The following is a 68,976-nucleotide window of genomic DNA, read 5'->3' as shown; positions in this document are numbered from 1 at the left end:
AATTGTTATAATTTATTCAGAAAAGAAAAAAGAAAAAAGATATGAGTTAGTAGATATTTAAATAATTCAGATGCATGTCCTATGGGAGAGCCCTTTTAGGGTTGGCCTAACATGATGTAATACTTTCGGGGTAAAATCCCAATTTCAAACCTGTAAGCGAATATAGAAACCAAAGCAGAAGTTCTCATTAAATACTGATAAGTTCAATCCTTCTTTACAATCTCATTGATGGTTCGATTGACCATTTTTACAAAATTCTCGTGCCTTGCTAATCTAGTATGTTACGACTCCCTAAAACTCCCTATATTAAACTTCCGAATCTCATCATGGATTTTATCGAATGCATCCAATGCCTTCTCCAATTTTTCATTTTTCCTTGCCTCTCTCTTTAACTGTGATCGGGCGTCCTCCAAAGCTTGGTCGGCCACTATAATTTGCAATTGATGATCCTCCAACTCTTTCTTTAACTTCTCATTCTGCTCTTCAATACTAGCGGAGACAGACAGCGACCTTTCTCTTCTTTGTCCTATTATCAGTTTGATCCAGTCGTTGTATTCCAAAATGACTCTAGGCTCTACTTTATTTACTTGATATAGGTGCAAGTTGTCCAAGCTACGAAGATTCCCCCAATCTTCCAGCACCATGCTTCGGCACTCAGCGACTGTGTTGAGCCTGATGTTTCCAATTCCTTGTACTGTCGGCACTCTCTGTGGATACCCAAACTGTCTCATGACTCGTTGCGGAACGTACGCGACCAACCCATTGGTGCCTGTTAGAGGAATGAAACTATATCGTGCTGTCGTGAAAGTTGGGTCCATAACTTTTGTCCAATCAAGAACCCATTGTATATTATCTGGAGTCAAATTATCGAATTCTTGAATAAATTGGCTCGGAGATGCTATACGATAGTATCCTTTGACCCTCTCTCGGTGCGACTTGATCCAATTCTCCGTTGGAAGACACGATCCTAAGGGATTGAGTATTCTCTTTGATAGGTGTTCCATTGCCCACATTTGAAGTACCAAATTTGATGCATAAAAGAATCCTCTTTTCTTTTGACACTCAGTAACAACGGTGAAGATATCGGCGATAATAACAGGTACCAAGGTGGGGGTCCTTCCATTAATTCTTAGAAACAAACTCTGAATCATATGAATGGTTGAAAACGTGACTTTCCCATGTTTTTGCGAAAACAATAACAGATTGATCAGAGCTAGTCCAAAGGCTTGCACTCGCTTCTTCTCCCATTGTTCTCTGCTAATGAAGAAGTCATCGCGGCATTGATCATAAGATTCTCTTTCCCCAAACCGCTTGTATAGGAAACCCAATAGGCATGATTTTGCATCGGGATGTTGATCCATACTATTTTGCCTCAGTCCTAAAAACTTGCAAAACTGTTCCTTCGTCCCACTCGTTGGATATACCATGGGATGACCTTTCCCTAGAATTTGCAATAGTCCTTCTATTTTCTCTAAAGTCAGCGTCAACTCACATTCATTAAACCGAAAAATTGAACCCTCGGCATCCCAATATTCAAGTAGAGTTTGGATAATCGCAATATTGGGCGTCACATTCAGGAGACTTGGCAGGTGCCCCACATATTTGAATAGCCCTTTTGCCTCATGCGACATGTTACTCTTCCAATCCATTAGTTCTCGAGGTATCTGATTCAATACTCTGCAAGGAGCCATCTGAGCAGGAATTCACTTTTAGTACCTTACCTCGAGATTTTTACCCCTCAGGATAGTAAAAATTATAAACGTGCAAGTCTCATTGGATTATGTATCCGAGACACAAGGCGATTTATTCCTAAGGTGGGATTCCCTATATGACGTTCCCTTCTAAAGTTTATGCATGATGCCAATTTATCAAAACAATTAAATATGAAATTTGAAATGAAACATGACCTAAAGGGACCCTTTGTATGCCAGGATGGGCCTAAAATGATGTGCAATTATTAACCTACGAATGCAATACATGAAAATTTTAAACGTGAAATAGCTTATCTAAAAAGGTAGGTCCTAAAAGAGAATCATGCCAGATCTCTTATTTTCTAGTGTTTGTGAATGCAATAAACAAGAAACAAAGAAATGTTAGTTCAACACATAACACGTTGTGACAATCAAGTAATAAAAAGTTATAAGAATAATAAGAAAAGAGGGATGGAATCCCTCCCCTCGTGCCTAGTGCCCCTAGTTAGGTAAGGTTGACTCTATTCTAGGGTATTTCAAATATGGATGCATGAGATTTGGCTTACTAATGCATCTAGACTCGATAAAGGTTCAGGCTCCCAAACTTTCAGACCAAAAGGCGAAGGGTTATCAATTACAGGGTCTTCGGTCGGTGGTTCGAGTGATCCCTTAGGCATTGCTATGGGCGCAGAGCACACCATCCGCCTTCCTAAGAAAATCGATTCTAATCCTACAAGGAGATGTGGGATGGCGCCCACAAAAAAGAAAAAACAGGATAAAATAATGCATTCACGTATGAGGTGCTTCCTTTTGAAGGGAGGGATTATAATACCATCAAATGCGGGTGAAGGTATTAGGGTGACTACCCCCCACCCAAAAATGCAAGTGCGATACATATAAGTAAATAAAAAAAATAAACACATCATTTATCACCACATACAGATATCGAGACGATTTGTACGTGTGAAATGCAAGAAACCCTAAAAAGAAAAAATGCAACCTGAAAACCTCCAAAATGTGATATATAAGAAGGTTAGAAAAAAATGAATGACTAAATCAAATGCTCGGACCCTCTAAGTCTCCAGTGGAGTCGCCAAACTATCGTGCCCCATTTTTTAAGAAAAAATTAATTTGTTAAGAAAAATGGATTTTTGTATTATTTTTGAGTGAAAAATGAATTTTTAATTTTTTTAAAAAATGGGCCTAAATGGGACTTAAAAATACGACGATTTTTATCCAAAATAAAAGTTTAAAAGGGTTTTTAATAAAAAAATAGGAGTCGCCACTTGGTATTGAGTTAAGGTGTACCAAATCATCTAAAAAATGAATTTTACATAAAAAGTAGAGAAAAATCCTTTCAAAATGACTCCAAGTCTACGCAGATCAGAAAAAAGGTTCGAGAGTCACGGTTGAAGAAAGAGAAGGTAAGGATGAAAATTCAAGACACCCTTTCAACCTATCCAAAACTAATTGCGTGATTTAGTCAAAAATTTTCTTAGGTTAACTTAAAAATTTATCACATTTGGACGTACTATATAAATGCAAACCCCAGACCAAATGTATCGGGGTCAACATGTTTTTTCGAATTTTAATTGATGCAAATCGCATTAATTACGATGCCCAAAAGTAATTATTTGAAGAGATTACGAATGTACAAAAATATGAGATTCTAAGAAAAAAAAAAAAAATAATATATAAATATACATGATCGAAAGGAATGCATCATAACGGGTGCAGGGGGCTAAGATTTGTGACTTCAATTTTTCCTTTAATAAAGGGAATACTAGCATGTTAAGGTTAGAAAAGCCACACTCGTCCATATCCCATATTCAAGGGGTATTTCCTATCTAAGCAAGCAAATGATCTAACCTAGTTCTAATGCTTAAATGAGATGCAAGTCTAATGTTATGTTTTCATACAAAGGGGTAAGGAATATACATATAAGGGAAAATATGGGATAAGGAATATACGTATAAGGAAGGATGTCATGCAAAAAAATGATAAAAGATCCTAAAAAGTAAAAATATGCATGAAAATGTAGTGTTGGACTATCCCATGTCTATGAATGGTTCCTAAAAATCTAGCGTTGGATTATCCCATATCTATGAATTCTCACTAGCATTGGACTAGTGAGAAAAATCGAAAAAAAGGGGCTACAACTAGCGTTGGACTAGTGTGGAGTCGAGAAGGGGGCCACAACTAGCGTTGGACTAGTGTGGTAACGTCACACATTAATTATAACTAACTAATCATGTAAATCATCATAATAAAAGCATGTAAACACATAATATCACATAAACACATAACACGTAATCATGATATCTAGATACAAGACCCTAAGAAAGCGGATAACACATAACACACAAGCATGCAAAACACACCAAGCAAATAAAATAAATAAAGCCCTAACAATCACATTTGGGGGCTCTAACTACAATCTAAAAGGGGAAGAAATAAATAAAAAATACCTAACTATTACATATTCTATCTAAATATATTGTCTTGAACCCCCTAACTATTACACTTTGGCATTTAAATGCCTTTCAAATAATCAAAATTGAACGAAATTAAAACAAATGAAACGAATAAATAAATAAATGAAATGAAAACATTTAAAAGGCATGCAATTACACACATAAGATCACATAGGAGCACATAGGGTCAAATAAAATCAAAATAAGGGACAGAATGTGCCTCCCTTGAATTGATGCCCTATGGAGATGAAATTTCTATATTTACCCTCCAAAACGAATAAAAAGGTCAAGACATCACTTTAATTAACAATTAATTACACGAAATGAAAATTAAACACGAAATTGAATTAATTAAAGTATTTACATAAAATAAATCATCCTTGTTCAAGAAATTAAAGCAAACAAGGACCTAATTGAAAGAGTTAAAGAAGTTTTAGGGGTCAAATCATCATTATTACAAATATTAGGGGGTCTAAATGTAATAAAATTAAATTAAAGGCTTAAAGAGAAATCTGCCAATTCAATAATAGAATTCACCAAAAATAAATGAAAACCTATTTGCTACAATTAAACAACAAAAATTACTCCAAATTTTACTAAAATCCAAATCAAAACTATAAACTTATCAAAAATTATTAAATTTTCAAAATTTCGTCCCAAAACTCGTGAATATTCTGTCCAAGAATCAAATTAAAGCATGCCAAAGGAAAACAACATGTTGAAGGGGTAAAATTGATTAGTTTTTTCAATTTATTTGGTCATAGTAGAATAAGGGGAAACTTTAAGGGTTAAAATGTAATTTCTCGGAAGTTTCCATGCACGCTACGAAGAAAATGAGCTTCTACAACTTTTCTTAAGCTTTTAAACCTCAGCAACCTCGCGCGGTAGATTTTCACAAACATCTCAAATCAAAACCCAACATCAAATTCTTATTCTAGGGAACAGATCCTAGCAGAATCACTTAAAACATCAACAAGACTTCCCCATTTTAGTTGAAGACAATAGATTTCGGGAAACAAAAGAAAGAAATGAAAAGATAGATACAAAACTGCAAACTTGTTCAACTAAAGGAAATCTAATGTTAGTCAAATCATGCAAAGCCACGAGCAAAGTGCAAAAATTTTTGGAAAATTCCATACAAAGCCACGAGGAAACTTTCTTTTTCAGCAACAATGTTTCTGCAATTTTGATGCAGAAATCCCATGCGAAACTTCAAACAAAACTAGCTAACCTATCACCCAAACACCCCTTAACAACTGAACACTTCAATTAACAAATGAACCCAGCGTTGATTACAAGACTTGGATTGAGGGCATGACAAAAAGCAAGGGAAAGAACAAGGGAACTTTAAAGAGGGGGAAGCTATACGCATTCAAAATAGATACTATACCCAGAGCTATTGCCTATGAACACAAACTTCAGCAAATCACATCTTGCGGCCAAACAATGTTTCAAACAGAGCTGGAGTAACTAATGTTTCAAAGTTGCAAAACAACCACATCTTGCTGCAAGTTATTCATGGTAACACATTCTAAAACCAGCAAACCGGAAGTTCATGCCAAAAAATTGCACAAAACTCATTATTTATCAACCAAACTCACATAAATTCCCCAAATCATCTATTTTAACATAGCCCAAGCATGGTAGTCTACCTTTAGTGATCCCAACAGAAATGATCCAGGCCAACAAATACAAGAAAAACAGAAAGTGCAGCAAAGAAATCCTTATCATTTGCTTGAAACGTCAAACTAAAACATTCAAGAAATCATTCTAAAACCCGGACCATGAAGCAAACAAGATGCTAGGCATCTGTACAAGAGGTTTCGAGACAACATCATGCAACCCACGAAGAAGGTTTCTTTCTTATTGCTGGCTTCTGGTTCTGCAACCTTTTTACTTTTCGCAACTTACCCAACACATAAATTCACATGCACACTCAATCAAAGCTCACAGGTTTATTAATCCAAAAACCAATAGCAGTCTCAAGCCATTTGGTTAGCATAGTTTGGACAAGGTTCTTGATTTGTCAAAAAGAGAAAAACATGCAATAACAAAAGAAAAACATGAAACCAGAATCATTGAGAGCTAACTTTGTTTCGTCCAGACCACAAAAACATCAAACACTGAAACTGTCTAACCTTTTAACAAATTCGAATCAACGAACATTAACAAAATTTCCATCTTTCAGTCAAAGAAAGCAGGTTACAGGAACCAGAAGGAAACTGCAAACGTGCTCAAAACACAGCCTACATAGGCAAGATAACACACACAGCAGATAAACAAGAATCTAATGCTCATTTGACTCCATAAAACCATCATGAACCCACGACTAAACATGCAATAGAGGAGATTTAAGGTAGGGAGGGGTCAAAAACATGGATCTTAGGAGGAGCAAGCAGATTCTAAGTAAAACCATCCACAAAGAACCATCAAACAGCATGGAAACCAAAGAATGAACCATAAGACAGCAAAAGGCAAACAACTAAACATCGAAAAGAAGCAACTTGGACCTTGGACGAAAGAAAGAGGAAAGATCCACAGTGGACAACTTGCTACCAAACCCGTGCTTTTCAGCGATGGTTGAAGACGATGATGGCGGCGTTGGATTTCTTCTCTACTCTGTAGTGGCTACTGGTTCCAATCCTTCCTTTCGCAGCCTTTTCTTTTCTTTTGTTTGGTTTCAATCTCTCTCAGTCTTGCTCAGTTTTTTCTCTCCTAAACCTCTACCCGAGAACCCTTTTCTTCCTCTCCCCTTTTTTTCAGTTTTTCCTTAGCTTTTTCCTTCGCCACCCTCCAAGCTCTCTTCCTCTTCCCGGTCTCTCCCTCTCCTCTGGTTTTCTCTTTTCCTTTTGTTTTCTATCTAACTTTCTGCACTACCCTGCCGCAACCCCCTTTGTTGATCCTTTATATCAGATGAGGGTTCCAAACCCTCATCTCAAGGGTTCATATGGAACCCCAGTTCTACCGCCTATCTTTTGAGCCATTAGATTGGCTTTGTTCCTATGAGATTCTTGAGATTTGGATCAAGGCCAGGTGGAGTGGAGCTAGAATGATCCAATGGTGAAAAAAAAAATGAAGGAAAGAAATGGTAGAAAATGATGGGAAGTGGAGCTGCATTTTCCTGTACAATTTCTCCATGGCTTCTGGTACAAAGCCATGGGAAAGGTTTGGCGCGCGTGAACCGCGCGTGGCTCCTTCCACCCTTGTTTTTTTTCTCAAATCAACTTAGGTAAACTAACAAAATTAATTCTTAATTGTAAATGCAACGCACAATTTCATTCATTTTAAAGAAATTAAACCTAAGATGATTAAAACATATTTTTGTGAAAATTTTCCTTTTCCAAATTTTAATGTAAAAATATCTTTAAAATAAAAAATAAAAATAATGAACCTAATTTATAAACATAATTAAAACCTTAACTGTCATTTAATCAATAAAAAAAAATAAAATAAAACGAGAATAATAAAGCTAACAAATAAAGCAAAAATTGAATTAAATAAGAAATAAAGCTAAAAGTCCAAGAAATAAAATTTTGGTGTCTACAGCTGTCATATAATTGACAATGAGATATTTGAGCTATTTTACATGGATCTCTAGAGAATATCGATTTGGTGGTTTGCTACGATTAGATCTGTCAGACAATACATATCTATCAATTGTATCCAAATTAGTAATAGATAAGAGGGTAATAGAAGTACTAACCTTAGGATATTCTCACGAAAATAACAATTAATAACTAAGGAAAGAGAGGTTCTATCAATTGCATCAGCTTGTATATGAGCTTCTTCAGAGAACATATCAATAACAACTTCTTGAAGACCATCTAGAACATTATTAGCCTTAGTAATCTTTCCATCCTCAGTCATTGATATATCAGTGTTGTCACCATCGATTGTAGGCAAATCGACAACTAGCAAATTAGTATTAGTATATAAATCAGCATTAAGCGAATCGATACTTGGCCATGATGGTCATGCCAATCCCAGCTAATTCTGCACTCTTTATCTTTTATCTCCTCTGAAATAAAGAATTGGATCTAACGATGGAAAAAATGTCTGATTTCAAGAAGATAACATCCATTGTTTCATACATCTTTTGGTGGTTGAACCGTATCACTGATAATCTTTTTTATGCATAATCTATACTAAGAAAATGTATTGAATCACATAAAGATCCAATTTGTTACGCTGATTATTGTGCAAATGTACGACGATCACATCCAAACATTCATAATGGAATCATGGACACTAACAATAGAGAAAAATAGGTAGAGAGAGCCTACAGTGGAATCTAAAATTTTATGACTTTTGAGGGTGTTCTGTTTAACAAGTGTACTACTGTGGTGACTATGTTATGCCAATATCGACTAGAAATATTCACACCAATCAATAAAGTATATATTATTTATAGTATGTGCCAATTTTTCCTTTCAGTCACTTCATTATACTGTGGTGTTTGAGTGCAAGATATCACATGTATGAGTTTATTAGTATTGCCGAATTCCTAAAATAATCAATTGTCATATTCACCGCTATTATTGGATTGTAGAATATTGATTGTAGTTGAAAATTGTATATGAATCAACAATTGGAATGATTTAAAAATAACAAGCACTTTACTCTTATATTTCAGCAGATACAGCCAAGTCATCCTAGTATAATTATCCACGAATGTGATAAATCAACGAGTCCCAGCGGATGAAGTAATCGGCTAGGGTCCCTATATATTAGAATGTATTAAAACAAATGGAATACTACTTCTATTCACACTGATGGATAAGAAACTCTATGACACTTTGAAAGAATATATATATCATATTTAAAATCAATAATATGAGCAGTTCAAAAAAATTAGGACATAGATATTTCATAAACCCAAATAATAGATGTTCTAGTTGTTGATGTCATAACCAAAGCTCTAGTTCCTTGGCGTTATCGATACTATTCATCTGATTTGTTTTACCAGGATTGAAATCATCCGTGTAATATAAACTCTCTCTTTTCTTACCGTGACCGATTATCTTTTTAGTAAAAATATCTTGAAGAATACAGAAAGTTGGATGCATTAGTGATACACAATAGAGATCAATCATGATTTAACTTAAAAAAAAAGCAATTTATTTGAGAGAAATAGAATTAATAAAGCATTAGATAAAGAGAAAGATGATGATAAGACATCTATTTTAGCCCATAGAATTGTATATTTAACTCTATTGGTATCGGAGACCATTGATCTTCTTGGCGAAGTAATATAGGAGAAATTGTTTGGATCAAAAGTCATGTGATTGGCAACTTCTAAATAGACAATTCAATCACTGTCATGTCAATTGCTGCTACTATTACCCTAGAGTTAATAGGCTTTTGGAGATATATTAGTAAGAGTAGAAGGCCCCTGAGTAATATTGTAAGAAGTGGAAGAAAACCTTGAATTAATATCAGCAGTCTTACGGATATTGGTAGTCACCACCACCGCTTTAACAGTATCTCTCTCTTTGTCAGCTGTGTTTAATCAATTTGAATACCAATTTTTTATTTTTTGTTCCTTCCACCAATTTGAATATCCATGCAACTTGAAACAAGTATCATAGGTATGTCTTTTGTTCTTGCAATAGGTATATCAATCTTTTCTAAATTACATATTTGTCTATGATTGGATAATCAGTGTCCTTTGAACTCTCTTAAAAGCCATTATAGCCCCACTTATTGTATTGTCTCCTGTTGTCAGTATTACCGATTATCTGGTATCCTCATGTTGAACATAGGCATATGCCTATTCTATTGTAGAAAATGAACTCAATTGTAGTAAATTACTGTGAATCTTGTCTAATCTATCATTTAGTCCATGAAGAAAAGTATATACTCTCTCTTCTTATTTGAGAGGGTTATATCTGCTGATATCAATAGTGTACTCCATCGAATTTAGTTGACAGAAATCAATTTCTCTTTATAAATCTTGAAGGTCGTTATAATATTTCTCAATTGGCCCTCAAAATTGTCTCATCCTGGTCACTCTTCTTCATAGATCATTCAGTTAGAAAGTATCAACTCCATCATAATATGTTGTAGCAACTGCATTCCATATTGCTTTCATATTAAGAAAACTAATGAATTTGTCAGTTAAGATGGATCCATGTTATTTGTTAGCCACTCTTTTGTGATTGAGTTTTCAGTTTACCATTCTCAGTATGCAAGATCTATTGATAGAGGTTGAGGAAGATCACCATTAATATATTTCAATTTGTCTTTGCCAAAGATATACATCTCAATAATTTGGAACCAAAAGACATAGTTGGTATCTACCAAATTGATGTCAATATGAGCCATGGAAGAATCATTGCTCGATATAGAGTTTTGGCATTTGTTCAAGACATCTGTCATCCTTGCAATCAAGTATTCAAGTATAGTGTCAATTTGCTCTTTCCTATCTTGCACAATCTCGAACGATTTTATCATGGTTTAGATTCAAATTTATATCAGAGTTGTATTTCGAGCAGAGGATCCCTACTCTAACACCATGTTAAGAAGAAAAGAGTTTGGGAGAAATATTTTCTGTATTTCACATATAAATATTACAATGGTATGAGGCCTATATATAGGGTTACAGCATGGTAAGATATAATGAATCTAGACAATCTTTTAGATAGTAACTATTATTAATTGATATATATAAAAAATGAAAAATGATATCAAAAACCAACAACTAACACTAATCAATATTCAACGTCTAACAACTAACAACTCAATCCAACAAGAAATGTAGTTTCGATCCTTTATGGTTAATGATTTGGTTCTTAATATTTCAATCAAAATAAATGTAAACCCAAAGTTTCTCATATTAGACAAATAGAATGAATCAGCCAAAAATTAAAAAAGGTTAAAAATCAAAATCAAATTAGCACTTGTCAGAAGTTTTGATTTTGCATTTTTAGTCTCTAATGCATGGACTTTGGATCAATATAGTCTCATAGGTTTTTAATAGTAATAGTTAGGGTTTTTAAATTAAATTAAATTATGAATTGAATTGATGATATGATAAATATTTTCAAATTTCCTAATAAACCAAAATATGGAAAACTTAATTGAAGTTTTTTTTAATCATATGTACAATCTAGTAGATGGAAGCTTAAAAATAAGTATTTTTTAATGTTAGCTTACTTTGTGATATTTGAAAGGATATTTCATTAATAAGGTCCTAAAAATTTCCAAAAAACAATTCATATAGGTATATGACAATTCTCTTTATCCTAAAGACCGTCCTGACTTTAAGAAGGGATGATAACTAACACCCAATACCCTTAAAAAAGTAATGACATGAAACTAAAATATAATAAACATTACTATATATATCCATCAGCAAGATTTATAAGAGGCAAATTTTATTTAATAGGTCAATGGATTACTTGTTCAATTGGTGAATTATTATGATATTTTTAATATAATATCTCATGACTTTAATAAAAGATATACAGTTAGACATCGATAATTAGATCAAATTTTTGATGAACTATAGAATAATTAATTATTTTAAGGGTTAAGATGATATGGCTTTAATAGAGAATCCACCCCACTTTCAAGTATAATATTATGTTTTTATTTAGCTTGACGACATATCTTTTTTACTAACCTTCAAGAAATTTTATTGAGAGTTATTTTTGTCTTAAGAATGAATTATAGTAATATATTAAAAGAAAAAAAAAAGGCCTACAATATTGTAAAGCTCAATATAAGATATAATAATTTGTAATTTCCAACAACAACAACTCAAGCATGTGACCTAGTAGTGCAAGTTGTTTTGGAATGTGAAAGGTCTTGTGTATGAACTTTGGTAGCAGGCTTTACATTTTGTTTGAAATTCCAAGACCCAGTGGGTTTGTTAAAACCTGATTGGATTTCAAGATCGGATTTCAGTTTTATTCAGTTGAATTGCTGATTTGTTAACAATTCAACTAGTATGAGGATCCGAAAATTTTCTTATTTTCGTCATATATTACTGGTTTATTTAAATAGTTATTCACTCATTTTCTCCGAATTATTTAATTCGACTACTTAAAATCCATTTATATGGAAAAACGCCTCTCTTATGTTTTAAAGCATTTTGTTAGAAAATTTACTTTTCGAAAACTCGTTTAGTTCGGAACAACGAGTACACGTTTTTCGAAACTATATTTGAATCGAGAGTATATTAATTTTGGAGAAGTAAGAATGATCAACAGTAGATTAAGAAAAGTTAATTTGAGATTTGAGGAGTTAAAACTCAACTCATGTGAGGACTCGCAAAATTTATTATTTTAAATTCCATTTCGAGCTTATTTAAATATTTAATTGCCCATTTACTCCGAATATTATTTTCTAACCTATTTAGACCTAAATACATGGAATTATAGTTTCATTATATTTTTAAAGTGACTTGTTTCAAAAATTAATTTTGGAAGCTCGTTTAGTGAAAATAGTGAAAACGTGTTAGGAAATTTTAACCGATTGAGAGTACAATAAGTTTGAAAAATTGGAGACTTACACAATGGTTCTAAAATAGGTAATTTTATGTTTAAGTACTCAAGTGATAGTTATTAGTACTATCGTTATAAGAAATTCTTGGAAGTTTCGATTTATCGCGCTTAATTTGGAAATATGGGTTTCACACGCGCGATTTAATCGAGGGACTTTAGACCCTTATTTTGGGACAATTAAGAGTGAATAATATTAATATGAATACAAGTGTATTAGAGGTTTAGTGCACAAGTGAAACAAACACGAGAGAAACCGAGCACAAAACGCGTGCGTACGCGCGCTAGTGAGAGTTGACTTTTGTGCACAAGGCCACTAACTACCAAGCTTCTCTAGGAAGCCTCTTTTGATCAGCCTTTTCTCCTTTTTCTTCACTCCATGGTCGGCTGCAACTCTTAGCAAGGAAAAGAACAAAGCTTCATTTCATTTCACTTCCAATCTTTCATCCATTTCACCTCAAATTTTGCACACAAGCTCACAACAACTTGGAGCATCACCTAAGCTAGGAAAAGAGCTTGCTTTTCACGGTTTTCTTGGCCAAGGAGAGGACCGAAAATTTCTGTTTTGCACACCAAGTGAAGTAGGTAACGATCAAACCTTGAAAACTTGGTTTATGGAAGTTCTAGTGCTCATATATACTCATGCATGTTAGTGGGTTGCATTATTTTGAGGAAAATTTGGTTGTGTGGGCTCTATGAACTCCCACCTTGGATATATGGACTGATTTGTGATGTTTTGATGGTAATAATGTTTATTTAGTGCTTAAACTAGTGGATTAATGTTGGGTTGTTGATAGAAACTCAAGGATGGTGTAATGACCAAAAGTGACCATTTTGCCCCTGCTTTGTTCGAGCACTTTGGTGTGAAATTTTGAGGATCTAATGGCTTGTTTATGTTGTTTACATGTTATATTGATTGTGTAAAAATTTTCATGGAAAAATAACATGAATTGGTTGGTTAAATGAAGTGATTTCCAAAGTTTAGAAAACTGAAAAATGATTCCCGTCACTGCCCAGGCAGTCACATTGTTTCGGCTATAACTCATCGCTTCGATGTCGGAATCGAGTGCTGTTTGCAGCACTGGAAACTAGACATTCCCAGCTTTCATTTAGTATAAAATTCACGTTCTGGTTCCACTCGAGTGTATAAAATACACGTTCTGGTTCCACTCCAGTGAGCCAAACCATTCGTTTGAAAATTGCTGTCCTGTTTCGTTTGTCACTGGGAGGCAGATTATGAACTGCGAATTGATGCTCACGTATGAGCTGGTTATGGACAGATTTTGAAAATGGTTTCTTCTGGGAAAATGTAGCCTTATGAATCTATTTTCCAAAGCCACCAACCACGATCAATTCCGAGTTGAATTGAGTGATTTATGATCAAAATTCGAATCTGGTCTTGTGAAGGAATACCATGCATTTGGACAGATTTGAAACTAACGATGCTTTGGGACTTGTTATCCGAAACTTCTTGGTGTTAATCACCATCAAACATATCTTGGATGTTTAATAAACATTGTCTACTAAAATGTACCATGTTCGTAAGGATTTCATGTGGCCAAAAGCTTGGAAAAAGGACATTTTGTACCCAAGGCAGTTTTGCCTTGAAATTTTAGAAACTAGGGTGTTTTAGTTAACCAACTCTCCGTGATTGTTTATCCATGAAATTTGGCAGAGAAATACTCCTTATATGTTAGTATTATACTGCTGGTTTTGGTGCTATTTCGAAGCCGTTTCATTGCTCAACTAAACTTCCAAAGTTCGTGACTTGATTTTGGAAAACCCTTGTTTCACAAGGAAATTTGGGTAACTTTGAGCTACCATATCTTGGTGGTCGATACTCCGATTCTTGTTCCGTTTGTTTTATTTTAAACTTGGATTGCAACTCTAATAGAGTTCCAAATTTCAAAGGTTATTTCAGATCAAGTGAATTTTGCCGAATTTTCAAAGTTGGCCAAAAACCAACCTAAACCTGTCTTCAATGCCCCAGAACAGCAACTTTGAGCTAATTTTTGGATCCCTTCCGTTTAGAATCATGGAAAAGTGTCTTCTAAGAAATTTTAGTACTTTCTAAGAGGTTTCCAACGGTACCAAGTTTTCCAATTTTAGAATTGTAGAGAATGAGATACGATTTTTCAAAGTATGGGTGACAAATCTGAAATTTCCGAACTTAAAGGAAATTGAGGGTTGCGAACCCTCTATTTTCCTTCGATATTGCTAGACCGTTTTGCACTTGATTTCAAAGATGAAAATCAGATTTCGCTTGTGTTTTAAAACCCCATTTTTGAGCCTCGATTTACGAGTAATTAAGGCTCATTTTCGTGAAATTTTCTTAGATTGTAAAGTGTGGAATCTTCCTCGATAATTAGGGGTTTTAAGCGATAGTGTGTAATAGACAATTACTATTTGCTCAGGTGCTCAAGGAGACCTTTAAGAGGATCTCGAGGGGAACATCTAAAGGCTCGTTTACGCACTTACTCCCTTGTTTTGATTGGTGAGTGTCAAGTGCATGAACTTGTTGTTAAATGGTTATCTGTTTCTTATCCGTTATGTGAATTTGAAATTTTGAGACGAGGGTGTACTTTACCGCACTCGTTCTCTTTCAAATGAAATTATATTCGTATTTTGCTATGTGAATGCATATCCAACTTATACATGGTAATGTGGATGTGATTCGTAATTGTGATTCGTATTTATAATTCCTATTTGAAATCGTCGATTTGAGCGTTGCTCATCGACTTATATTCGTATTCGTATTCGTATTCAGGGGACGCCCAAACTCGTTAGCTAACTTTGCGAATCGAGCCAGCATGGGTTTGGTCGATAAGTTTAGCAAATCATGAGATATTCGTAGAGCATGATCTATTGGAGAGATCTTGCTCGGCATTACTCGTGCAGTATTGCCATGATATACTCGAGTATTATCAAAAAATTTGATGAGTGGGCCCGGTAAGGGGGTGTAACAGTGACGGGATTCGAAGAAAAGTGGTGTATCTACGGATTTGATACTTATGTGGTTGACGGAGTGTCAACATGATTTGTGATCAAGACTTTGACTCGACTACGTGGAATTTAGCTCCTGAGCTACAGTATCCTTGAACTGTTTCTGTTTATTTTTTCTATTCGAAATGTGAATTATTCGAACTTGATAGCTTTACTTACAATGTAATTGTTGTTACTACTTGGATTATGTGTTTGCATGTGCGTTTCTTGGCCTCACCGAGTATTGGCTCATTCCATTAGTTTGTTTTCCTTAACAGGAACCCGTTTGGAAGGAGTTAAGCAAATGCCGACTTGAGGCACTTTTGTATTAGTGTTTTAATTGTAATCGACTAGACACTTTTGGATGTTGTATATATTTGGGAATTGATGTATCTTTTGGATCCTGATGTAGGAATTGGGTAACTGATGTATTTTGAACTCGTGGTGCAAGACTTGGATATTCGATTATAGAAGCAACTTTTCCTTATTAGACTAGTATAAATTGTTATATATTGTTAAGCTTGAATCGATTTGTCTCGAGTCCTGGCGAGAGCTGGGCAGGCGTTCCGCAGATACCCTTGGGTTCGCCCTTGGGAGAAGTGGGGGCGTCACAACTAGTCTTATCTTTGAACGCACTTCAGATTTTCTGTATAGGTCTCTATTCAAGTTAAAAAAGACGTTATTTTACTTAATAATACTGCTGACATGTTTTATGATTTCACTTCAAACATTTAGCTTGCCTTTCGCTTCTTTTTTCCCTTTTACACAATTTTGTTACAATTCAAAACCCTATTGGTGTCATTTTCTGCTCAGAAGGCGAAAGCAATTCTTCAATGGAACAATGCTTTTTCTTTTTTGTGCAAGTGAAACAAACAATTTTTCCAGTTCCTTATTGTTCAGCAACCTATTCGAGAGTAGGTCCATAAAGGACTTGCAACTTCTTTCGTCTATGGTAAGAAAAATAATTTTCATCTATAAAATTGCTCTTGTCCCTTAAATAATTTTCTTTTTATCGTTTATAATAAGTAAATGATCAAATGCTCATCTTCAACCTGACCTGTCAAACTGGAATTGAATAATGTCAGTTGTCTTTATTTTGTTTTGAGACTGAACATTTTTTTATGAGTATGTACAAAAAAAAACTAACTCACAATCTTGTCAGAAGTTATATTGCTTGGCTTTTATTAATATCTAAACAAAGAATGCAAGATGCAAAATCGAAACTTGTTCCAAATATCAAATGAATGTCATGCATGTTACTTAATGCTTAATTTACCTCTTCTAGTTTTCAACATGGATTCACATGCATGAGATATTGGCCATTGCAATCTACAAGAAGGGGAATAAAAAAAAATCATTTCATGTCATAAATTAGTTACTAGTCCAAATTGATACTATCTAATTTGAGAAAACATTTTTTGATACTAGACCAGTAATTGATGAATTTTTACTCTATCAAGTCCAAGACAGGAGAGAATTCATTAAACATTTTTTTGACATTAAATATAGAGTTTGAAAGTTTTGTTGCATCTAATGGTTCAATATAGCCCTTTAAGAACATTTAATTACTTGATTTAGACCATGAACCTATTATTGCAAATCATCGTATCAATTTACATGGTCTTATTCAATGTGAAACAAGATTAATTATTTGTTAGCATTGGTCTATTAAATTTTGATGATATTGAAAATTTTTCTTGCATTTTTAAATATTAACAAAAAATAAATTGATAAATTGTTAATTATATTAGGCTTTAAACTCAAGTTACATAGGAAGGAAACCTCACCTCGCTATCAATTACACTTTGAAGAAATCAAAGAGCAAAAGGAGAACTTTGACATTATTAATGAAGGTAACAAACATGACATTAAGAAGATGACTAGGCTTAACTCTGTTAAGAATTTGAATAAAATCCACTCATCTATTCTTAGTGAAATGATTGCACATATAGGCATGGAGTTTGAAACTAAAGATCTATCTTGGCAATTCTATTTGGCATATGCCAAACTAGCTAGATTTGGTGTTAGAAAAAGTGAAAATTACATTACCAAGTAGGGCAAATTGATTACCAAAACATTTTGTTACAGCGCTGAAGGAAAACGGGAAAAAGATACACGAGATGTTTGTGTGAAAGTCCCTCGCCCAGAAACAAGATGTGGTTGTTTGGCACGAATAAGAGTTAATTGTCGCCAAATTAGCAAGTTTCGTGTGATTGAATTTGTGGAAGAGCATAATCATTATCTTTCAAACCCGAATAAAACTAACTTGCATAGAAGCCACAACAATATTATTTTTAACTTACCTACTGACATTGAAATGACATATAATATGGGGATTACACTAAAAATTGCTCATGAGTTTATGGCCAAGCAAGCTAGAGGATGATAAAATATAGGTTTTATTCCAAAAGATTATAAAAATTATTTATGTTCCAAGAGATGTGAAGATAGAGGATATAAGATTTCATTTACCGATTGAATCAATTGAAAACAAGACCGTCTTGATTCGAGTGTGTAATTAGGCACTAAGTTATTTAGTGGTAAAAAGGCAAATGGAGTTTTTTGGATGGTTTGCTGTGTTTGCTAAAAGAAATATTCACCAAGATGGAGATTTATTAGGAAATTGGTTTTATTTCTTTTAGTCAAAATCCTTATTTTGTGTGGAAGTAACTAATTTCCTAATTGGTTTTAGTTATTTGGAGTAGTTGCCAAGTTATTTCCTATTTTTTTTAGGATTTAGAAGTTATTTCCTATTCTCTTTAAGTCTAAGAATTAATATTGGCTTCTTATTGTTATTTGATTTTTTGGCCAAGTAATTTTCTATATAAATAGATAGATTGGCATACTACAAAGACATATAAGAAAAGGAGTGAGAGAGTTCTTAGTAAGTGAGAAAGTTATACAAGAGTTGGGCTCGAAAATCAAACTGTAATTTTGCAGTATTTTTTTGCACATAATAAGAATAGTTTTTCTCCCTGTGGACGTAGGCTTGGTGCTCAAGCCGAACCACGTTAATTCTTGTGCACTACTTATCGTTCGTGCTAGTAATTATTTTCTATTAAATTATTGATTTTTTCTTTTTTCTATCTCAAATAGTTGGCCCAATACGCTAACAAGTGATATCAGAGCTCCGTTGGGCTTCTGGTTAACTATTTGAGATTGAGTGGTTAGTGGTATACCACAGCGTTTGGAACTATATAGTTTCTGATTCAACCGTTTAATGGAACTACATGTTTCACTCTTTGGCAAAGAAGAGTGAAAAATGTTGTAGTTCAACAAGGTTTGGCAAAAGCGTTGACTGATAAGAACAAAAAGTCAAAGAGCATGAAGGATGATGAATTTGAAGAGTTGAACGCAAGGCATGCAAGCACGATTTAGCTCTATGTTATGGACAACATTATAAGTAATGTGATAGATGAGAAAGATCCTGCAATGGACCTCTGAAAAAATTGAAAAATATTTATCTGGCTAAAAGTTTATCCAACAAATTGCATTTGAAGAGACAACTTTATACGCTAAAGATGGAGGAGGGTGGTAGCCTCATGGATCACATGAATACGTTCAACGAAATTCTGGATCAACTCCAAAATTTTGGCATAGAAATTGAGGAAGAAGGTAAGGCCATTTTACTTCTTAGCTCAATCTCTGATTCTTATGAAAGTGTTGTAACAACCCTATTGTATGGAAAAGACACTTTAGAGTTTAAGAATGTGCAGTCCTTTTGTGTTGGATCATAAAAAATAAAAGAAGGCAAACCAAGATGTGACACAAAAAGTTGCGTTAATTAATTGAGATGAGAATAACAGAGAAAAAAACTTGGCGGTGAATCTAAGGCAAGTGGTTCAAAGGTACAGAGAAAGGGTGGAGTCCAGTACTTTGATTGTCATGAGTTTAGGCATATCAAAAGATATTGCCCTCATCGAAAGAAAAATGATGAGAATGAGCATGATAATGTTGTTGGATATATATTGGATGGAGATATTCTCACAATCTTTAAAGGTAATAATACTTCTTCTTGTGATGGTTGGATTTTAGATTCTGGATGTGTTTTACATGTTTGCTCCAAATTAAACTATTTTGATACTCTCCAAAGAAAGAAGGGAGATTTTGTCTTTGGGTAATAGATATACTTGTGAAGTCAAAGGTGTTGGAGTAGTGAAAATCAAAATGCTGAATGAATAAGTTCGTTCTTTGGGTGAGGTGACTTATGTTCCAAAGTTACAAAGGAATCTAATTTCTTTAAACCAGTTAAACTCCAAAGGCTACCATTCTTTAGCTGCAGGTGGAGTCTTGAAAATGACACATGGCAATATGGTCTTGCTGATGGGGAAAAAGTATGGTAATTTGTGCCATTTGAATACCTCAATGGATTGGGAACATAGTGCAAGGAAGGGGTTCCAAGAATGCTCCCAAATTACAAATGGTGGAGAGAGGAAAAATCATACTATGGGAGAGGGTGAATTGAGGGCTCCCTTGCGAGTCAACTAGATGTTGGACTGGATTAGCAACACATGCTCATTTGTCAATTGAATCAATTGAAAACAAGACCGTCTTGATTCGAGTATACAGTTAGGCACTAAGGTATTAGGTGGTAAAAAGGCAAATGGAGTTTTTTGGATGGTTTGTTATATTTGCTAAAGGAAATATTCATCAAGGTGGAGATTTATTAAGAAATTGGCTCAATTTCTTTTAGTCAAGATCCTTATTTTGTATGGAAGTAATTAATTTTCTAATTGATTTTAGTTATTTGGAGTACTTGCCAAGTTATTCCTATTTTGTTTAGGATTTAAAATTTTTTCTATTATGTATAAGTCTAGAAATTAGTATTAGTTTTCTATTGTTATTTGATTTTTTGGTCAACTAATGTTCTATATAAATAGGTAGATTGACATACTACAAAAACACTTAAGAAAATGAGTAAGAGAGTTCTTAGTAAATGTAAGGGTTATACAAGAGTTGGGTTTGAGAATCAAGTTGTAATCTTGTAATATTTTTTCTTTTAGGTGTTTTCAAACTGAATAGCACAAGTGTTTGGATGCTAAATTTCATGATTATGGTGAAGTTGAATTTGTGAGAAAATATAAGATACCCTTTTTGAAAAAAGTTATTGTCATACTGTTCTTCATGACTCGTTAGATAATAAGTTTGATTGTAGTTGTATATAGTTTCAATTTATTGGAATTTTTTGTTCTCATTTTTTCAAAGTATTTACAATGAGAAATATTGTCAAGATTTCAAGTGAATACGTATTAAAAAGTTAGACATGTAAAGTAAAAATTAGATTTTATGGAGATGAAGATTCTATTGTTAACACAGACAGTTTAGATCCCAAACTAGTCTCAAGTATGTGGTATAGAGAATTGTGTATATTATATATTCAATTAACTACACAAGCAGCAAAAACAGAGGAAACCTACAAAATTGCAAAAATAGTCTTCTTAAGATGTTTGAGATAATGGATGCAAGATTACAAGGTGAAGTGGCCTCTCAAAAATCAAGTGCAACTACTAATCCCATGAGCCTAGGGGTGTAAACGAACCAAGCAGTTCGCAAGCTGTTTGGTCAAATGATCCACTCAACTCGACATTGATTGAGTTCCAGTCGATCTCAAGCAACTTGTTCAGCCAAACAAGTCGAGTATCGATCATTTGTAGTTAAGTTCGATAGCTTGTTGAGTCTAATCAAGTAATGCCTACTATATATAAAGAAATATATATATCTATAATAGTATGTACTAAATTACATATTTAGTTACCGAGATCGTATAGATTTCAAAAATACCTCTTTTGCCATGATAAGGAAAGAAGGGTTAAAATATAAATTAGTGCACAAAACAATGTCAAAAAACTCTCAAAACATCAGGTTCTCTCAAAATATCGACCATAGAAGCATTTTAACACCTTTGAAAAATGGAAAGAACCCTTAGCCACCATCTCACTGCCTCAATTCTCTCTTCTTACTATGATGTGAAATTATAAATTTTTCATAGAAAAATTTTGACTTCTACTCACCATCTCAAGAACCCTAGTTGTCATCATCCAGGTTTTGCTATTGTCAAGTAGAGCTTGGGGTTAGATATAGGTAATTTTTTGCTTCATTTTTATTCTTTGATGTTATTGTTGATATTAGATACAAGAACATTAATAAGTTTCTTTTCGAGCTTTTGAAGAGCAAATTTGTAGTTGTATGAAGTATTAATTAACATTTAAAATTTTAGGAAAAAACCTTAATTTTTCTTTTGAGTTTGGGATTTTCTGTGGAAATGCATTGGAATTGCCTACTTAAGAGTTAAACCCAACGAAGGAAGGAAGAGTTCACAAGAAAATCATGACCAGCAGTACTCCCTCATCTAGTTGTTCCTCACTATCCACAAGGATGGGTAAGTCTTTGATCTCCTTCAACCGCATATTTGTTAAATGAGTAGTTGGTGACAAATTTGCCTTTAAATATTAGAAAATCAAATATGTGTAATGCTGGTTTATTAAGTACTTCAACTAGGAAATCTAATCCTTGTATGTTGGTTTAGTTCTTGGATTTTCACTCTACGGGTATGTCTTTTAGCAATTAGAAGATCTTGATACCTTTTAGTTGATTTTTGTACTTGATTTTACTTAAAGTATTGACAGTCAAAATTTACAATCTTTATTTCTAGTAGAACTTTTTAAAACTAAGTTAAATCTGAATATCTAGCTTGTTTGCTTTTAGTAAATGATGGTGGAACTCATGAATTTTGGCAAATACAACTTCATTTCCTTGTTTGATAATAGCTGTATTTTGAAGGATGATACAAACTTTAGGTCATATATATGACCTGAATTTCCTCACTTTTGTGTGTGACTTTTCATAACAAAGGGATAGCATTATTTCTTGAGACTCATGGAGGTTTAAAAGTATTAAGCATTTTTTTTCTTTTTGTTCCTGCTACAGATTCTCTTGTTGGGTTTGCTAAATAGTTTTAGAGGAGTATTTGAGAATTAATTTCTCGAGTACCTTTCTGGAGTGATTTCTTATCATACCTTCTAGCGAAGTAAATTATAATATTTCTATTTAAATGGTTTTTACCCAAGGATGCAGCTCTAAAAACCTTAGGCTATTATCTTTTGGCTTTGGGAAAGTTTCTTGACTAGTAAATATCCTTTGCAATTCTTTTTGGTCGAAGACTGATCAGCAATATAATAGTAGTCTAACATGGAAACGTGATTTGGGGTATTAATATGTTGCTTAGAAGTTCTTTCTACTAGTTTGTACTAGATGCACATGTTCACTTTATATTGCTCAAATAGAGTAATTACACTTGTCCAGAAAAATACTTGCATTACCAGTCCCTGGCCTTCAGTGTTCTAGTGGATCGTGTTAGCACTAAGTTTCCTTTCATTTCATTTTTTCTTCATATTTACTGTTGGTATATGTAAGAATGTTTGCTTTGTTACCTTCTTGAATAGAAAATTGTATAGATATATAGTACACACAAACGAATAGATTGCAATTTGTATTTGTGATTCATGAACTAATATACAATATCCTGATTATTAGTTTAACCCTTTAATATGTTAATTGTTGCTATTTATCTGTTCAAGATGCATTACGTCCATTAGAACTTGATGTTTCTTCTAATCTAAATATGTCAAATGAAGACTCATCTAGTCTAATATTTGTGAGCAACAAAACAACAACTCCTTTAGAAGCTACTACTCAAGCAACTACTCCAGCTGCTCTTGAAGATACTACTCAAGTTGCTTTTGAAGTTGCAACTCAAGTTGGTGGTGAAGTTACTAAAACTGCTGTGAAAAATTCAAGTGAAAAGCAAACTGGTGTGGTAAAGAAAAGGACTTTAATGTCAAAGGCTTGGGAAGACTTTGAACCAATTATAGAAAATGGTGTAGCCAAAGTTAAGTGTTTACATTGTCAAACAAAGCTATTGAGGAGTAAATTCAAGGCAACAACCAACGTGTTAAGGCACCGACAAAGTTGCGATGCTCAAAAGGCCGAGTTTAGAAAAGCTGAACAGCAAAGTAAGTTGAATTTCTAGCTAGCTGATGCCTTTTTACCAGCTGTACTAGTTTTACATTCCGAAAGTTTGACATGCAACAGATGAGGGAGTCAGCAGCGCATTGGATATTAATGCACGAACATTCGTTTACCATCTCATCTTAGAAGAAGAGGGTTTCAACTTAATGAAAAAATATGGGATGGCGGAGTGGCGAAAAATCTCTCGCACCATAGCCAAGACAGATTGCATAGCTATTTATGATCTCAAAAAGAAAAATCTAAATAATTTATTAAAATCAGTGAACAAAATTATCTTGACTACATATATGTGAAAGTCAAAAAAGCAGAAAATATAGTACATGATTCTAATCAGCCATTGGATTGACTCTAATTGGAGGCTACAGAAGAGAGTTCTCAACTTTGTCCATATACTACCTCCTCGACAAGATGTTGAAATTTCAGATGCCATCTTCAAGTGTTTAAAGGATTGGGGAATCAAAAGTAAGATTTATACTATTTCAATTGACAATACTTCTAACAATGATGTGGCAGTAAGAATTATGAAAGACAACTTATCAAGGGTCAAGAAGCTGATGTGCGGAGGCAAGATATTCCACGTTTGCTGTTGTGCTCAATCTTATGGTTCAAGATAGATTTAGTGAGATAGTTGACACCACTAACAATATTAGGGAGAGTGTGGATTTTGTGGCCAAATCGGATAATAGAGCATTACTATTTGTCGAGATTATACAACAATTATAACTACTCGGGAGGAAATTGATCCACAACTGTAGAACAAGATGGAACTCCACATTTGAGATGCTTAGATGTACTTTGAAATTCAAAAATATTTTTTCAAGATTTTGAGATAGAGAAGTGTATTATGAAAGTTGTTCCTCAATGGAAGATTGGGAGAAGGTAGAGAAATTATGCTCTCTTTTGGAGAGTTTATAGGCAACTACACAAATCATATCAGGAAGTGACTATCTAATGCAATCCGAAGATTCAATTGGTGTGGCGTCAAGTGAAGATCAAGCTCAAGCTGGTTCGCATCATTTTTAAGTGCTGAGTTGTCTAATTAAGTATTAAACCTAATTTCTTACATTATTTAGAGTGTTTTTAGTGATAATTTAGTCATTAAAATTAGTGAAATAATCGACTAAGTAAGGACAAGAAAGAGCCAAATTAGGGTTCCATTTTAGTTAGGAAACTTTTTCTTGTTTAGTTTTTCCAAGTCCAATTAGGTTTTGAAACTTGTGAGGCTATAAATATAGCCTCTTTGCTGCATTTTCATTAATAGAAGAAAGACACAAATTTTGAGAGTTTTTTCTTGGCTTCTTAGAAGCGTTCCTTTGAACATCTTAGAAGAGTTCTAAGTATTCATTTTGGCTTATCAATCAAGAAATGCACTTGATTGCGGCGCCATTCTACCAACAACCTTGGTTCACTAATCTGTTAAGTTGTGGGTTGTGATTAAATTCAAAATTCATAACTTTGCAATTTAAAGCGGTCATAAGTTTTCCGCTACCAAACTATAGCTATTATTCGTTTAGGTCCGGAACTTGTGAAATACGGTTTCGTCTCTGATGGGGTTCATATCACCATCCCACTTCTAATTTATTCCTTTAAAAGATCCAAAAGATAAAGATAGTTTTGGACACTAAAGCAAATTCTGAAGATGAATTTATACAGGTTGTGGCTCGGAAAATGAAATTGAAGTTTGATAAATATTAGGGAGAGCGCAACATACTATGTCAATCACAGCTATTTTAGATCCAAGGCAAAAAATTGTAGCTATAGAGTTCAATTTTCTTAGGACATATCCTGCTCATGAAACCCGAGAGAATATTACAAGTGTTAGAAAGATGATAATTGATCTATATGAAGAGTACATGGCTACCAATGAAGATGGCAAAGTACATGAAGCATAAGCTGGTGGTTTTGGTAACCAAGATGGACTGAAGGCATCCTCATCTGGATTGCTGACCTTGATGATTATTTCAAGGAAATTGAAGCAATTGAGCCTCAAAAGTTAGAATTAATAGATTACTTGGACAAGTCTTGCCATAAAATTGGAACAAAACCAAAGGAATTTGATTGCTTAACCAGGTGGAAGCTAAATAGAATGACATATCCTATTTTGTCCCAAATGGCTGTTGACATCCTGGGGATTCCTGTAAGTATAGTGGCTTCAGAGGCCACATTTAAGGCCGAGACAAGAGTCATAGATGCTTATCATGCTTCATTGTCTCCAGAAACTGTTCAAATCTTGATGTGTGGGGCTGATTGGCGTAGAAATATGTATGGAATAAAAAAGAAAACAAAAGTAAGTTTCACCCTTTTACTTAAACTGATTATTCAATGTTGTATTATGTTGTTCATTAATGATGTTTACATGTTCTTTTTTCTTTTTCTTTTTTTTTCGCAGAATGTGAAAACTCCCAAAGAAATTGTGATTCCTATTCCCTAATGATGCAGTTTCTATATGCTGTAGGTCTAGTTTTTATTTCTTCTCGATATTTTAATACCATTTAATTTGTTCTACACTTGTACTCATTCTTGTTTTCTTGCACTTATTTACTCATTCATAGGTTTTGAAGTTGTCTCAATGAAGGAAAGGTCTAAAAGAATGGCTAATATGGACTTCAGATGTTTAAGTTACTATTTTTTTTGTAGTTGGTCACTTTTGTTATTAATGGGTATTGGTACAAGAATGTATATAGGCTAATGGCCTAATTATGAGATGTTTAACTTGTCAAATTGAAATGCTGATTCCGTTGATGACTTTGCAGCTTTTGGTATTGGTTTGTTGGGTGCCTTAGCATAAATCATGCTTTTTCTGTTTTTCCTTTTCTTTCATGGTGTTCTGTATAAGTTTTTACAAAAGTAGTGAGTTATTAGTGTTGTAAGAAAGACCTAATTGGATTGCTTGCAATTAGTCACCTATGTTGTAGGCAAATTTCATTTTTGGTAAGTAAATAAGGAAAAAAAAGTTGCTGGAATTGTAGAAAAATGTCATTTTTGACAGGTAAATAAGAAAAAAAAGGTTGCTAAAAAATTGTAATCGAACTCAATACACCGAACTTGAGCTTGAGCTCGATTAGGATTGAGTTTGCTCAAGCCCAAACGAATTGAACTCTAGCATCTAAGAAACCTTAGCGAAGCAAACTCAATCAGTAGAATTTCAAACTCTGTTGAGTCGAACTCGATTTCAAATAGTGCTATATCAAGTCGAGCTCAAACTCGAGCATGACACCATTCGGGATTGATTAAACTCGTTTGCACCCCTACATGAGCCAAATGAGAAATCTATTAGTGAAGAAAGTGGTAGCAAAATTAAAGGGATCAAAGTTAAAGCGAAAATTACTTTAGGTACAAGGTTGATAAGTAGTTTAGAGAAAGTTTCAAAGAAGAGGAAATCAACAAATAAAAGTCAAGGTGCAGCAAAAGTTGTAATATTAGGACCATCGTTATTATCACATACCGAGGTCTTTTTTTAAATATTCTTCTGTATTTTAAGCTTCTAATAAAAATTCTTGAAAGTTAGAATTTATCTATTTTTGTAATTTTCATGACAAGCTATTGAAAAAAAATTTCATGACACTTCTAGTGTACTTGTAATACATTGTCAAAATCTCAACAATATTCAAGTAATATTTTAGTTTCACATTTTGATAATTGCACTTATGCAATTATGACAGAGTGGTTAAATTTTTACTCTAGTAAGAATCCGTGGCTGGAGTTATAGTTCAAATATATACTATCTGGAGTTGACTTGTTCACTATCCATTTCTATTGTTTTTCGAGTATATTTCATAGTTTATCATTTCTTAATTTTTTATTACATGTACTCATACAACTCATGTGTAATTTTTAAATATATATGCATACATATTTTGCATTTAAAGTCCATGCAACAATCTGACTATAGTAGAGATGATTCAAACATGTATGATCCCACTCAGCAACATAAAAAATAGTCATGCAATATATATTCAAAGCCATCTAATCTCTAGAACGTTGGACCTAAAAATATATGCAATGGAAACATTATTGTAAGTGTTGATTTGTTTAATCATTTTTTTCTCAAAAAAGGTTTTAGATGATGGCATCTAATAATCCACGACTCAAAAAAGAGAAATCCTTGGGGATTAACTAAAATACAAAAATCATATGAATAAAAATAACTATATAGTAAGCAATTCAACTCTTGTCTATCACATTTCTTTTTTATTTCAAAAATGAATAGATGATGGTATCATTTTTACCTAGTGCATCATGAATAAGTAATATGAAGGGAATGCAATAAGATGTATTGTAAATAACATGACCACATCTAAGAGGCTGAAAATTAAGTTAGTCTTTTTGAGATAATATACTACAAAGTTAGTAGTGAAGAATTCACAATGTCCTGACAATTATCAATTTTGCTTTTACTTCCTCTAGTTTCATCTGTGCCAAGAGTCTTAAAATACCAAAATCTGCTATCTTTGAGTTCTTTGTTCCATCTATGATAATATTGCTAATTTTTAGATTAACGAGAGTCTTCATACAGATAAAGAAGTCGATTTGTATTTCTTCTATGGTCTTGCATCTTATTGACTAATTCAAGCCCATTGCTTTTCTATACCTATATCAACATAATACAATCCGTAGAGAAACAATCCACTATTAAGTTACTAAACAACCAATCCTAAAAATAAAAAAAAAATCTCATAATTCAAGTGCAAACATATTACTTCAAATAAAAAAAATCACAATCAAAAGCCACTCGCCCAATGATCAGTTTCAAATGTTCTAAAGTATCACTCGTGTATCATGAATCAAATTGTTTAGAAGCTAAAGAAGGAAACGTGGAGGCCACTAAATTCCTTCACAAGCATCTCCTGCTTATCATGTCTACCTATGCTCAAAATCATTTCGAAACACCCCCACAAACCTATTAATTCAGAAAGGAAAAAGGAATTAGAAAATTACATATACCTAACATAATTAGTTAATTTGAAGAAAAGAAAAATGGATGTTAATCTAAGAAAAGAAGAAGAATTAAATTAATAAGGAAACCTTTAAGGAAAAAGGAGGAGACTTTCAGAGGTGTCATAAAAAAAACACTTGCAAAATTTCATATAAAACACTTGCACCAAATAGTAAAAACGAAAAGAATTCAATAGAAGGAGAAAGATTAATCGAGATAATTTTTTATTTCAGTATTACATGATTAATGGTTTCTAAAAGAAGTTCTATAACATGTATCAAATATAGTCAAAGTTAATAGGACACAAAAGAAATTTCATACAAACTCCCTGCTTCAATCACATGTATTACATGTTGTAAATGCATGGCAAGAAATTGAAAAATAATAAGATAACCCTCGCATGAGTAGAAGAAAATAAAAAAAAATAGCTGAACCCAAACTCCTTTTTATATGGTATGAGGATAAGGATATTTATTGGAGTTTATGAATACATAAATAAGCTATCTCATAGTAGGCCTAAGGAACTCAAGCCCTTCTAGATTTTCTTAACCATTAAATTCCATAACTTCATTTACTTGGGACCAACAAATACCAAACTAGTACATAAACATGGATTGCTAATTGGATGAGAACCCTTCTCTCTTCTTCTCTTTTTTTTTTTTTTTAAATTGAACACTAATGGATCGTCTCCAAGCAATCCTACCAAAGTGTAAAGGTATTAGGCCAACTATTTGAGATATGAAAAACCAACAATTTAATAGAAAATAAGAACTAGCATGAACAATGAGTCATACACAAGAATTAACGTGGTTTAACTTAATAACTAAACGTATGTATATGGAAAGAAAATCCCTTCTTATTATGAGAGAAAATCAATACAAGATTACAACTTGAATCCCAAACCCAAACCTCTTATAACCCTCTCATTCACTAAAAACTCTATCACCCTTTTTCTTGTGTCTTTGTAAAATGCCAATCTACTAATTTTTAGAGAATGTTACTTGGCCGATAACCAAATAACGATAGAAAACAATTACTAATTCCTAAACTTACATAGAATAGGAAATAACTTTTGATTCCTAAACTTATGCAAAATAAGAAATAACTTGACAACTACTTCAAGTAACTAAATAATTAGGAAACTAGTTATTTCCACATGAAATAAGGAATCTACCTGAGAGAAATTAAACCAGTTTTCTAACAAATTTTCATCTTGACAAATATTTCTTTTAGCAAACATAGCAAACCAATAAAATAACTGATTTTCCTTTTACCATCAAATATCTTGGTGCCTCAGTACACACTCAAATCAATATGGTCTTGTGTTTAATTGATTCAATTAGCAAATGAACGGTGTAGCTAATTGAATCCAACATCTAACTGACTCACGAGAAGGGTCTCAATCTACCCTCTTCTGTAGCAAGATTTTTCCTTTGACCACCATTTGCACTTTCAAAGCATTTTTGAATCCCTTTCCTTATGCTATGCTTCCAATCTATTGAGGTAACCAAATGGTACAAATTTTCATACTTCTTCCCTATCAATAAAACTGTTTCGCCATGTTTGATTTTCAAGATTCCATCTGCAGCAAAAAATTAGTAATTCTCAGAGTTTAACTGGATCAAAGAAATTAGATTCCTTCGCAAATTTAGGACATAAGCCATACTAGCCAAAGAATAATTTTTTCCATTCAATATTTTGATTTTCACCACTCCAACACCTTTGACATCACAGTAGATCCATCAATCGAAGGCATAAAACCTACATTCTTTCTTTCGAGAATATCAAAATAGTCTAACTTAGAGCAAACATGTGAAATACATCTAGAATCTAAAATTCAACCATTATGGGAAGAAGTATTATTACCTTTGGAAATTGTGGAAATATCTCTACTTGATACATATCAGGCAACATTATCATGCTCATTCTCATCATTTTTCTTTCAATAAAGACAATATCTTCTAATATGACCAAACTCATAACAATCATAGCTCCGGACTCCATCTTTTTGTTGACCTTTGAACCACCTGCCTTAGATTCACCGCCAAATTTTTTTTCTCTTTTATTCTCACCTCAAGCAACTAATGTAGTTTCTTATGTCACATCTTGGTTTGCCTTCTTTTATTTTTCATGATCCAACAAGTTGACAGCACATTCTTGAATTCTAAAGTGTCATTCCCATACAACAAGGTCATTATGGCACTTGTGTAAGAATTAGAGATTGAGGTAAGAAGTAAAAGGGCCTTATCTTCTTTCTCAATTCCATGCCAACCTTTGGAGTTGATCCAAAATTCTATTAAACATATTCATGTGATCTATGAGACTGCCACCATCCTCCATCTTTAGCCTATAAAGTTGCTGTTTCAGATGCAATTTATTAGATAAGTTCTTAGCGAGATAAAGCTTTTTTAATTTTTCTAGAGGTCTATTGCTGAATCTTCCTCATCTATCACACTATTTATGTTATTCTTTGCAACATAGAGTCAAATCGTACTCACACACCTTGCATCTAACTATTCTCATCCTTCATACTCTTTAGCTTTTTGTTCTTACCATTCAATGCTTTTGACAAGTCCTATTAAACTGGAACATCTTTCACTTTTGTTACCAAAGGGTGAAACTTGTAGTTCTATTAAACGGTTGCATTGAAAATTATATATTTCCAAACGCTATGGTATGCTATCAATTACTCAATCTCAAATAGTTAACCAGAATACCAACGGAGCTCTGATACACTTGTTAAGGTGTCGGACCAACTATTTGAGATATGCAAAATCAACAATTTAATAAAAAATAAAAACTAGCACAAACAATGAGTGTCACACAAGAATTTGTATGGTTCGGCTTAATCACCAAACCTGCATTCATGGAGACAAAACTTGTTCTTATTATAAGAGAAAAATATTACAAGATTACAACTTAAATTCCAAACCCAAACTTTATATAACCCTCTCATCTATTTTCTTGTGTGTCTTTGTAAAATGCCAATCTACCTATTTATAGAGAATGTTACTTGTCCAAGACCAAATAACAATAGGAAATAACTATGGATTCCAAAACTTACATAGAATAAAAATAACTTCTAATTTTAAACTTATACAAAATAGGAAATAACTTGACAACTATTTCAAGTAATTAAACAATTAGAAAACTAGTTATTTTCACATAAAATAAAGAACTTGCCTAAAAAAATTAAATCAATTTCCTAACACAAAGTAGGAACTCGTGGAACCATTTGTGACCATAATGGTGATTGGATAATGGGCATTAACAGATGGATTGTAATTTGTAGTCCAAATGAAAATTTCTCATATTATTGTTCACTCTGATTCTAAAGCTAATCTCTCTGATTCGAAAGTTATTCTAGATTTAATAGCCAACAATTTCTTTGACTCACGTATCCTTTTTCCTACTATGATTGATTGCATATTATTAATCTAGCAAATTCATATGATCAAGTTTGAGCATGCCTTTCAAGAGACAAATAGAGTTGTGACTGTTTGGTAGGATGGGAGCATTACAATCGAAAGTTTTGGGTTGCATCCTCAACCTCTCTCTAACCTCTAAGATTTTTTTTTGTTTATATGATCTGAGAGGAGTTAGATTTCTCTTTTTTTTTGGGCAAAATGGCAATTGTTTACAATGACTCATTTACTAGGGAGAAGGAGCTAGACATACCCAACTAGATCATTGGGAATCTAAAACGGAGTAAGCGACCTCCAAATTATATCAGTGCACCATTGTATGAGAGAATAGTTGTTAGAAGTCTTGCATTGTAATACACCCCATCCTACACTAAACTTCCCTACCTATACCGAAGGAAGAAGGAACTTGAAGTCCCAACCTACACTAAACTCCCCAACCTATATTGCATTGTATGAAAGTCCCTTCTTTGTAGTCACTGGACCAAAGGCTTGTGGTTGGAAGGAGTAAGTTTTCTCAGCGGAATGCAAAAGATATTTTTGACTAATTATTAATACCAAAAAAAAGAACTTGATGAATTACCAAAACTTCAAATCAGTATTAGTGGCAAATGAGATTAGCACTCTAGAAAAAAAAACTCTACGCACTCTGCTTTTTTTCGCTTAATGAATTGACACAAAAACCTACAAAATATTTTAGGAGATGAATATACCCCTCTATATACTTATTTAGTAAATTTGGCTACTTTATCTCCTGAATTTACTTAGTTTTTCCTACTCCTAAATTAGTCTTAAATTGTTATATAAATAATGATGTAGGAAATTCCTAACGGCAATGATCAATTGTTTAATAGTCCTTGAGTAAAAGACTATAATTTTTGTGTTGGAGTGGCTTACTGCTTTTGGGTTTGTTTAGTATCTTTTAGGTGGATTTTTACAACATTAAACTTGTTGGAGGGTTTTTTTTAATTAAGACTTTGCAGTCGATAATGTGGTCATCTCCATAAAGACAATGCAAAAAGGTCATTAAGCTAGGCTTATTCTCAGTTAATTATTTTAGCAGACTATAGATTCTAATTTTGAATAATCAATTTTTAATACATTTTTGTTTGCATTTATAATTAGAATATATATTTTTTAATAATAAAAAGTTAAATCCTATAATCACTCGAAAACTAGTTTTTGTTAATTTTGATTATTCTTTATAATCACTTTCCATAAAAAAATTTGTAAAATCTAAAACAAACAAGAATAAGGCCTATGCCTTGAGGGTAATTTTTTTGATATTTAAGTGGCGTTTGGTTCGCTCCTTGGAATCGGATTCGCATTTAGGATCATTCATCCTGGGTTTGGAATGGAGTCAATCATTCCACTATACCTGTTTGGTTCAGTACCAGGAATGCATATCATTACTACAATTAATGTTTGGTTCGTTGGCTCTTTCGAAATGGGATATAAGAAATTTTCACTAATTAAATATATTAGTAAATTTAGTATAACTAATTAATAATTTCTATTAGTAAACATGTATAATTAATAATATCAATTATATTACATATACTAATATACATTATATAATACATATAACTAATAAAATCATTATTATAAGTTTGTAACTAATTAAATTAAATATTATATATAATTAAATATAATTATACTAATATTATTATATAAATATATATGATTATAATTATACTATAATTATAAAAATAATTATTATATATACTATAATTATAATAATAATTATTATACTATAATTATAATAATAATTATTATACTATAATTATAATAATAATTATTATACTATAATAACAATAATAACAATAATAATAATAATTATTATAATTATATTATACACATATACTATAATTATAATAATAATTATTATATATTAATATATTAATAATAATAAATATAAATATAAATATATATTTATATAATGAATTATTATATACACATAATATATATTTATAAATAATATAAATATATTATTATATAATATTATAATTATATATTATATATATTATATAATTATAATTATATTTAATTAAATAATTATAATATATTTATATAATATATTATATATGTATATAATGATATATTATAATTATAATTATATTGACTATATATATGTGTATTATAATAATTATAATATATATTTATATAATATATTATATATTCATATAATGATATATTATAGTTATAATTATATTGACAATATATATGTGTATGTAATAATTATAAATATAAATATATTTATTATTATAAATATATTATATAATTAATTATTATAACTATAATATATATTATGTATATAATTATATATTAATTTTTTAATGGGTGGAGGGGTGGGCCCCGTTTCTAAGCGGGCAAAAAAATTCCTTCTCCCTCCCCCCGCGACCCTATTAACCCCCCGCGAGACGGGTGCTCCAATTGCAGCCCTAGTTTTTGATAAATTAGTTAGGAATCAGACTTGGGTTTTGTCCGAAACCCACATGGTCACTAGGGAATTGGGAAACTCCAAATTTTTAGATATGATTCCGAAATTTCAATTCCGATAGTAGTAATCAAAACAACAATTATGGGGTTTATTCCAATTTTCCATTCCGAAACCCTCTTACCAAACGCCACCTTAAATTGTTAAAGAGTTCAGGTTATAGACTTTAACATTGTTTTGAGAAACAATGAGAAATGATGAACTGTTTGGAGCATTTTTTTGAGTACCAATGTCATCATTTGTAGGAATGGCAACGGGCAGGCAGGCCACTACTTTCTCTTCCCCCCCCCCCCCCAAGCGCTGCAGCCAAGTTAATAAAAATTTGTCATAAAATTTCATTGTAATCAAATTTTAACAAATAATTAAGGACTAAAATATCACCATATCACCAAGTTATTATCTATTATAATTTCACAATTGAAATCCATAAAAACAATCAAACAAAAACTATTTGAATACAATCCAACATGATGAAACAAATACAGATAAAGTAATCAAGTTTTCATTTTTGAAATAAATACAATCACTAAGTCAGTATTGTTTTTTTTTTAGAAAAAAAGTGTTATTATACTAAGTGTAATTAGAAAATTTTTATAAATATATTAATAAATTTAATATAACTAATTGATAATTTTTATTAATAGACATGTATAATTAATAATATTAATTATATTATATATACTAATCTATATTATATAATACTTATAACTAACGAGAAAAAGTTTCCCCAACCCACAGGTCCGAGTCAAATAGCAATGATTCGAAGCACTTCTTTTTATACTATTTCGAAAACCTAAGGACTCAATCGTATGGATATGAAAAATACAGGATTTCTAATCCTAGCAGGAAAAGAATACTCACTTTAAAGGAAAGGAATACTCAATTTAAAGTGAGTAAACAGAATTTCATACTCGATCTCATAAATACATATAGAATTTTACGAAAAGCCGTATTCGATGAAAGTCATATGTACGGCTTGGAGGGAGATCTTTCGTATCTTTCGAGATTCACCCTACAATATGGGGTAAAAAAGCCCCCAAGTGCCTTCATTTGCCGCATTAATAAGGTATATCTGAAATCCATCTTGATAGTGGTACATCTTACATACATTAAACCTCCGAGCCCCATCATTGTAATTACATCTAAAGTACCCCAAGCGTTCCCTTCTGGCCTTTAGCCTTCATTGGACCCTTCTTCGCATCCCTGCTTCCTTCCCCATTCAGGTTCTGATTAGATTTTTTACAGTGCCAAGAATTCTCGCAAACCTCACTGAGTCATCCCTAATAGGTCGCCGTCGAGATCTTTCTCGTGGTAACTTCTTTCACTATGTGTTATTTCTGCATTTCTTTGGCTATATATCTAGATTTTTCCCAAATTTGAATTAGCTGTGAAGGAGAAATTGGAGAAAAGTACAAGGGTTTTTCGAGAGGGACTGAAACACTTAAGTTACGTATAAAGACCTTTAAATTGGGGTTTTATCTTTGTCTAAAAAGGAAGGTTTTGCATTTTGAGGTGTTGTTGGAGGTGTAGAGTTTATAGAACCAAAACGAAAAAGAAAGGGAAAAGAAGAAGCCCATGTTTTGGAATTGCAATCCTGGGTTTTGGTCTTAGTATTTGTAGGTGTCACTTTTTGTCACTTTTAGGGTTTTAGGTGGTGTAATTTTTTTTTTTATTCTTGTTTTGAGGATTTAACTTTTCTGTTACTTGGAATTAATGGGCTGGGCACTGACTCTATGTTCCTGTTAGTTACTGTAGTTGTGGGTTTCCATTTTTTGGCCTTTTTCCCCTTGGGGTGGTTGTAAGTGTCTAATCTGTGCGCTGCATTGTTGTCTAAAGCAGCTAGTGAATTGGGGAAGAAGCATGAGTGCACGGAAGAAGACTCCGTTTCAGAAACATAGAGAAGAAGAAGAAGCAAAGAAAAAAGTATTAGTCTTTACATTGATTACTTTTATTTTACTGTGTATGTTGTATTCCACTTATATAAGAAAGATATGTGCATCTTATAGCGAGCAGAGGATGAAACGGCTCGTTTATATCAAGAGTTTGTGGAATCATTTCAAGCAGATAATACGCCTGGTTCTAAGGCATTTGTTAGAGGAGGCTTGATCAATCCCAATGAGAGGATGAAGCCTGATACTGAAGGTCCGTTGCAAAGACAATTTTGTATTAATTTCTTAGTACTTTCTTTGTTTATATAAACTGTAGTTCTTTTACTCGCTATGGAATAAATGAATCTTTTCCTTTTATATGGATGTGTTAATAAAAATATGGGCCTTTTTTATTCATTCACGGATGGCAGGTGGAAATTCCAAAGATGAGGTTTCTGGTTTAAAGAAGGGGAGTAGGTAAACAAATGCTTTTGATCACCTATATTGCAATGCTCTTAGATAAGGCATGCTGAATACAAAATTCTTTTGGTGATGATATCATCGGATGCAGATTTTACTGCTTTGAGCTTGTAAAATGTAACTCCTGATTTGCAATTAATAAGTTTACTTCTTTTTTGCATTTGTAGCCTATTAGTTGGAAATAGTGAAACAATGACTTTTATGTATAGGCGTGTAAAGAAGTTAAAATTTTGCATTTAGCTTAATCGGGAGGCGAGGTTTTGCTGAACTTAGGTTAACTTTTATATTGTTTTATGATGCAAAATTTGAAATTTTAAATCTTATAACACCTTTCTTGGCCTGTTAAAATTCCAGAGTTAGTTGTTTCAGTTTTAAATAGTTCCTTCTACTTCAACCTTTGTTCAATTGAACCTGTTTAGGGTATTTGTTCTCGTCCAATGTCTCTAGTGCTGTTCAAGAGATTCTTTTGCTTGCTGATGAGTTTTTGATTGAACTAATATAGTTATTCTGGTTTGCCTGTCTTTTTGTTTGGCTAAGTAGTCTAAGTGTAGCAACCCTTCTCCAAATTGGATGCCTTCTTGCTGCAAGTAAAATTCTTACAATGTCATATTATTCTGTGTACCCCGCCCAGGCAATGTCAACCTAGTCTAAGATGATGTCCTACTGTCCGTTATTGTATGCTAATTTATCTTTGTCAGAAATTTACTTGAAATTAACACTTTCTTTACATGCTAAGAAGGGTATGGTCCATGTGCAGATTCTCCAAATTTTCCTTTAGATATATCTTAGCTGATATCTTGTATTGTACGTCCCCTTTATTCCCATTTAACTGTAGTATATCTAGAAGTTTTTTGCACATAAACTAAGAATTGCTACTTTATATATATATATATATATAGAGAGAGAGAGAGAGAGAGAGAGACAGAGGTAGTTGATCCGTTCTCTATGAAATTGGAATCCACTAGCAGAACAACATACCTATTTTCTTTATATTCGGCCATTTTATCCTTTAAAAGCCTGTAGATCAGCCAAATGTCAACATTAATACTGAGAGAATATGTTAAAAGGAGATATTGGACAGCCTAAGTAGAGTTGTGCTTATTCCGCATAATAATGATCATGTTAGAGAGGATTAAACTATATGACACGTTAGTATCTACCTCAAATACAGTGAATAAGTTATCAAACAAGAGTGTGTAAGTGTAGTTTTTTTGTATCTTAGAGGAATGTTGGTTATTTTGTTAGCAGTTTTTACTTTTTCCCAAGCAAAATTTACTGTTCATTTTGCGGTCTGAGTTGTTAAGCTCTTTATTTGGTTCTATGGCTTCATTTCTTACTAATGGATGCATTTCATTAAATTGAAGTGGGGTTTCTCAGTCTTTTTTGCCAGAGCCTTATAATAAGTTTTTAGCAAAGTGGAAGTTGCATATCATTACTTGAGCTTTTGCTTTACTGATTGTTAGATTACATCAATTGAGCTTCCACTGCTGAGACTCCTAAAAGGCCTTATAGACATTCCAAGTTTTCTAATCTCTTGAAATCTATTTTTTTTGATGTTCTTACTTCTTTCCATGTTTCCAAGCTTCTTTGCTATGCTTTGATGAATGTTCAAATCCAATGGTAAAGTTTCATAACAGGGTTGCTTTAGAAAACCATGTTAAGATACTTATATGCTTACCTGCATTTTGAAGACACCCTCTTTACTCTTATGATAATACCTCTTTGATGACTCACCTTATCTACCCTCTCTTTACTTTGCACAAGGTGATGTTATGGAGACACCCTAGTAGAATGGCACCTTTATATGAGATCGTCTTGCTGCGTTTAACGTCTTTATTTAAGATTGAAAAGCTACACGCTAAATATTTCACTGGGTTAACCAAAAAATTTTAAAAAAATTTCTGGTGGAACATGTTACTTGTACGTATTTGCTTTTGTAGTTGACTAGGTTTATGTGTTCATTGTGCTGAAATATTTATAGCCATGGGAATGTGTTTCTGCTTTATTGAATTATAACATGCTGAAAGATGAGTTGTTAGATCTGATTTTTGGCTTCATTCACATTTTTTCAATGATTATTTGAGAACAAGGTTATTTGTAGCATAGTGTTGGACTCTGCTTCATCTTTCTGCAGGTATGTCCCATCTTTCATACCACCTCCTTTGGTTACCAAGGGTAAAGAATTTGACAAGAAGGTCAGTGCTTAAGGAGGATGCTTTTCCTTGGGAAGCAGTGCCTGTATGCTTTTATATGACTTTTTTTTGTTTGCTTTTAATATTGCAGAAGGAGGAGAAGCCAAGGGAAAAAGAAAAGGGGAAGTCAAGGAACATTGACCATTTTATGGAGGAGCTGAAGCATGAGCAGGAAATGAGGGAAAGGCGAAACCAAGAGCGTGAACACTGGCGTGATGCTCGCCATGGTGATAATTCTGCAGTAAGGAGCATTACAGATACTGTTCATGAAGTGGAAATTTTAGGTCTTATAGTCAAACTTTCAGGTCTTTTTATGAAGTGAGAAATGGAGTTCCTGTTGGCAAAGTTTTATCAATTAGTTTGATGAACCATTTGATGTCTAATTTTGGATTTTGTTTTCTGTGGCACTCTTATCTTGATTGAATTCCTTTACTGTTTCATGTTGCCTTATTTGTGGAAGCCGAGGAGAATGCATGTGTCAAAGCTAGTGAATTGCTGACTGTGGCCTTATTTAACTGTACTTTTTTATTGGATAGATTTTTTTCTTGGATGTTGTGCAAACACAGGAAGATTATCATACTTTACTTTGTAACTAATCTGAAGGGAAGATCATAAATGAATTGGGATTCTTGCTATAACTATTTTTCCCCCTATATCTATTTGAATGACTTTTACCCTGACTTTACTCAAAACTTGTGTTTTCATTAATCAAGGCTTAGGAAGTGTTGATAATTACTTGAAATCTCTAGGTTGTTTGCATTATTTTATTCAGTCAACTTTATCTGAGTGAAAGTGGCATATGTGCCACTTTTTTTTTAATTAATTTATTTAGATGCGTACTAGGTGTTTGTAAAACTGTTAGTATATTCTCTGCAATCACCATATGAGATGAACTTCAAAATTTAAATATCTATTATTAAGAAGTGATAGGACTGGACCAAACTATAGCTGTTGAAAAGGTGAACTAAAATTACCACTTAAAGAACCAGGACATGTCCTGAGGCAATGAGCAGCATATAATTGATTAATTATTTGGGAAGAGAGGCTGAAAGTACTGTGGATAAAGAAAGGATGTGAAAACTGCCTTTGTTGATGGTTTTCCTATGTAATTCGACATCCAATGGATGATTTGCATCAGAAGCTTTTATCTTATCTATCAGGTGTCATCATCCACGCAATTTTGTAAAACAGTTTGAGTTAGGAGTTTCGTAGAACAGTTGAATATGGATAATATGGAATGTTTTGCTGCCAGTGTTGAAGAGGGAGCAACAGTGGAATGCCATCTGACTTCAAAGATGATGGAGATGAACTGTTATATGTTAATGTCTCAGAACCTCTTAATAGTTGGGCGTGAAGAAATAATGTCAACTTGTTAAGACAGTTGAAAACAAAATGTGAGGCTTGTTTTTTTGAAAAATTTATGGAAGCCTCCATGTCTCAGAGGTGGTTATCATGATATGTGCTATGTAAAAATCATTTTTGTCTGTGAGTTGGTGCGGGGTACTGATTTGATTAGCTTTTCTGCTTGTGAGATTTTTTGGGATTTAATTGTGCATGTATAGAATGTCTCGCTTGGAATAGAAATCAACAAGTCATAGCCCAAATATTCTTTTGACAGCCATCTAGCCGGTTCGATGAGCTGCCAGATGACTTTGATCCAAGTGGAAGGCCTGGATCATTTGATGATGGAGACCCACAGACCACAAATCTTTATGTTGGAAATTTGTCACCTCAGGTAAATTTTTTGTTATCAAGTTGGCTTTTTCGATACTATAATTTTAGTATGGTGGTTTGTGATCCTACTGTTTAAAGAAAATATGATCCTTAATGATGTTAGGTTGATGAAAATTTCCTTTTGCGGACTTTTGGAAGATTTGGACCTATTGCCAGTGTGAAAATAATGTGGCCTAGGACAGAGGAGGAGCGTAGACGCCAAAGGAACTGTGGTTTTGTAGCTTTCATGAATAGGCTTGATGCACAAGCTGCAAAGGATGAAATGCAAGGTTTGCTTGGTTTATTTATAATGTTTTTCGAATTTTACTTTATATTGCATCTCTTGTTAAAGAAGTTGGCTCTGCAGAAGAGCATTTTTTTTACTTTCGCCATTTGAAACTTGTACGCAATTTCAGACCTTCTTTTAAGAGGTTAATTGACGAGGATCATTTCCATTCTGTTTAAAACTGTAAACCCTGACACGTAGAATATCTGGCTATGTAAATGAAAGGGTTTGGTTGGTTAAGGTGTTGTCCATTGTATAACCCATTTGGTCGTGGTATTCGATTGCCAAAAAGGCAACTTGCCTTTGGAGTCCAAATACCCAAAACTGGATGTAAAAAGATTTGTGTTGTTTTGCTAATAGTTTTGCCAATTATTTATGCACGGATATTTGTTTATTGTTCATGTAATCTTTTTATTCTCATGGTCATCATATTTAAGTAATATAGACTAGTAAGTAAAGTGAATATTGAGGACATAACTGCGAGTGTTTCATGGCTCTTGAAGGTGAACATCCATTAATTTCATGCATCTTGTTGAATTCAACTTTTGTTAATTGACTTATAAAATGTATTTATACTGCCAGCTGCGTTTGGGGTGCCTTGCAGAACCTTTTAATAATCAGGTGTGGGGTTTAGAGAAGAAAATAGAAATTTAGTTAGCTTAAGCTAGCTTGTATACGGAGCTGCCATGATTGTGAAATTTCATTCTAGGCTTCTACTAGGCTGTGAAGAGGTACAATCAGGTGGAATGCCGCCACTCTGCCTGGGATAATTTACACATTCCACAATCTTCCTAAAATGTAAATTTTCTTTTAGGGATCCCCAATTCTGTGCTGCCTCTGTTACTGATTGATTTGATAGACCTCAGGTTAGAAGTTAATGGTTCTCATGTTACAACAATTGGAGTATAAAACCAACAACCCACTCCAAGTGGGATAAATTCTAATTTACTCTAATGTACCTTGAGTTTTTACTTTGTTGCGCAATTTACCGGACTCAGTTCTTGCATGAGCTGCCTAGTATGCTGTTTATTCATACCTTTTTCAGAGGAAGAGAAAGAGACTGAATCGTCTCTTTATGGCTCAGGTGTGGTAGTTTATGAATACGAGTTAAAGATTGGCTGGGGTAAATCTGTGGCTCTTCCATCACAAGCACTTCCTGCTCCCCCTCCAGGTCAAATGGCCATCAGGAGTAAGGAGGTTTGGCTTTGTTTCCCATCCCTCCCCAGTTTATGCACAACATAGTATTTCCTTTTCTTGCCGGGCTGAAAAACAGTTGCTGAGATGGCATTTTCTATGTTTTACAGGGTGCCACTGTTATCTTGTCTGGCCCTTCAGGTCCTCCAGTTACTACAGTGCCTAGTCAAAATTCTGAGTTGGTAGGTTAACATAATACTCTGTTGTTTGTCCCTTTTTTGTAAGTATTTACTGATTTTCTTCCCCTCATTTGGAAAGCAAGGAAATTAAGCTTGTTATCAAGTGGAGAAAAGGTGATTTTATGGTAAAAGAGAAGGTGTAGGTCTTATGGCTGAGAAAATTTTCTTGTCAAAGGAATGTTAAAAATTGCAACTGGTTCTTTGGAGTCTCTTGTATACTGTGTTGTGGAATTCAATTTGTTCAGTGTGAAAGCAGTTTTTTCTGGCATAATTCATTCTTGATACTTGATGCAGCTGTTGACAGTTAGAAGTCTACTGTTATTTAATCCATTTTAAGGTACTTATAAAGGTGTTGCCAAACTTTTGTTAACGGGACGCAAGCTTGAATTTTTTTATCTGTACACCTATGATTTTCATGAATATTTATAATCCACCATTGTAGCTTGGTTTTTTGGTTTGTTGAAATCATCTTTACTATGTTTAATCTTTGTGAACCTTCATCCATCTTGTTAGTTTCTATACTTTTATGTGTTTGATTGTGCCTCAATATGTCAGTTACTAATGTTGTCCATCCTAGCAGGAATACTTCTTAACTTTTTATTGGTTTTTTGGTTTGTTCAACTCTTTATTGATCCTTGATTGTCTAGTCTTCATGAACCTTCATCCATCTTCTTAGTCTCTTTAATTTTATATTTTTAAACATTTCAGTTAATAATGTTGCTCATTTTAGCTGGGATACTTTTTAAATGTTGGTCTCTCCTATTGGTTGAATTAGTGTAACTTAACATTTCCATGATTTTAAGGCTATAATTGCCATTGGTTTTGAGCTGCTCATATTGTTCTGATGAGTGCAGAAATTTGAGTTTATTTTCATATTTCTATCATGCAGCCTAAGTGCTAATATGAGGTTGCCCTGATTAACCCTTTATTATTATCGGGCTAAACATGTAATGGTTTCTACTTCCTCGAGGAAAACAGCTACTGGACTTTGCTTTGTGTAAGCATGATTTCTTTGAACTTCTTAGATAAGTTAAAAGAGTATTAGTCTAGCATAATAGGTAACCTAATATATGTATGCGTTGGTGGATAAATTTGATACTGATTTTATTTAAGAACTGATGAAATGTTTAGCATATTGATCTGTTAAATTACTTCAGGAGGCAAATGTGTCATCACCTTTTTGTATGTATCACTGATGATTTGACTTACTGTGCAGGTTCTTACACCAAATGTGCCTGACATTAATGTTATCCCACCAGAGGATGATCACCTTCGCCATGTCATAGATACCATGGCTCTCTATGTTCTTGATGGTGGTTGTGCTTTTGAACAAGCAATAATGGAGCGTGGTCGTGGAAATCCCCTATTTGGGTTCTTGTTTGAACTTGGGTCTCAGGAGCATACTTATTATGTCTGGAGGCTGTATTCTTTTGCCCAGGTGAATCGTTTTAGTTGTTTACATGGATGTTGGTTTCAATTCCATCTTCATGAGTTTCTTGTTGCTGGTATTTTTAGCTGTTGTGTTGTTTTTGTTATAGCTTTTCGTAAGTTGCTTATAACATATAACTAGGATATGGTAGTTGAAAATCAAAGGTATATTTAATTCTCTGAATACCTTGATTATGGTACATGGGATGTGATGATTATAGAGCTTAATGAGATTTCTCAGTTGCTGTACAAACTTAGTAATGATAAATGAATTTGTATGTCATGATTATGCATGTTAACATATGGTATTCTTTTGAAGTTGTAAATCTGACCTGCTTACGTGATATTCATATGATCTAGGCATGCTTTTGATACAAAAAGTATTAGCTAATCATGAATTCTAAATTGGATTAGCAAAGTAGTCATGCTACTCATATGCGATTGTGTCAGTGATGGATTACGCTTTAAACTTTTAGCACAAGTCATTTTGGTTTAATAACATGTATCATTGTGTTAGACATGTTAAAAGTGTGGTGGTCCATATGACCCATTTCCATTGACTACATGCATCTAGTTGGCACGATGAGTGATCCAATAATTTAAACTGTTCAACAGCCCTTCTAATATATGGTTTGACATCTGCAAATTTTGATCTACTTATTACAGATAAGTAATGCATCATATTTTTTGTTCAATAATCAATCAAATGAGCAAGGTAAACTAGTGGACATCAACCAATCGTGGAAACTGGGCTCCATTGCTTTGACATAGTCATAATGTAAAAGGGAAAACAGATTGAGACATTTTTTTTTTCAAAAATAATAATCTATCAATTAAGAGCTAAACTTTTAGACATCAACTGATCAATTAAACTGGTTCTTGGCTTACTGTCTTTGACGTGTCATAGTCAAAAGGGGAGACAATAGCAACTATTTAGTTGTTGTTTTTTATCTATAAAAATCGATTAACACTGTAAAGATCATAAATAATATAGCTAAACACAATAAATACTTGGTTTTTCTAACACATGCCATAGAACATGGTGGAACAAGTTTGACCTTTTCTGAGCAGACTCATATGTAAATGCGCTTGTTGAGTAATAGGAAATCATCTTTATGTACAATGTCTCATGCACCTAGGTCTCTTGTGTAAACTTTCTTTTACTTAATTTTTGGAAAGATTGATCCATCTAGTTATGGCCTGAAAGATTATGCTGCGACCTTGAGAAGTTAATTTTGTCTTTTTAGCTGTCTATCCCGTTCCATATTTGCTGGCAGAACATAGCAAGAGTCTGGGATGTTTTCAGGACGGGAAAGACATGATATTCGCCATCCTGGCTGTTGAAATTTAAATTTTCTCTCGTGTTACCATGATGGATCCTAAGGAATTACTGAAGATTCTTGCTTGCTTGTTTTCAATTAGGGGGATACTTTGCAACGATGGCGAACAGAACCCTTCATCATGATTACTGGTAGCGGCAGGTTTGTGCCTTTCTTCATCTGCTTTTGGTACACTTCTCCAAATTGCTCTATGGGTTGAAGGCTTTGTCTTGTTTTCTATGATATTGAACTACTTCTATTGAAGAAAAATTGAATTTTTAGCTTGTGTTGCATTTAATCTTCGAGAGGTTTGCTGCTTAAGCTCTTAAACTAGGGTCTGTTTAGATCGGTGTTCTTTAGGGTGTTCTTGGAAAACTTTGCTGTAGAAAAAGTTTATCAAAAGCTTTTTGGATGAGTGCTTTTTGAGGTGTTGACCCTTTTGACCCTCTCCTTCTTCCCCTCCTCTCCTCCCAATCCACCACCCTGCCCCATCTTTTGACCACGACCCCCGCAGCCTCCCTCCCCTCCCTGCAGCCACTCTCCTACCCCTAGCCCCTGCCTTCCAGATCATTAGGGGGAGGGAGGCTCCAGCTGGGGGAGGGTTGGTTGGAGGGGTAGGGGTATGTGGAAGTGGGAGGTGGCGGTGGATGGAGAAGGGGTGATAATATGGTAGAATCCCACTGTCTTTTTTTTTTGGGTTGTTTTTTGGTGTGTTCTTGGGTGCTTTTTATGGTGTTATTGCAATTTCGTGTCTAAAATCTTGTCTTTTAAGAAACAATGGATTCAAACAGACCGGAGATTGTGACTTTTTCTATTATATATTAAAAAGTCTTGCTTATGATGTTGGGTTTTCTGAAATCTATGAAACCTTAGCACACCAGTTCATTTTCTTGCAGGTGGATACCACCTTCTCTTCCTACTGTAAAAGGCCCAGAACATGAAAAGGATGGTGGAAGTACATATGCTGCTGGGAAAAGCAGGGTGCGTTTTTAATGTGGGATTTTAATTGAAAAATCATTCTAGCATAATTATAAAATAAATCTTTCTTAAATTGTTTACTGCTGATTTTTACAGCGTGTAGAGGTGGAAAGAACACTAACTGATGCACAGAGAGATGAGTTTGAGGATATGCTGCGTGCATTGACTTTGGAAAGGAGTCAAATAAAGGAAGCAATGGGTTTCGCTCTAGATAATGCTGATGCTGCTGGAGAGGTATTCCCAGTGATCCCATTGAACACATATTAATCAACGCAAGAACTTAAACCTTGTGATGAAGCTTTTTTTTCGAGTGTGACTTTCAAATTGAGTTCCACTCTTCCAGATGATGGTATCTGGTTCTGCAATACTTGAACTTAAACTTGTATTAAGCTCAAGCATGCATTTCTGAGAATGAGAAGTGAAATATTTTCGTCTTGGAAAGCAGAGAACATATAGAATTTTTAAGCTTTTTATTTCCCGTGGGCCTTGGAGGGCGTATGGTGGACTTTTATCAAATTTATTTGTATGGAACTGTTGTCTGCAGGTTGTTGAAGTTTTAACCGAGTCGCTGACTCTTAAAGAAACACCCATACCAACAAAAGTTGCAAGGCTTATGCTTGTCTCAGATATCCTTCACAATAGTAGTGCCCCGGTGAAAAATGCCTCTGCTTATCGCACCAAATTTGAGGCAACTTTGCCTGACATAATGGAAAGCTTCAATGACTTGTATCGTTCTGTAACTGGGAGAATCACAGCTGAGGCACTTAAGGTAAGACTTATGTGTTAAAAGATAGTGGCTGCTATGTATGACAGAATATTACTGGCTACTTGTTTTGTTCACACTTTTCATTGACATTCTGCAGGAGCGAGTTCTGAAAGTTCTTCAAGTATGGGCCGATTGGTTTCTGTTTTCCGATGCATATGTGAATGGATTAAGAGCTACTTTCCTTCGATCAGGAAATTCTGGTGTGACTCCATTTCATTCTATATGTGGTGATGCTCCTGAGCTAGAACAGAATACTGGCTCAGATGACCGTGGGGAAGGTGAAAAGATTAACCAAGATGCTGCTTTGGCAATTGGGAAAGGAGCTGCAATGAAGGAGCTCTTGAACCTTCCACTTAGTGAGCTTGAACGACGATGTAGGCACAATGGGTTATCTCTTGTAGGTGGCAGAGAAATGATGGTTGCACGGTTACTTTATTTGGAAGAGGCAGAAAGACAACGAGTCTATGAAGTTGATGATGAGTTGAAGTATCAACAAAGTCAGTCAAGTTCAGCTAGATATCCTAGTGGCAAGAAAGAGAAATCTGTTGATACAGATCCAATGGGATTCTCGGGATGGAATAGTCATGAGGATGAGATGCAGTTGAAAGGAAAAGGAGCAGTGCCTTTGCTCCCAACAAATCCTGTTGGACATGAACTAAGTTCCTATTCTAATGAAGGGAAAAATGATTCCATTTTGCCTGCCTCGAAGTGGGCCAGAGAGGATGATGAGAGTGATGATGAGCAAAACGGAAGTGCTAGGGATCTGGGATTGACCTATTCTTCCTCTGGAAGCGAAAATGCTGCTGATGGACTTGGTAAGAATGAGGAGCCAGATTTTACAACTGATGTGAGCAATTCATCACATTCTGAAAGTGGCTTGAATGAAGAACAGAGGTCACTCCTTTAAGCTACTATTATATAGTTTCTGAAATACCTTTTAATTAGATGTTCTTGTGGATGCCCCAAAGACAGTATGGTTGACATTTTAATTCCTCTAGGGTTGCAGATGATATATGCTGATGTGGTGCTTTACTATTTTATAATTTGTAGACAAAAGCTGAGGCGGGTGGAAGTTGAACTCATAAAATATCGTGAATATTTGGAAGAGCAAGGCACAAAAAGTTCAGAGGAAATTGAGAGAGAAGTTGAAAGCCGTCGAAGACGATTACTATCTGATTGTGGATTGTTGGATATGAATGAAGATGCTTCTGGAAGAAGTAAGTAGCTTTTTGATAACTTTGTTCCTGCTGAGTATTTAGAAGAATTAGTGCCTTTTCAGTTCAGCCTGTTTGATGACAATATCCATTCACCGCTTCATGCGCTATGCACAACTGTGTATTTACAATTGTTAGTAAAAATCCCTATGGCTTAATCTTGTAGGGAGTTTTAAGCATTTAATGATTTCTTTGATTGAAGCTTTATTTGATCTTTTAGTCTAATTTCTGTGTGTGCAGCTCTATGAACAGGAGAAATTACAATTTGTCCTATAAACAGATGAAATTGTCTGCATACCAAATGACACATGCATTCTTATAGTTCGGTTACAAGTGAATCCTATGGTATGGTCTTGTAGAATCAATTGAATGTGCACATATGAACTATGCTAAAGGATGATTGATTGCATTCTGATAGATTAAAGAGTTGCTCAGATTTGAATGCAGCATGAGGCTCAAGATAAGATCAACTTCAATGAGTATGTTATTTTGAATGTATGCCAAATATATTACATGTGAACATGTTTTAAGAAACTCTTTCTTGTGTCTCTTTTTAACTTATCAATGAGCTGTTATGAACACAGCCCACCAGGAGGGAAAAAGAAATGGAAATGGCAAAAAATTTCGAGAAAGTATATATCTGCTGGCACTCTCGAATTGTGAAAGTTAGTTGTCATGATTGTTTGTAGATGTGGAGGTTTAAGATGAAAAATAAATAGGGTAAACATTTTAAGTGTCCCTTTGGATGGTGTGTTTTATAGGCGTTTGTCTAAAACATTATTGTAGCTTACTGTTGTTGTCTTGGGAAAAATCTTGGTATATGTTCAAGACACTAGTTTCCCAAAACACCCCTCTTCCCCCCTCCCCCACCACCACCATTACTGCCACCCACCACCAGCAGCCACCCCCACCTTCTCTCTCCTCTCCTCCCATTTCTCCCGCTAACCACACCCACACCGGTAACCCCTCTGTCCTTCCCCCTTGACCCACCCCTCCTCCCTCCCCGTCATTTTCCCCCTTTTTCCACCACCTTGTCCCTCCACCCTTTTTTCTGGGGCCCCAGCCTACCCTCCCCTGTCCAATCTGGAGCAGATGTGGTTGCTGGGAGGGAGGGAAGGGGTTGGGATGAAACGGGGGGAGGCGGGAGGGTGGTAGGAGGGGGAGACGAGGAGGGAGGGGAGGAGGAGGAGGATGAGGAAGTGGGGAGAGGAGTTGGTTGGGGGGAGGGAGGAGAGAAGGGGGAAGAAGAGGTAGGGAGGGTGGCAGGGGGGTGGTGGCAAGGGGTGGAGAAGGAAGAACGAGATCGTGATTTTTTATTTTATATTACATTATTATTATTTTTTTTAGTGTATTTGGGGTGTGTTACTGTAGAGTTGTATTTCAAATACAAGATTTTGGGAAAAACTTGAATCCAAACAGACCCGGATTTTTGGCTTTTGATTTTGCTGGTGCCTTTCCAATAATTTCAAGGATATACCGCTGTAATCAGAACAATGTTTGACTTTTAAAGGGAGCTTTTGATGCTGGAGAAGATAGGGGTGTTCTTGCCGACCAGTGCTAGCAGAAAAAAGAAGGGAAAGGCCCCGTGCCGGGGGGGGGGGGGGAACAATCTATCTCCCAACTTTTATTGTTTAATATGTGCTACGAATATCCTGATATTCTAAAAGATAGAATGTTGTAAATTATTAGAATTCCTATCTCCAGTTAGCTTCCTTATATAATCAAATAACTATACAAGATTCAATGACACATTTGGTGGGAATTCCTGCTGACCAGTAAAAGACCAATGTACCCCTTGAGACCTAAAATTCTATCAAGTCTTTAAGCTCGGAGAGTTTAATTCTGTATCACTTGAACCATCTTTAGTCCCTGGAACTGCCATGGACAAAGTCCTTTAAACCAGAACTTGCTTGGAAGTGATCCCTTAGTTTATTCTTAAACTTCCAGCATGCGGCTGCATCATCAGCTTCTGCTCTCTTTTTCATCTTAAATGTTTTTCATTCAGTGGCAAATGCCAGTTCATTTATGAGGAAACAAGAAGGAAGAGGGAACTCTATGACTTGTCAAGATAGGTAGCAAAGATAATCCAGCACGATTAGGGTCCTTGTATTTTCCCAAGCTCTAGAATTCCAGTACGATGACAACTCAATTCATTGTTTGTGCTATTGCTCAAGATTATCTAAAATAATCCTTAACAATATAGAAGCAAAATGCTTCAATGACACACCCGAGTTAGTGCTTCCATTTTATATATAAAATAATCCTTAAAAACATTGATGCAAAATGCTCTAATGACACCCGAGTTAGTACTTTCGTTTTATATGTAACAATCACTCTGTATGATCTTTTATTATAAGAGTAAGAATTTTGAAAAATATGATTCCTAACACATTGATTATGTTGTATTATATATGCCTAGATAATGTTTTGATAGAAGGTAAAATCTTGTTTGGTGTGGCTGATTACCAGATGATTGTCTGCTTTATGTATGCATTTTTGGATTCCTAAAAACTGGATTTCTAGACAGAGAATACTGATCGTGGATTAATTGTACTTTCCTAGCTCTTTGCCTTTTGTCTTCTGATTGGACCTTGCTGCTTTTTCTAATATCTTCTCTCTCCACATAAATGCATGAACATGTAGGGAGGTCATCTTTGGAGAGAAAAGACAAGAGAGATAATTTGCATGAACCTGTAAGGAAGCGTCGCCGCAGCCGAAGTCGAAGTAATAGTCCTCCACGAAAATCATCTATGAAAGACAGGGATAGGGACAGTGAAATTAACAGAGAAAGAGAGAGACGTCGAGAAAGGGAAAGACATGGTTCAGAAAGTGAAAGGGACCGGGAAAAAAGTGGAAGCAGGGAGAGGGATGATCATGACAGAGAAAAAAGCAGGGAAAGGAGAAGGGTGAAATGAGTTGGTAGGTGTGATACTGGAAATGATTGTTGGTTGCAATGAAGAGGGGCTTGGTTTGCCTTGGGTTGAAATAGGTTCCTAACATTTGTTTGAACTTGCAGTGCTGCATAATGGTTCTGATCCCAAGATTGAGCTCTCCGATTTCCAGGCACAAACGGGCTTTTTTTTTTTTCCAGAAATCTGCCTGAATCATTATGTTAGTCATTTTGGAAACTTTTATAGCCTCAGATTTTCAGTGAAAGATGTTATATCAGTTGCGAGCCCTTTTATATATTAATTATATAAAATATGCCTTAGAATTTTCTCCCGGTCTAGTAGAGCATGACACAAGTACTTAGCTCAGTAATTCTGTTTCTATATTGTTTCAGGCATTAGCCTCATCTGTCTTTCTGTCAAAAGTTTATGGCACTATCAATCACTTTGAACGGGAGAGTGAGTTCGTCAGGCATGATTTATAGTTCAATTGAGCTCATGATTGCTTGAATCTGTTTGATCACTTCAAGGGAACAGGAGTTTGATTGAATTAGCGTGGAAGTAGGTTCGAAATTTTTGCAAATGCTATGCAAAATGATATTCTTTCCACCAGGTGTCAGTTATCTCAAGTAAGCTAAACATGGGTCAAGCATTAATCTGATCTGTATGGGGCAGAACTGAACCTGCACAAGCAACTTGAACTGCTCGAAGTACTTGTTGTAGATATTTGAGGCTCTATTCCGGTGTCCTGATTTCGGCCTTATTTAAAGAAACAAAATTGGTGTAAAATACCATCAGCAGTGATAATCTAAAAACCTCCAGGTTATTGAGAAACACCAAAATGAAAGTGCATGACATAGGATATCGGTGGCGGAGAAAAATAGAGGATGTTTGAGTATTTTTGGACAAATGTCAGCATTTTTTTTAAACAACTATTATGAGTTATGGTAAAGTTTTAAGACAAACCATCTAAAAATCATACCATCCAAACGGAGCGTGAAGTGTGAACATCTCGTTATAGATTAATTATTGACGTCACAATGTTGGGGTAAAATTTGATGCTGTGAATTGGCCGACTAAAATTAGTGCAAGTATATGTTTTCAAATTTTTAAAGAGTATATTATGACACTTTTCGGATTATAGGGTAACGCTGAAATTTGGATGCATAAAAAGAATGAAAATGAAGTTATTACAGGATATATTGTTACTTCATTAGGACATGCATATGGTCCAAGTTTTTTTGTTTTTTTTTAATACAATATTATTACAATTGGTTCTATACTCGGAGAAAGGGGATGGAGATAGACCTATCTAATCTATTGAAAAGTTCAAAGGAGTTAAATAACATTCGTCCATATTCCAAGAGATTCTGGAGAGAAAACGCAATCAGGAGGGTTCAACCCCCTAACCTATGCCTAGGGAGAGACTTAGTCCATCCTCTGGTGGCCAACTGAGCTAATTAAGTTGCTTATGGTCTAAACTAACCCTTGAAATATATGTCTTTTGTTTGACTTTTGTATGTAGTTAGGTATTGCTTTTACTTGTAGAAGAGTGTGTGGGTTTTGTCGTAATTGCTGGTACTTCACCCAAGTTTGAGCTTTCTGACTCATCAAATTTGCAACTTTGGAAAAAATAAAAAATAAAATATTATTGCAATGCGCAAGGCAAAAAGGATCACAATACTGTCAGAAAGATGATTATCATACCATGGTTGTAAAGATAGACCTTGAGGTTGAACGTACATGTAGTCAACCAAATGCCAAGATCTGTAGATATTACCAATCAAATGCATGCCTTACTTTGTTTACAGTGATTGGTTTGTCAAATCAGGGGATGGATCATGGATCATGTATGGTTGCCAGCAAGCGAAGATTGTTTGCTCTTGATGCAGTCATTACAACAGTCTCTGTCATGTCTAAATCGTGAGAAACAAGGCCATTTGGAAGTCTCCAGTCAAAATGGTAAAGCAAAAGAGCTAAAGGAAGCTCAACATTGGCCAAACCAAATGCAATTCCTGCACAAATTCTCCTTCCTGCACCAAATGGTAGATACTCAAAGTGACTTCCATTGAAATCAATGGAGCTGTTTTCAAATCTCTCTGGCCTGAAAGATTCTGCATCATCCCAATACTCGGGGTCTCTTCCGATTGCCCAAGCATTAACCAAGACTCTTGTTTTGACAGGGATAATATATCCATCGATTTCACATTCCTCCCTACACTCTCTTGGAATCAACAAAGGGATTGGAGGGTGTAGCCTCAAAGTTTCTTTGATCACTGACCTTAGGTATCCCAGTTGCTGAATATCAGTTTCTTCAATCGTGTTTTTTCCTCTAAAAGCATTCCTTATTTCACTCTGTGCCTTAGCCATCACACCTGGATTTCTAATCAACTCGGACATCGCCCACTCCACTGTTGCGGATGAAGTTTCAGTTCCCCCTGTAAACACATCCTGCATCAAAGTCAATGCCAAAATTATTTGTAAGAGACTAAACGATGTAATGGTAGTAGTAAGCAAAAAATTGGTTAAACACTTGCAGAAAGAACAGCTTTGATATTGTCCTTGGTAAGTTGGATTTGAAGCTCACCGCTTTCTTTAACTCTTAGCAGGACATCAATTATGTCTTCATTGTCCGATGCACCTGTTGCTATTTTTGTTCTTGCTAAGTTGTCCATATGCTGATCAATTATTTTGTCCAGAACTTTATCTAGCTTATAGCGGATATTTAGCATTTTATTCTTCACCGAAAGGAAGGGATGAAGAATCTTGAACGATGGTAACAGATCAGAAACATCGAAGGCACTTGCTATGGAAGATGATTCCTTGATTAGCTGAAAGAATGCAAAATGATCGTCATTGCTTACTTTGCCGAATGCTGCTCTGTAGAGAACCGCACTTGTGTATGAAGACATCTTTTCCGTTACATCAATTGAATTTCCAGCATTAGCCAGAGCCTTAATCGATGAGACAAGATGCAAAGCCTCCTCTTGCCGAATAGATCCACATGATCGGACACTTTTAGAACTAAGGAGTTCCAAGGTGCATATTTTGCGCATTTGTCTCCAGTAGTCACCATATGGACAGCAAGCGATGTCCGAACAATTATACAACATGATCTTTCCCGCTAGAGTTTCTCCACGATTTGCAAAGGCAAGATCATGAGTTTTCATAATCTCTTTTGCTAAGCGGGGCGATGTTACCACAATCGAAGAAATTTCACCTAGCTGAATGTGCATCAGAGGTCCATATTTTTGAGCTAATTTTCTGAGAGCATGATGCGGTGGAGAACCTGACAAATGATGCATATGTCCTATAATAGGTAGTTTCCATGGAGATGGTGGTAGTTTCTGGGCTGTTTTTGATCTCTTCAATACCTTGGTCAAAGTTAAAACAAAGGCTATGAACAGAAAGAAAGCAGTGAAGTTGAGGGGTAGATCCATTCTTTGGCTCTCTTGCTCTCTTTGCAGTTTGCACTACTTTACGACCTTTTCTACTCACAAAAACACATATTAATACAGTAGGTATATGGATTACTATAGAAACTTACAACATATATTCATGAGGGTACAAGTTACTTTCTTAAGAGTTAGTTCTTAATTAGTTATCTTAATTATCCAGCACAACTTCTATGTCATATAGTCTTTGTCAAGTTGTACTGGTCAAATATTGTTGGTCAAACGTCAACATCTGACAGATTGATAAATAGTACAAGTATGATAGACTTAAATAATTACTGAGAATCAAATATCAGATCATGCAAGTATGATAATCACTGAGAATTAAATAAAGTAGTTTGGCTATCAGCTGAAGTGTCTCACAAATAATGAATTCCAAAGTGTTGATAGCATTGAACTGTTTCGAATCTCTTGCCGTTTTGTTGACATAAGCTATAAACGAGGAATAGGACAAAAAACAAAGCAATGAAGTTGAAGGGATGTTGCATTATTGCTGCCTGTATTTTTCATTTTGGCATCGTTGATTCTAAAGCCTTTGTTGACAAAACATGCACATATCATTTTCACCGGGGAAATCATAAGGTGTGTATTGGCCACATTTAGAATCTAGAATAGGAACAAAATTGTTGACACTGAATTAATTATTTAAATATCATATTGGTTAATCCCAATTCCCAACTTACATCGTGCCGTATGTGATTAAAACTGTAATACTGTCTAGGGAAAATGGCCAATTTCGTCCCTAAACATTTTTACTAGAGCTGATTTAGTCCCTAGGTTTTATTTTTAGCCAATTTGATACATAAACTTAATTTTTGGGTCCAATTAAGGGATTTGGCCAATTTAGCCAATTTTAGAAGCGATTTGGCTCTTAATTTAATAATTAAACAAGGGCATTTTGGAAACTTTGTGTACTGTCCTCCTTCCACCATCAAAGGCAATCTCCTCAATCAACCATCAAACTCCACTATCCGCCAACCACCTCCTCCTTTTCTCCTCTTCCCCTATTTTTTTCATCAACATCTTGCTCCTACTTCTCTCGCCCATCCCTTTTTTCACCACCCCTTGCCTCTCCCTCACCCTCAGGAGTTTGGGTCAAAGAGGCAGCACATAATTAAGAAACCCAATTCATCAATTTCATGTTTAGAATTTCAAATCATCTATAAGGTAATCATAACAGGACCATGGCAAACGTCAAAGTAATGTAATGGAACCTCATGATCTCTTTTCAAGGTGTACCAGACTCATCATGGTTGCTTAAAAATCGTATACTTCCTTTCCATGATTCATTGTACTAAAAGACCAATATCTTGAGCAAATGTGCAATCCTTTCTATACTAATCTCTTGACCAGTACCGTCATTGACTTAAATATGTGATGGAAATAGCTTATAAAAGATAACACTATAATAACTTTGGGAAACATATTCTTTTAAAGCCGGTTATGCCAGTGGTGATCACCTTTGCAGCAAGAAAATGGCGACAGTGATTGGATGCTAGAGTTTTCTTCTTATTGCAAATTCTTTCTTGCAATGATGAGACGGTCAAGAATGATTTAGAAAGGGCTTATTCGGATTGTTTATAGGATGGGGAAAATGAAGGGAAAGGAGTAGTGGGAAAGGAATGCTGGTGAAAGGGATACAGGGGAGAAAAGGAGAGGAGGTAGAAGTGGAAAAAGAATGGTGGGGGAAGAAGGAGCAGGTGGGTGGCGAGATGGAGTTTGGTGGTGGAGGGAGGAAAGTTATGGAGGAGCGGAAAAGGTAGTGGCAGATAGCGGTGTCGAAGGAGGTGGAATGGTGGCCGGATTGACCGAGGCAAGGGGTGGTGGAGGAGAAGAGAGGGGATGAGGTAGAGAAAGGGGTTGGAAACTGATTAAAAATTTTAAAAATACCCCCAAAAACTTTTAAATTTTAAAAATACCTCAAAAATTAATAAATTTTTTTGGTTTACTTGGTTTTTATTACAACCTACATCCAAAATTCCTAAAATACCCCTATTTAGTTATTAAATTAAGAGCCAAATCATTTTTAAGTAGTGGCGCCGCCGCAAAGGGCCTTAATTGGACCCAAAAATTAAGTTTATGTATCAAATTGACTAAAAATAAAACTTAGGGACTAAATCAGCTCTAGTAAAAATATTTAGGAATGAAATTGGCCATTTTCCCTACTTTCTATTTTGAAATGTTTCAAAATATTCAAATACTAAATTTGTGCAGATAAGATTAGAAAGAAAAGCACAACATCACATTCAAACCACTATTTTTAAAAAGTTGGATTCTCGAAACGTTACAAAATAATCTTAGAAATAGGAGGGAATAACATTTAACTGATCTTAGAAGTCAATTATTTCGCCATTCTCATTCTTATGGGGATCTTTTTTTAAAATTGGCTGGTGTTGGTGTTACTAATGCCAGGGCAATTTTCTTTTCAAATGATGGATTTACCCTTTATAATTGGACATTTTTTATTTTTACCATTGAAGGTTATATTTGACATTTTTGGAAGATAATTGTTATGACCAAAATGATTAATGATGTATTTTCTGAATGTCGCGCACCATTTTTGAAATAAAAGGAAAGGTGTTTAAACATGAGTTTTTTTATTTTGGAAAATAAAGAAAAATGGCCTAAAATGGGATGCAATGGTTTGGTCCCAAAATAATAGTCTAAAAAAGGGTTTTTAGAAAAAAAAAAAGTCGTCACTTGGTATCGTTAGATTTACTAAATTACCCAAAAAATATTTTAAAAAAATTAAAATATATAAACCCTTTTAAACGACTCCAAATCTTTGAAAACGAGAGAAAAGGGTTCGGGAGTTGTGGTTGAAGAAAGGAAAGACAAAGATTTGATCGACTCAAATCTAAAGCACCCTTTCAACCTAACCAAGGTTAATTGCGAAATTTAGTAAAAGATTTTCGTAATCCAACCTCTAAACTTATCACATTTGGATGTTTCTAGATAGATACAAACCTAAATCTAGAGGATATCGGGAGAAATGAAATGTTTCTTCAAAATTTAATTGGTACCAATCACATTAATTGTGAAACCCAAGAATAATCCCTTGAAAAAGTCACAAAATGCAAAAGATGAGATTCGAAGAAAAGAAAATTATGATATATAGATAAATATACATGACCTAAAAGAGAGGAATGCAACATAACAGATACGAAAAACTAAAATTCATGACACAATTTTCCTTCTTATAGAGGGATAATAGCGTGTTAAGACTAAAAAGTCATACTCGCCTATTTCCCATATTCGAAGGGTGACTCTTCTAATTTAGACAAGCAAATGGACTAACCTAATTTTCTAATTAGTTAAATGAAATGCAAGTTTAAATGATATGGTTTGCGTATATAGGGATAAGGGAATACTATAAGAGAACATATCATGCAAATGAAAATAAACTAAAATAGAAAAAATGCATTAGATGCAATAAATGTCACACCAAAGTATAAATCTAGCATGTAGATGGTCTAAGGGTCTAGTATTAGATTAACCCATTTCTATAAGTTCTTACTAGCGTGGACTAGTGAGAAATTGGGAAAAAAAGTCATAATTAGCATTGGACTAGTGTGGTGACATCATGAACTCATTATAAACACATAGCACATAAAGTATATAGAGCACGTAAAGTACATAATCAAAACAAATAAACACATAAAGTACATAGAGCACGTAGAGCACATAGCACATAGACATAATATTTATATGTAAAACCCTAGGAAAAGTAAATAAAACACATAAGCACATAAACACATAAGTACACAAGCACATAAAAGCTAACTATTCCATTGGGAGCCCTAACTATAATTTAAAAGGGGAAATATAAGATAATAAACCTATCAAACTTATCTATTATATTTATCTAACTAATTACAATTCTTGCAAAAATAAAACCTATCAATTACATTATCTATCTTATTATATTTCTTGCACAAGAGGATATCACCTATCTATTACAATATGGGCATTTAAATACCCTTCAAACAATCATAAGACTTAAATTAAACATATATAAAATGAATAAAAGTTTAAAATAAATAAATAAAAGAAAAACACGTAACACATACAAACATATAGGAGCGCATAAAAAGAATTTAAAGGATTATAGAGGTATCTCCCATTTAAATTAGCAGCTAAGTGAGGGGAAAGGAGAGTTGTCTATTTTTTCAAAATCAACAAACGGGAATGAAGCAATTTAATTGACAATTAATTATTAAAGATAAATAAAATTAATTTAATAAATTAACACTCCAAGCAATGCATAAAGAATCAAAAGGCCATGGGGAATCTTAATAATAAAAGCAACAAAGATTCTTAGGGACTAAAATGAGAAAATCAAAAGTTATTGGGGGGAAAATATGAATTTATTAAAAATTAGGGGCTAAAATGAAAATTCTGCCAAAATAATTTTTACTACCCAATTATTCATAATATAATCAGATTTGAACTAATCAACCACCAAAAAATGATTTTGAGCCATCGAACCAAAAACTATTTGCATTAATTTCTAAAGTTGCCAAATTGAAAATCTAAATTTAGCAAATTTATTTAAACCCCAATTATGCATAAAAAAATCAGAATTAATTCATCCAAAATATGCATAAAACATATAAATAGAGATCAAGATTTTAAAAGGAAGAAATTTATTCATTTTCATAATTTTTGGGCCATATCATAATTATTCAAATATTAAGGACCAAAAATGCAAATTTCTTATGACCTATTCGAAATCAAAACCTACTAAAATCCTACAATAGCATGGACGAACAGTATACTCTTTCTTTGCTTTTTTTTTTTTTAACAAAATTTTTTAGAAAACAAGATTCTTACACTTGATAAACATGTCCCTTACCTTTGTATAAACCCAAAAGGAAAAATGGTCAAATTTGTCCCTAAACTTTTTTTTAATGTCAATTTAATTCTTAATTTTTGTTTTCGGCCAATTTAATCCCTAAACTTATATTATGGTTTCAATTAAGGATTTTTACGGCGGCGCAACTAGAAAAATCGATCAAACTCCTTATTAACCAATTAAACATGAGTATTTTAGGAACTTTAGATATCTCCTCCTTCTATTATCAACCTCCACCGTCTGCCACCCATCTCCTCCTTCTTCTTTCACCCCACCTTTCTTTTCCCTCCCGCATTCTTCTCTTTTCCCTCCCTCTATTGTTTGTCTGTTCTTAGCCTGGTGGTTACTGACATGATAGAGGGAGGGGAAAGAGAGGTGGACTGAGAGAATGAGGAGACGGGTGGCATGCAGGCGAGGGAAAAAAACCATTCCTAGTGTTTGCCGGGTCTTAGCGAGGGAAAAAGACAAAAAGAAAAAAATCATAACAAAGTGAAACAAGTCAACTTCTTGGCTGGATCCGATGCCTAAATAGCAGGCCAGGCAATTAATTTCAAAAAATCTTGCGATAAGAAAGTCACCAGTATCACTCTCCTGGATCTGATGCTTAGTTGATTTTTCAGGCCCTTTTTCTACTAGTAAGTGGAGCAGCAGCTGCTACTTTACTTTTACTCTTATTTTTTCCCCCGTTTTTTCTTTTGGTTGGTAATATTTTCGGAGAAGTAATTGGAACTGGGAGTTTTTGGTTTTTTTTTTTTATGTTTGGGGGGGGGGGTAGTTTGTTTCGGCAGGCACACTCTGTCCCAAAACTGTACGCAAGTGTTTTGTGGCAATTTCTTCTTTTGCCAAAGTAATAAACAAAAAAAAAAAGCAGAACTCTTATTTGAGTTCTGTGTTTCCAATTAACTCGTTCATTAGATCTTTCCTTCAAATCCTATTATCTAAATGGACACATGGTTGGATTACATTTATCCATTCTTTTCCTTAATCATCATTTGTTTCCCTGTTTGATCATTCTGAGACGAGAAAAACTAGTTATTGCGATTGGATTCCTTCAAGATGGAATTTTGCTGCTTAACCAACGACTTAAGCTAACTTGATGGCAAATGGTTCCCACTTCCCACAATCCCCAATCCCCCAAAGAGAAGGTCGGTAAATGGGATTTCAAAACTTTTAATTGTTCGGTGATGAATAAAGCGTGAAGAAGTCATGCCGCAATGGATTGAATATGAACCAGGCAAATTGTTCACTAGGACCAGGCAAACACTAGGAATGGTAGGCATAATTACTGACATGATAGAGGGAGGGGAAAGAGAGGTGGGATGAAGAAGAGGAGATGGGTGGCAAGCGGTGGAGATTAATGATAGAGGGAGGAGATATCTAAAGTTCCTAAAATACCCCTATTTAATTGGTTAATAAGGAGTTTGATCGATTTTTCTGGTTGCGCCGCCGTAAAAATTCTTAATTGAAACCATAACATAAGTTTAGGGATCGAATTGGCCGAAAACAAAAATTAGGGATTAAATTGATATTAAAAAAAAGTTTAGGGACGAATTTGGCCATTTTTCCCAAATTTTTTTTAACTTTTTTCAAATTTACCCTCTCATTTAATTTTTTTCGATAACGTAAGTACCGTGCGTAGCATGGATATTCACACTCGTTTATAATTATGCAAAAACTTGTGTAGATTTGATCTACAATCTCACACGTAGACCACTTGGTCTACATTAAGCCACATCATCAATCATAATTCTTTGTCCAAATATATCATCTTCCCTCATAAAAGCTAACCATGGTTAAAATTGTTGCAACACTAAAACTCCCAAGCTCACGTTCCGGACACGGTCTCCCCATCATAGCGAAGTGCCGAATATTTATTTAATCTAGGCACCTCTGTCATCAAAACCACAACCATTTTCACAATCAAATTTTGGGATCCACGGACTATAAGCTTCTCATATTAGTCTTACAAGTTCTATTAAAATCCTTTTTTTTTTTTTTTTGCCTTCCTCTGATGATTTGACCAGCATTTAACGGCTCTGGTGACTTGTGGCAATCCAACTAGCGTGGAAACATCACTGGAAAAGCAGGAATGGAAGTTGCTTTGAAAAGTGAAAACAAACAAATTTCACCTACTCAAAAAATAATAATCATTTATACAATAATAAAGCCTTTGCAAGTAGTTAATTTGGTGTTAACTTTACGTGTTTCCAAATTTATCTTTATCTCTATTATCCATCAACTCTTATCTATACAATATATAAAGGGAGAACTTCAAAATTTACCTTTATCTCTATTATTCATTAACTCTTATCTATACAATACATAAAGAGAGAGCGTCACTGTGTGGTATAACACACAGTGTCATTCTTTAAAATTTATAATATACCCTTAATTATAAAGACAAATTTGTCTCAACAACAGACAGTTATTTGAATCAACAGATAATTATATATTCAATTGTCAACTAGCTACAACTTTCTCCTGCTAATTCGAGAATCTTCTCTACTTCTAGAATATTCGTTTCGCGTATGATTATCTACATTATAAAGAATTTGATCCATAAAATTCATAAAAAGTTTTTTAAATAGATAATTGTGATAAATATATTTTTTTTGTTAATTGCACACATGTTAGAGTGTGCGTCAAGCACTAGTAATAATAAAACCACTATTTACCTCCCTAGATCCAATCACAAAATGTCAATGACAAAATCAAGCAAACATGGTAGCTTAAAAAAATAGAAAATTAGCCCACTAAACTAACGAATTTACACAAAAAAACAAAAAATAACCAATATATATCTTGATGTAAAAAAATGAATAATAGAGCAAGGATTGATAGAGGAGGAGTTGCAGAAATGAGACAAAGAACAAAGGCAAAAGGCGGGGTTTGTCGAAATGGAAGAAGAAAAGAGAGATGATTCCTAATTGTTGTCCATGAAAAATGTGTTTGGGGAAATCAATGGATTTGGTTATGTGTGGGCAAAAAAATAGGAGGTATAGGAACTGTTTTGTTGGCGAGGGGAAGACGGAAGAGATGAGAGGCAGCAGAGTGAGAGGGTTCATGAAGGGAGAGCTCACTTAAACAGGAAATGAAGGCCTTGTTCGATGAAAAAGTCAGATCTGAACTTTTGATACACTATAGAAATTTTGGCGATGACGGAAGACAAGAGGAATACTCTTTAATTCTGATTGGAGTTTACCGTTCAGAATAGACTTTACCATTTTGAATGGATCAAAATTTGGTGAATTCTTTAGAGGGCGAAAAACCTCAGCGGCCACTAAACTATTGTCCGGATCATGTTTTGGCCATCGAACTATTTTTCGTCAATAATTGGTCATTAAACAACTTAATCAGTAAACCGCAGACCATTTCGTCAGTAATTGCTCTTAATTTCTGAAATTAGCATTACACGTGACAAAGCGCAGGGGCAATTTTGTCCAGCAATTTACTGACCGTTTATTTACATAAACCCATCAACTGAAAAGAAAAAAAGAAGTACAAGCCAATTAAACTAACTTTCATTCTCAAAATTGTTGTAACTAATCTGGGAGCTCAAGCTTAGGGTTTTGAAGATCGAAGAGAAGGGAAAATCGTGGTGAATCTATGGATTGGATCATCAGGAGAAGAGACGTCGACATTGATCCATATGAAATTTACATTAAGTTTTTTTTTTGTGAAAAATCATGTAAATGAACTGAAATTATAGTTTAACCTAAATGTAATAGGTGTACTACTCAAGTTTGTCTCTGACATCGAAGGTGCTTACTTGTGGGTTGTGAATATGTAGCAGTATTATGGGGTTTAAATGTTAGGGTTTTCATCCAACTGTTAGTTGTAAAAGTGGCAAATTTTGAACTATATTACATCAACAAGTGTTTTTTTCAGCCTTGTTTTTTCAAATGAAGTGATTCCTTTTTTTCCCATTTCATTGCAGTGCCTAATTCTAAACTATTCAGTATTAGAATGTTTCACTGTGGTAGATTTAGTGGGCATCAGTATAAAACATATGTTGGTGGTGAAATAGATTATGTTGATGTGTGTAATGCGGAGAGAATGTCTGTCCATGAGATAAATGCCATGGTTGAGGAATTAGGACATCATGGTTCAATGCTCTACTATTACTTGGAACCTGGGAGTGATTTGAACAAGGGATTAAGAGAGTTACAAGGAGATGCAAATATAAATGTAATGTTCAAATGGGTGTATGAGCACAAACTGATAGATGTTTACTGTGACCATAGGTCAATACATGAAATTCTTGAAATCCAGTCAAATTCCCCACTGTTAGGTAGTAAAAAAAACAGGGGTTGTAATTGAAGAAATTGATGGACATGGTAGTGTAGTTGTAGATGAACATGGCAATGGAGTTGTAGAACTTGATCAATAATTGGTCGTTAGAAAAAATCTTTTTGGTAGCTCTTTTATTAGTACAAATATAACTGCCCCTGAACCAACAATGGGAGGTGCAAGTAGAGGTGAAGGTGTAAGAGTAAGTGTTGTCATTGAGGGAGAAGCTAGTGGGACTGGTGTAAAGAGTGGGAGTATGGGAGATAAAACTGATGTGAATGCAAGGGAAGTTGAAGAAGATGATAAAGATGACAGCAGCTCGAAAGGGGAGCATTTCACTGATGACGAAGAGTTTTGCAAAGATGGTCAGATGCTTGGGAGTGAGAAACTGTGATTCCCCCACTTCTCCCTAAGGCGAACCAAAGGGTATCCGCGGGACGCCTGCCCAACTCTCGCCAGAACTCAAGCAAACACCATTCAAGCTTATAGCGGTGCTAGAAATCAACAACCAGAAAAGATAAATACAATTAGTACGGAAGCGTTCAAGCTTAACGAAATATAACAATCATCCAATCCTTACATCGAGTTTTCATAATACAGCCCAAAAATATACAATATCCCAAAAGTCTAGACAAAAGAGTTGGAACCCTATTACATGAGTACACAAAAGAGAAATTCCTCTGAATCTAACTCCAAGCACAAATCCTGTTAAGGAAAACAAATCTACAGGGTGAGCAAAACGCTCGTGAGGCCAAGAACACACATACAGGCACGTAGTTCAAGTAACACCCCCAAATTAATCAATTTACAATAATAACCATTCAATAAAGAGCACTTTACTGAAAAATAAACAGAAACAATTCAAGGATATGGGAGCTCTCAAGAGCTATTTTCCACTTGCACGATCATGAACATCCACGCGTTGACACTCCGTCAACCGGGTAGGTTTAATCCGTAGAAACATCACATACACTTCCCCTTCTCAACCTTACATACCACACCGGGCCCGCAATACATTTATGAGGTGATACTTCAGCGAGTATGCCAAGCAAGACCTCTCAATAGGTCGAGCTTATAAAATCTCATGGTTCACTGAGGAGCTCGACCAAGCCCCTACTGGCTCGAGTCCAAGGCTAGCCAATATGAGAGTTTGGACGTCCCCCACTTTTACACTTTTGTATCGAGGAGGTTCACTCCAATGACTTATGCAATCACAGCATAAATAATCACTTAAGCACTTCACATATATTCACTTAAGCAATTACTTAAACAAGTAAGCACTTCACTTCACTAACTCAAGTTCACTTCGTTTAAATGAGGACGAGTGCGATAAAGTACACACTCGACTCAAAGGTTTAAAAGTCCAAATTTATATAACACTTATCAATTTGCAGATATTTCACATAATTCACACACTTGACACTCACCAATATAAGCAATGAGGAAGAAATGTCCCTCGGAGCTTTAGGTGTTCACTGTGGGATCCACTTGAAAGTCCTCGTGTGCGCCTGATCAAATAATAGTGAATTATCATTCACACATCCCAATTATCAAGGAAGATCGTGCACGAGTACAATCTAGGGGAAATTTCATGATAATGAACCTCAATTACTCGTAAATCGAGGTTCAAGTGGAGTTTCTTAAAGTATAAGAGCAATCGAGTCTTTTGTCTTGGAAATCAAGCATAAACGTTCAAGTACTATCGAAGGAATAAGGAGTACTTGAAAAAAAACTTCATTTCCTTGAAGTGCGGAAAATTTCAGTTTTTGATATGATATTTTGAAAAAATCGTATATCACATTTCACATGTCGAAAATTGGAAAACTTGGTACCGTTGGAAACTTCTTCCAAGGTACTAAAAGTTCCTACAATGCACTTTTCTAAGATTTCAAAAGGAAAACATTCAAAAATGAGGCCAAAGTCGCTGTTTTGGTTTATAAGGCAGATTTAGGTTGGTTTTTGGCCAACTTTGAAATTTCGGCAAAATTCACTTGATTGGAACTAGCCTTTGAAATTTGGAACTCTACTAGAGTTGCAATCCAAGTTTACAACAAAATAAGAGGAACGAGAAACGGAATTTTGAGCACTAAGATACGGCAACTCAAAGTTACCAAAATTTCCTTGTGAAATAAGGATTTTCCAAACTCGAGTCATTAATTTTGGTAATTTATTTGAGCCATGAAACGGCCTCGGAATAACACCATAATTAGGAGTATAATACTACCATATAAGGGTTGTCCCTCTACCAAATTTCATGGAGAAATAACTTCGGAAAGGTAGTCAACCAAACAACCAAAGTTTCGAAAAATCCTAAGGCAAAACTGCCTTGAGCTTTTTGTTTTCCATTCCAAACATTTGGCCAAGGAAAATCCTTCAAACATGGTTCATTTGTGTAGGATAAGCCTAAGGAACATTCATGGTACATTTGGTAAGTGTTTTAAATCCAAGAAATTCAATTGGCAAGTCCACACCAAGTCTAGCATCAATTCTGTCCAAAATTTAGGGTTTTCAAGAACAGGGCAGGTTTCGTATTTTGATCACAAATCACTCAATTCAACTCAAAATTAAGCATGGTTGGTGGCGTTGGAAAATACATTCATAAAACTATAATTTCACAGAAGAAATCGTTTTGAAATTCAGCTCACAACTAGCTCAAATTCGAGCCTCAATTTGTAACTTCTGAACTTCGTTCCAGGAAAATAGAGAAACATGACAGTCATCTTTAAACTGTTGGTACGGGGTACTCGGGTGGAATTAGGGGTTGCATTTTATACCGTTGGAAATTTGGGAATGTCTAGTTTCAAATGCCACTGACGGCACTTGATTTCAACATCGAAGCACAGAGTTATGGCCGAAACAAGAAGGCTGTCTGAGCATTACGGGAAAATTTTTCCAGGTTTGCTAGCTTCGTGAGATTAATCCATTTGACCAACCAAACCTCAATATTTTTCGATGAAACTTTATACACCATCAAAATTTCGCATAAAGAGGCACGATCATAACAGGGGCAGAATTGGAAAATTTTCATCCATGCACTCTTTGAAGTTTATACTAGCTATGCACTATTAATCTACTAATTTGAGCACTAAATCAACATTAAATCCATCATCAAACATCATATCAGCCATCAACCCAAGAGTGGGAGATCATAGAGCCCACATTCAAAATTTTCTATCAATTTAAAGCTGCCCATGAGAATCCAAGAGCTCATGAGTGTAATCTATCTTCCATAAATCAAGAATTAAGTGGTTGATCATTACTTACGTTTGTTGATGAGCTAAGCAGAAATTTCGGTCCTTCCCATGGCCAAGAAAATCGTGGTTTGCAGCTCTCATTTGTAGCTTAATGTGATCTCTAAGTATTAAGTTAAGTGTAGTTCAATTTTAGTTGAATTTGGTGAAGGTTTGTGCAAGATTTGGAGATGAAAAATTGAGAAACTTTGAATTGTTTTTGCAGCTGATGGTTCGACCAAAGTGAGAGGGAAAGAGAGAGTGTGAAGTGCTGAAATAAAGCTTCTAAAGTAAGCTTAAATGTGTGGCCACAATTCACCCGAAAGTCAACTCTCTCTTGCGCGTGTACGGGCGCATTTTGGACTCGATTCCTTTCTAGTTTATTTCACTAGTGCACTAAACCTCCAATACACTTATTTCATATGAATATTATTCACTCTTAATTGTCCCAAAATAATGGTGTAAAGTCCCTCAATTAATCGCGCGCGTGAAAACGCGTATTTCCAATTCAAGCGCGATAAAGCGAAATTTCTAAAAAATTCTTATAATGATAATACTAATAACTATCACTTAAGTATTTAAACATAAAATACCTATCTTAAGTCCATTATACGAGTCTCCAATTTTCCCAACTTATGGTATTTCCAAATCAGCTAAAATCCCAAATCGCGTATTCACTATTTTCACTAAATGAGCTTTCAAAAATTAAATTTTTAAACGAGTTATTTTAAAAATATAACGAAGCTATAAATCCATGTAATTAGGTCTAAAGAGATTAGAAAATAATAATCAGAGTAAATGGGCAATTAAATATTTAAATAAACTCGAAATGGAATTTTAAAATAATAAAAATTTTGTGAGACATCACATCCTCTCCCCCTTAAGAAAATTTCGTCCTCGAAATTTACCTTGATTGATGAATAGGTCTGGATACTTTTCTCGAATTGCTTTCTCGACTTCCCAAGTCGCTTCCTCTAGACCGTGGTTCCTCCAAAGAACTTTCACCAACGGTATCTGTTTATTTCTCAATTCTTTCACCTTCCTATCCAAAAGTTTCACCGGTTTCTCCTCATAGGTCAGGGTTTCATCAATTTCAATACCCTCCGGTTGCAAAATGTGAGAAGGGTCTGGATGATACTTCTTAAGTATAGATACATGAAACACATTATGAATTCGGGATAAACTTGGCGACAACTCCAACTTGTATGCCACATTCCCCACACGTTGGATAATCTTATAAGGTTCTACATACCTCGGTTGTAACCTCTTTCCTTTCCCAGACATCAAGCTCGCTTTCAGCGGTGTGATTTTAAGAAACACTAAATCTCCAATCGAAAATTTCAAATCCTTCCTCCGATTATCTGCATAGCTCTTCTGACGACTTTGCGCGGTTTGAATCCTTTGACGTACCAATTTTACCTTCTCATTCGCTTTCTCAATCCAGGGCACTGTGATCGGGTTTAAGATCTTCCGTTCACCTACTTCATCCTAACAGATTGGAGACCTACATTTACGACCATAAAGCGCTTCATACGGAGCCATTTGTATAGAGGAGTGAAAACTATTATTATAGGCAAATTCCACCAGAGTCAAAAACTTACTCCAACTTTCCCCAAAATCCAAAACACAAGTCCTCAACATAACCTCAAGAGTTTGGATTGTCCTCTCAGATTGTCCATCGGTCTGAGAATGATAAGTGGTACTGAAATTTAATTTAGTCCCTAACACCTCTTGCATCTTTTGCCAAAACCTTGATACGAATCTCGGGTCTCTATCAGACACGATACTCACAGGAATTCCATGTAACCTGATGATTTCATCCATGTACAACTTAGCTAGATTCTCCAATGGGTACTTCATATTAATCGGCAGAAAATGAGCCGATTTGGTCAGTCTATCTACTATTACCCAAATAGTATCATGGCCCCTTTGTGTCCTAGGTAAACCCGATACAAAATCCATGGTAATATTTTCTCATTTTCATTCAGGTATCTCTAGGGGTTGCAAAAATCCCGATGGTTTCTGATGTTCGGCCTTAACCTGTTGACAAACTAAGTAAGTCTGAACAAAATGGGCAATTTCTCTCTTCATATTCTCCCACCAATAC

The 68,976-nt window shown here is 34.5% G+C and overlaps 3 protein-coding genes across 4 annotated transcripts; 1 reads left to right on the top strand and 2 right to left on the bottom strand.

The window, feature by feature from the left end:
- The first annotated feature begins 35,680 nt into the window (after positions 1-35,680).
- On the top strand, positions 35,681-51,529 carry LOC113781150 (protein RRC1-like). 2 transcript variants are annotated; one of them, XM_027327016.1, is made up of 18 exons: positions 35,681-35,845; positions 36,374-36,457; positions 36,541-36,676; positions 36,834-36,879; positions 39,017-39,077; positions 39,166-39,315; positions 40,693-40,809; positions 40,912-41,077; positions 42,158-42,270; positions 42,378-42,449; positions 43,663-43,884; positions 45,297-45,355; positions 46,090-46,174; positions 46,268-46,405; positions 46,716-46,940; positions 47,035-47,831; positions 47,988-48,154; positions 50,795-51,529. In XM_027327016.1, the coding sequence occupies exons 2-18, from the start codon at positions 36,395-36,397 to the stop codon at positions 51,064-51,066; spliced, it is 2,889 nt and encodes a 962-aa protein (XP_027182817.1). In that variant the 5' UTR covers positions 35,681-35,845; positions 36,374-36,394; the 3' UTR covers positions 51,067-51,529. The 2 variants fall into 2 exon arrangements, with proteins under 2 accessions (XP_027182817.1, XP_027182818.1); XM_027327017.1 differs by having other exon boundaries at positions 36,371-36,457.
- A 1,142-nt stretch (positions 51,530-52,671) lies between these two features.
- On the bottom strand, positions 52,672-54,491 carry LOC113781373 (premnaspirodiene oxygenase-like). The gene is made up of 2 exons (XM_027327291.1): positions 53,577-54,491; positions 52,672-53,490 (listed from the first exon to the last, which is right to left on the bottom strand). The coding sequence occupies exons 1-2, from the start codon at positions 54,477-54,479 to the stop codon at positions 52,879-52,881; spliced, it is 1,515 nt and encodes a 504-aa protein (XP_027183092.1). The 5' UTR covers positions 54,480-54,491; the 3' UTR covers positions 52,672-52,878.
- A 12,322-nt stretch (positions 54,492-66,813) lies between these two features.
- Positions 66,814-68,729, bottom strand: LOC113780533. Its single transcript, XM_027326329.1, has 3 exons — positions 68,661-68,729; positions 67,778-68,357; positions 66,814-66,824 (listed from the first exon to the last, which is right to left on the bottom strand). Exons 1-3 carry the CDS (start codon positions 68,727-68,729, stop codon positions 66,814-66,816), a joined length of 660 nt encoding a protein of 219 aa, XP_027182130.1.
- Between the last annotated feature and the right edge of the window lie 247 nt (positions 68,730-68,976).

The sequence above is a fragment of the Coffea eugenioides genome, chromosome 8, assembly GCF_003713205.1.
Source record: "Coffea eugenioides isolate CCC68of chromosome 8, Ceug_1.0, whole genome shotgun sequence".
Classification (NCBI taxonomy): domain Eukaryota; kingdom Viridiplantae; phylum Streptophyta; class Magnoliopsida; order Gentianales; family Rubiaceae; genus Coffea; species Coffea eugenioides.
This window is presented reverse-complemented; position numbering and strand designations above follow the sequence as displayed.

Coding starts and splice junctions, on each gene's coding strand:
- LOC113781150 (XM_027327016.1), top strand. CDS start 36,395: ATGAGTGCACGGAAGAAGACTCCGTTTCAGAAACATAGAGAAGAAGAA. Junction 46,175..46,267: donor ATGCTGCTGGGAAAAGCAGG/GTGCGTTTTTAA, acceptor TGATTTTTACAG/CGTGTAGAGGTGGAAAGAAC. Junction 46,941..47,034: donor TCACAGCTGAGGCACTTAAG/GTAAGACTTATG, acceptor GACATTCTGCAG/GAGCGAGTTCTGAAAGTTCT.
- LOC113780533 (XM_027326329.1), bottom strand. CDS start 68,729: ATGAAGTACCCATTGGAGAATCTAGCTAAGTTGTACATGGATGAAATC. Junction 68,358..68,660: donor TCAGGTTACATGGAATTCCT/GTGAGTATCGTG, acceptor CCAATCTGTTAG/GATGAAGTAGGTGAACGGAA.
- LOC113781373 (XM_027327291.1), bottom strand. CDS start 54,479: ATGGATCTACCCCTCAACTTCACTGCTTTCTTTCTGTTCATAGCCTTT. Junction 53,491..53,576: donor ATATCAAAGCTGTTCTTTCT/GCAAGTGTTTAA, acceptor ACTTTGATGCAG/GATGTGTTTACAGGGGGAAC.